Raw genomic sequence first — 72,089 nt, 5'->3', positions numbered from 1 at the left:
TGACTTTTTAACGTGGGGAGGAGTGGGTGCATCTTTAATACGAGATGGCAGAAAAGGACACCAGAGGGGTTCTAGACCAGAAGTGGTACACCAGTGGCCTCCAGATATGTTCTGTTTGGCCCACAGTGTGTGTGTGTGTGTGTGTGTATGCACACATTTTCCTTCTGGTTGAAGCCGAATGCTTTTAGATGGCATAGAGTTCTCTACTTTGCTATTGCTCCCACTGCTCCTGAATCTCCTCACTGACCCTATCTTCCTACAGTATATTATCATATTACATGCTGGAACAGTGGTACAGGGTCCAGAGAGAGGAAAAGAAAGTGGTGGAGGAGGAACACACCTGCCTTGTTCCTCAGTTGTATCTTGTCAAAAGCCTTGGGAAGGACAGCTTGGAAACTCAGCATCAATTTCCCCAAATCATCATACTTGGACATGAGCCTGGTGGTGGTGCTTCCTTGTCCTCATAGAAATCACACAAAACTTCAGGAAGTTTCATTTGCATTGAGATTTAGAGATAGATATAATCTGTAGACTCCAAAACATGTGTAAGAGCTGCCAAGACCAGAAAGCTCACAGGAAGAGTAGGCAAGTGTTAGGGGCAGTAGCAGCAGAGCTCACATAGCACAAGCAAAGTTCCACTTCCTGAGGGTGAGACCATCACTGGTTCCTTGTTTGCACTGTCTGGGAAGGAACTAAAGCTCCTAAGACTGGCAACAGAAGTCCTGGGGGACCCATCAGATTCTGAGAAGCTAGGAGGCAGAGCTTTATAAAGGATCACACCATATTTTCAGGAAGCCGTCTTTCTCCATGGAAACAGAGAAATAGAGGTCCTATGGGATTACGAATTCTGGAAAACTGTCCTTGCCCCACCGCGAGTTAGAACATCTTGCAAAAAGTTGATCCAGGGCATTCCAACCTATAAAACTCCATGAATAATTTAAAAGAAGATGGAAAAGCCTTGATGCAAACACACTATGAGACTCAAAGAGCAGCAAATCGTGTCAACAGATGAATTTGCACCAGAAAAATGTGGCTTGAAAGAGATGAAAAATATGATCAAACATTCCACTATGAATTAGAAATGAAACAAAACACCTTAACGAGACAATCTGATCTCTAAAGGAAAACCACAAAGCACAAAAGCAGGAGCTCAAATAAAAGATGACAAGGTGATGAGAGGTGATGGGGGTAGGATTAGAAGATTCAGGAAAGAAGCCGAAGAAAATAAAAGGCAAAAATTCATTGCAGAAAGTACCATCAGAGAAGCAGAGGATGGTGATGTGAGTTGCAACCTCCATGTAATAGAGATAGGGAGTGAAGATTTGCCAGCAAGCGATAGCCATAACAGGGAGGAAATGGAAAGCAACACATAAAAAACTGGAGTCCCCAAAGAAACCAAAACAATGGAGTGAAATAAGTGTTTAAAAATGTAATTCAAAACATTTCCTGAAATAAAACAAGAAGAATCTGCTTATTGAATGTTCACGCCACTTACCAGGGAAACCCAACTTAGAACGGTTTCTATCTGAGACGTAGCCTAGTAAAGTTATTGAACTTAAAGAAAGCATCCTTTGGGGAATAAGCACAAAATACTAAATCACTTACAGGGAGTAAAAAAAAGTCAGGTTGAACTCAGCCTTCACCAAAACAACATTCAATATTAAAAGAGTAGAGAAACACCACATTCAACATTAGAAGGGGGTAGAGGAAAGATACTTAAGAAAAGTACAAACCAAGAATTTTATATCATCCATGCTGTTCAACATTTACAAAGGATATAGAAAAATATTTTGTACATACAAGATCTTACAAAGTAGATAGTTCTCCTGAATCCTTTTAAAGGAAATGATCAGAGGATGAAGTCTTTGGCCAAACTCAAAGCCAACTCCAGAAACTTTAGCCAACACTCTGACTGAAGTATTGATTTTATTTATTTATTTATTGAGACAGTCTAACTTTGCCACCCTTGGCATCATAGTTCACAGCAACCTCAAACTCCTGGGCTCAAGTGATTCTTTTGCCTCAGCTTCCCAAATAGCTGGGACTACAGGCGCCCACCACAACACCCAGCTACTTTTTTTTAGAGACGGAGGTCTCACTCTTGCTCAGGCTGGTCTTGAACTCCTGAGCTCAGGCAACCCACCCACTTCGACCTCTCAGAGTGCTGGGGTTACAGGCGTGAGCCACCATGCCTGGGTAAAGTATTGATTATATTTAGGCTTAGATCTAAGACTAAATGTAATGTGTTGATTACTGTAACATCATGGAATGTAAATCTATGCCCTGACAACATAGAATAATACAACTAACACAAGTTGGGATGGGAAGGGAGTGAAGATGGCAGGATGAACAGCAATTGCTGCAATGATAAAATCAGGGAGACAAAGGAAATAATTTAAAGCTCAAAAATCAGACAATAGGCATATAAGTATATTTAAGATTCCAAAGTAAAAATTAGCAAAGCTAATACTATTGATTTAAGTCAAGAAGTGCAGGAGAGGTGGAGAAAGGGAAGAAAATAAATACTAATTTTGTTATGGCCCAGTACTGGTTAAAAAGCAGACAGCCAGGGCTGTTCTATGATAATGTGATTATAGTGATTATAAAGGTCTTCATTAGAACAACATTCAAATCCTCCTAAATATCAGAACTTAATTCTCTTCTCATCTCTTCAGGCCTTTTTTTCTTTCCTCTCTTTGCTTCTCTTCTCTCTTTACTCAGTCTGCCCACCCCCTAAAAAGCAAATAGACGTCATATTGAAAGGTTTTCAAGGAACTGTATTCAGATAACAAAATAATATGACAGATCTACAATCAATTCATCTATCATATCAATAAACATAAATGAGATGAACTCATCCATTAAGGTCAATGATTTTCACATGGTATTGTAAAGCAAAATCCAGGTCTATGCTGTTGAAAGGAGATACCTGAAACGAGTAAACCATAATGTTTGAAAATGAGAAGGATGGACAGAGGTGTGTCCCAGGCAATTGCAAACCAAAAGCGAGCTTACCAGTTTACCTTCCAAGAAGAAATTCAGGATGAAGAAAAATAAAAAATTAAATGAGACAGAGAAGGGAGCATTATAATGCTAAAGGATACATGGCACAACACAGAGAGATGAGTTAGTAAATGTCTACGCATAAAATCACATAGCAACAATATTCATAAGGCAGAAACCACGGAAGATACACAAGGAGAAACAGAAACACACTCATAGTAGGAAACTTTTCAAAGCTATTAATTCATGTCAGATCAAATAACGAGAATAAGTAGAAAGCAAGAAAGTTGATCTGATTGATATACACCAAATTCTGCATCCTGGAAAGGAAGAATTTACCTTCTTTCAAGGGGGTCAATGGAACATTCATGAAAACTGATCACATAATTGTCCATAATGAAAATTTCAACAAAAGTAGAAATAGGACAAGCACAATCTTCTGATGATAATATGATTAAACTAGATATTGATAAAGAAACAGAAAAAGATCCTTCTAGTAGATTTTTTTTTTTTTTTTTTTGAGACAGAGTCTCACTGTGTCACCCTTGGGAGAGTACCATGGCTTCACAGCTCACAGCAACCTCAAACTCTTGAGCTTAAGCCATTCTCTTGGCTCAGCCTCCCAAGTAGCTGGGACGACAGGCACCCATCACAAATGCCTGGCTATTTTTTGGTTGCATTTGTCATTGTTGTTTTAGCAGGCCCCGGCTGGGCTCAAACCTGCCACCTTCAGTGTATGTGGCCGGCGCTCTACTCACTGAGCTACAGGCGCCAAGCCTAGAATTTTTTTTTAAAACAGAAATAACTCTATGTTAAGCAACTGTTAGTTCAAAAAAGACATTTTAGAAAACAATGACAACTGAAAACACTTTATCAAGGAACCTGCTGGTTACAGTTGCATCAGTGCTCAAAGGGAAATGTTTATCCTTAATTATTTATGCCAATAAAAACAGAAAGAATAAGACGATTTTTTTTTTTAATATCTAGCTCAATTGTTAAAGTCCTGATTATTTTTAAATCCAATCTTCAACCTTAATGTGTTATTTCATGGAGGCATAATCAATGAACAACAAATGTCACATATTTAAAAACACATAACTTTGTGAGTTATGTGATGTGGGTAACCATCTGTGAAACTCATCACTGTAGTCAAGATAATGAACATATCTATCGCCCCCCTGCAAAAGTGTGCTCGTGTGCTTTTATAATTCCTCTCTCTTGCCTCTTCTTGTCTTGTCCCCAGTCACTGATCAGCTTTCTGTCAATGTAAATAAATTTGCATGGTCTAGAATTCTAACTAATTGAATCATAAAATGTATATTCTTTTGGTCTAGCTCCTTTCACTCAGCATAATTACTTTGAGCTTCATTGGACTATTTACATATGTAATGATATGATGTCTGGGATATACCTCAACATTCTCCAGGGGGTGTGGGGGGCCACGTGGGTAGAAGTAAAGATGAATCTAAATTTTGCTATCAATTGATAATTACTGAAGCTGGATCATGAACCGAGAGATTCATGATCCTGTCTGGCTACATATATAAATGTTTCAAATTTCCCACAAGGAAAGATTAGTAAGAACTTTCTGTTCCACCTTGCTCTCCTTGGGCTATTTTATGTCATACAACTGTATGGTTTGTCTTGAATTCTCTTCTCTTGCTGGTATTCAAAAGAATTGTCCTTGAATTTACTCTTTCAGGCTTTAAAACCCATAATTGTTTTTTTTTCCTTGCAAGGCTCTAGTATAGTGGATCAATTTTACCTAAAAACAAAACAAAACAAATCCTCCATTTGATCTGAGATTTCAAAGTACCGACTGCTAGACAGCACAGATACCTGTGCCCCAGGGAAGGGACGTACAAGGAGACTGAAGGTTTTCTGTCCCACAGACAGACAGCAGGCAAGATCAGCACCTAAGGGCAAAGGTTCCTCTGAGCTGGACAGAGCACATTTGCCAGGAACTGAGGAATCTTGCAAATTCGTCTTGTTTCCCAACTGAGGGAAGCATGAGGAGGCATTGTGGGCCAGAGGTAAGGTAAATGGTTACTATCAATTAAACTAGTGATTTGAAGGATATGAACAATGTGACCTATGATGCACATGTATTACCTTTTCAATTAAAATGCTATTAAAAATAGTAAAATCAAAACAACACAAAGAAATCAGAGCAGAATTGTGCTCAGACTTCCTTTGGTGCTAATGAGAATTTGCCTGTCAAGGAAAGCCAGCCAACTCTTCCTTTCATATCTAATGGCTCCATGTCCTAGTTTCCTCCCTGAGAAAGGGGAAATGAAGATTTGCTTAGAGTGTTTAACATGTGCCAGACTTGGTTATCTCTAAGTAGATTGCATTTGTGAAATGATTGGTGTGGTAGACTGTTCTGTCTGTAGCTCCTAAGGAAGCCTTCTGGTATTTTCCACAGTGTCTCTGGGCTCCGCCATGTGACTGGCTATAGGCAAAGGGACATTAGCAGGAAGAATGCAAGCAGAGGCTTGGTAAGCTCTTGCACAGTGAAGCTCTACCTCTTAGAATGCTATAAAGAAGCCCATGGTAGTCATGTAGAAAGAATACACGAATTGGACAAGATCGCCCAGCCTTGCAGCCAACCCCAGCAAGGCACCCATCACTTGAGCCAGAGGTGCTACCCTGGACGTCCCAGCCACTGGACGGCAGAAGAAACTTCCAGCTAAGCTCCAATCAACCCACTGAATCATGAGTATAAACCCACCAATTATTATTATAAAATGGTTGTTTTGAGCCAGTAAATTTGGAGCAGTTTCTTACACAATAGTAGATAACTGAGCGAGTCTGTATATGCTGATTGTTCACGTCTCCGCTGCTGAAAATTTGCAGCGGTGAGCCACAGTTGAGGATAGTTAGTCATGAAAACAAAACTACAACTACTAAGATAATTATCTGCTTTCAGCACGAGGCTAGATTTTAAAAACCTCTCCCACACGTAGCTTTCCTGGAACATATCTACTGTGTAGTGGCCGCTGCCCAAGGACGCCCAGAGAAAAGTCTGCTAGAAAGGCCTGTGGACAGTGGGCATTGGTCCAGGTTAATAGGACTAACTGTGGCTCCTCAGGACAATGAAATGCCATGGTGAAGTCGACCCTCTCCTGCTGAACCCGGGTTGCCATGCCCAGGGGAGTGGCTTGGGGCTGTGCAGCAGAGAGGGGAGAAGCAGGTGCAGATGGGGTGGCCGCTGGAACCCCTGGCCGTGGAGTGAGCCCATAGCAGGTCTGGGACAGGGGACCTCTGGACAGCAGGTCAGGGAATGAGCTTGGGAGCCAATGGGGATGGGAAATGCTTCACATCAGAGGAGGCCTGAAACCCCCACCCCATGGGCCTGTGCTGCAGTGTATCCAACGGCCACAGCAGGGCCACACCATAGAAGAAAAAGCCAAACAGAATGGAATAATTCCCTGGAAGCTCTGCCTTTCCCTGGTTTGCAATTGTTGCCTGTCTATGTTCTTTTCCAAAGTGAGTGAAATTGTCCTAGCTTACCACAGGGGGTGCACACAGACCCCGCCCACCATTTCCTGGGTGTGGGTGCTGTGGGCAGATGCCAGGAATGACTTAAAAAGCAGTCGTGCTATTTTGGGTGTCAGGATTTGCCATAATGCCAAGGCAGCAATATGTCTGCCCATGCGAAATTCCCACCATCCAGCCACTGAGCTCACATGTTGTGAATCTGCCTTTCCGGCACATTCCTTTATGAAGTCACTCTGTCATTCCTGTCTGGGCCTTGGGGCTCCTGCCTCAACTCTACGTAAGGCCCTCTGACCCCGGGCAGCATCTTCTGCCTGGCTGGGCTGCTTTCGGAGCTCTACAGGTTTCGTAGAGCTTTGCAGGCTTATGTCCAAGGTGGGCAGGACAGGGGTGACATCAGTACATCTGCAGGCAAGTCTGAGACTGCCAAGAAGGTTCTAGATCTGCTCTGCTCTGACCCCAGCAGAAAACCCAAGCAGAGTGGCCGAGGGGGCCAGGCCAGCATTCTCCCCCGGCCAGTACTCAGAGTCAGTGTGCGTCAGGAAAACGAGGTCATTCTGAGAAGAATGGAAGTCTATTTTGGGGGAAAGTAAAGGCAATACGATGTCAGTAGACAAGGCAGGACAGACCTCCAGTAATATGTACATACTTTTTTTTTTCTCATTTTGGAGAATTTTTTGGAGCTTGGAGGCAGAGCCCTATTTTTAGTGTCTATTGTGTGAGGCTGGGGCAGGGAGGTGGGAGCTGCAGGTTTTGGGGGGGTTTTCTTTGACAATGATTACGTTTTAAATAGGGAAAGAAGGTAATGAGGGCAGAAATAATAACCATTTCCAGGCTCAAAATTCAGGGTGTTTGAAACAGGGTTTTCTAAAATACCAGGCTGTGGAAGCACCATTTTTCCTTCCTGCCTTTCAGCCGGGGGCCTCCAAACAGATGACTCGTGCTGGCCTCCCTGTTTTCGTGCCGTGCTTACCTCAGGGCCCAGCTGTCTAGTTTTCCCTATTTAACATGAGGGGAGAGAGGGGAAGCAGCCACCTGCCGTGGATTCTAAGACTTTGATGTGCCTCCCAGTGTCACAGGGGCTGAGTGAAATGCAGACTCCCTGGGCCCAGCTCCAGAGGTCTGGTTCCTTTGGTCTGGGAGGGGACTGGGAATCTGAATCTGGCTTTCTCCCCCCAAACCAGCCATCTCTAAAGGATTGGGTTGTGGATCAATTGACTCTGTTTTGAGAAACCCTACCGTGTTCCCAGTGACCCTATAAACTACACTCAAGAGTTACTAAACTTGAAGGAGCCTGACATGTTTGGAGTAAGAAGGCCCTGACCGCTGGGTTGGATAAGGCTAAGAGGCTTTGCCATGGGGCAAGGCCATGGACTCCAGATTCCAGCTGACCTGGTAGAAGCTGAGCCCTGCGGATTATTCATTGGATGGCTGTGGCCGATGTCACAGCCCGACCTAGTTGAAATGGTTCCTAACTCAAATAGCTCACCTGCTCCTTCCTCATCTCACACGTATGTCAGCATAAAGGATTTCCTGCTGTGAAGTGCCCTCTGGGGAGATGAGAAGCCCTGTCTGGGCTTGGATAACTGTCCTCCACCCCTAGATGGAGAAAGGCTTGCACATTGTGGCTCCATAGTGTTGGTCAGTCTCTTTGAGGGCCAGACGGGGGGACAGTGCTCACGAGAACTGCCTGCACATAAGTGACATTTGGGCTGGGTTGCCATACCAGTGGGAGAAGTCAACACTGTCAGATTCAGAATGAACTTGAATCAAGGACTGGTGGAAATGGCTTCTTAGTACTAATATGCAATAATTGGATCTCTGGCTACATCAAATGGAGGATCATGATTATATCAGAAAGAGTCCGTATCTTACCAAAGAAATCAAAGGTGATGCTATTATGGCCCTTTTCTGAGTATTTTAGAGGACTCTGAGGGATGTGCCTTGTTCTGGTTTCAGCCTGATGGTACCAATCCTCCTTCTCCCTGTAGTGAGTGAGATTCCCCAGAGGTGCCTGGTTCCCCATCCTTTACTGACTGAAACAGGAGGATGCTCAGCCCCCCTCCAGTTGTATTGAATCAGAGTCTCTGGGGATGGGATCCAGACTCTACATTATTTTAAAAGCTCTGCAGGTGATTCTGGTGCATAATCAGGGTTGCCTGCTGCCCATGGTCATTGGCACCTGTACTCACGGCCTCCTCCCTGAGTGGAAAGATGTGAGGAAGGACTCTTTAGTGGCCAGAGACAGAAATGCACCTTAGAATAGCTTTTGCTGACAGAAGAATTCATTGACTCCCACACTCGGGGATGTTGCAAGGGTGCTGCTGGTTCCTCATGGACTGACAAGGGCCTTCTAGATTCTCCTTCCTTATTTCTCAGTTCAGATTTCTCCCTGATGGCTTCCTTCTTTGGCAGACTCTCTATAGGGAGGAGGCAGAGATAACCTCTCAACTCCAGCACACCAAGAGCAATTCCAGAGGCCTGAGCACGGCTGAGCAGTGCCCCCACCTATGACCATGTCATATGGGGATGATGAGCTGATTGGCCAGGCTGGTCAGATGCCCATCTCTGGGGCAGGCAAGGCAGGGCCACTCATGTGGAGCAAGGGACACAGAGGAAAAGGAACAGAAACCAAAGAGGAGGAGTCTCTCCTGGAGCCCAGGAAGATCAGTAACAGCCAGGTTTCTCCTAAGCACTTTGCACACGTGTGTGTGTGTGTGTATCAGACACTTTGAAATAAGCACCTCATCACGCTATGTTTTAAAATTCTAACAATAATTGCTTCTTGGACTTTTGGCTAAGATCAAGTGTAAAATCCTACCAATAATTTTTACTAGATGTGTCTCTTGTCACCTGCCTTTCCTAGCAGTAGAGCTAGGAATTGAACCCAGGGTTCTGATGCCAGAATCAAGTGGTGACCAGAACAGCTCTTAGTCTCCAGAAGGGCAAGAGCACGAGGCTTCCCTGCTCCCCTGGCTTACCACCAGCTTCAATTCAGCCAGAATTGGCTGACCACTACCCCTTTCTTAGTCTTTTGACTTAAAGGACATGCTTCCTCATTCCGAAGCACCCAGAAGAATATTCCTTATACTGTGGACACCTGCTAGCATTTTGTGAATTCTGGCCAGGTCAGATGACTGTGGGGGCTGGCATTGGACTTGCTCACAGACTTGCGGGTCATGCCAAATGCCAGGTGACAGGCCCCCCTTGTCTGTTTACAGATGAAGTACCCATGTCAGAAGCACTACGAAGGGTTTTAAATTTAAATTTTATTTTTCATTATGAGCCTTATTCACAGAGAGTAAATCCCTACCTCAATTTTTTTTTCATAGTCATAAGGTTTAAATTTCTCTGAGGGAAATGGTAAGGTTTCAAGTGCCTGTGAAAGCCCACCCAGAGAGGTAGGTGGGGTCCTGGGGCACATCTCACAACTTCTCTTCCTCCCTCCACCCACCAGGGGTCTCTCTCTCCCCCACCCCACTGCCAGCCCTCCCGTGGTTCCCATCCTTCATTCATTCCGTAGCCACTCTATTATTTCTAGAGTGCATTACATACTTTTATGATATCACCTCCCTGCTGTGACATCAGGAATGAACTTTAATAAGACTGTAAGCACTTTTTTTAAATCCTTTTGCAGGCTTTCACTTTTTATATTATACCCTATGCTTGTCTCTCCATGAATAAACAAATTATGCACCAAGTAGAGTAAGAAAATAAATTTCCTTTTCCTTACTGTGGTTCTTGCTGGAGGCACTGTGGCTCCTAACACAGATATATTTCAACCCTCCTTCCTTCCCTGACACAAACAAGAAAATAAGAGCAAAACCCAAATCACTACTTTTCTCTGCAAGGATGAGGAAGGAAAAAAATGATCCATGTGAAGGCTCACCAGTGATTTGTCTGTGCCTGACATGCTGGTCCATAATCTCTGCAATAAATAACTGGGAGCTCCTGGGTGCTATCCATAAACATTCTCTTCAGACGAAGAGAATGCAGAGAAGGATTAAACTGGAAAATCCTTGATGAATGTGGAGGAAGAAAAGAGGGTTGTACAACACACAGTAGGCATGCAATAGGGGCAACATTTCACCTTTAATGTGTTGATGAGTTGGTTTTACAATTGGGATATATTTAATAGTAATACAATATGTGATTATCTTGAGGAAAACAACAGAATAATTTGAAAGCCTGTAGCCATGTCTTTGTTTTTGCTGCTACAAAGGAACACCTGAGGCTGGGCCATTCATAAAGAAAAGAGGTTTATTTGATTCATGGTTCTGCAGGCAGCACAAGAAGTGTGGTGCCAATATCTGCTCCTGGTGAAGGCCTCAGGCCACATCTGCTCATGGCAAAGGGCAAAGGGGAGCTGGCATGTGCAGAGATGGCGGGGGAGGAAGCAAAAGAGAAGTAGGGGGCAGTGGCAGGCTCTTTTTAACAACAAGTTCACAAAGGAATGAACACAGTGAGAATTTACCCACTCTCCCTCCAGGGACCACAATAATCTATTCATGAGGAATCCACCTCTGTGACCCAAACACTTACTGTTAGGCCCCACCTCCACCATGGGAGATCAAATTTCAACACAAGATTTCAAGGGGACAAACATCAAACTATAGCACCATGGTGAGTTTTTTTTTTGTTTGTTTTGTTTTTCAAAAATGCTAATTAGACTCTTAATTGGCTGATAATGCATTGTGGTATAATTTACCTACCCCTAGTTAAAAAAAAAATCTACATTGGTGACATTGTCACTAAATGCTCCTATAGCCTCAAACCAGGTACTCATTTTGGAATGGGAGAGAGGAAGACATGTGCTTTCCTTTTTTATATTGTTGTGCCTAGGTCACGGGGTACCCCTCATAAATCACCCAAAGACAAGTCCGATGCAAAAGCAAGAGGTAGTTTATTCACAAGCTTGGGCTTGGGCTTCTCCATTCCTGATGCAGCAGGAGAGCAGAGAAGCCCCGACCACAGAGGGAAGAGCAGTTTTAAGGATACAGAAAGGAAAAAGGGAGGGAGGATAGGGGCTTAGGGAACTGGACAATGTTTGATGTAGGCTGATTAGCCTGGGGAAGGATTTACTACTACTGGGGCTGAGGGTGGGTGCTGTTATTGCTCGGGGCAGACATACTGGAGCAGGGGTGGGAGAGGAAGCAGGTTGCCTATCACCTTTGGTATGCAGCTGCAAATTGAAGGCCGTGGGGCAAAGTGGGGTCAGTGAAGGCTGTGAGACAAAATGGAGTTAGTTTTAACAAAATGGACTTAGCTTGGTCCTTTCATGCCCTCCTTTTCTAGTGCATAGAAGATCCAATCATGGCTCTTCAGCAGGTCTTACGGGCCCTAAGCTCTATGTCATCACCAGTGAATCCAGAGCTGAGGGGAGTGTACTGTGGCCGTAAAACCATTATTTGAACCGCATTGATCCTGGATCGGATGAGGGCTAGTAACTTGTTAATTATGCAGGGACCGAAAGTCAACAGTAGTAATAGGATTACAAGTGGGCCTGCCATAGTCGAAATTAAGGTTGTGAGCCAGGGGGATTTGCTGAACACAGATTCATACCAGCTCTGGGACTGTTCCCGTTCGAGTTTCCTTTTATGCAGACTTTCCCTTACTAATTCCATTGACTGCTTAACTACTCCCGAGTGATCAGCGTAAAAACAGCATTCTTTTAAGGCTGCACACAATCCACCTTGCTGAAGGAACAGCAAGTCCAGCCGCCGCCTGTTTTGGAGCACTACTTCAGAGAGGGAAGTTAGAGATTCTTGACGGTGGGAGATAGAATTTTCAATTCTTTCTATGTCTAAGTCTATTGCAGCATGCAAGGCACCGTAGTTTTTATCTTGGAGAACTAAGGATGAGATTCCTGTACCTGCCCCTGCTATGCTAAGTCCCATGAGCATGGCTAGGGTTATTGCAGTGACCAGTTCTCTTTTAATTGTATTAATTGTACTCATAACTGGCTCATATGCTCGGTACAGATCTTCTTCTGAGAGATAGAACAGCTTGAGGATGAGCTGTACTAATACACAAAAATCTCAGATTAGGTTAAGAACTGCCCCATGTAAGCACAGGGTGACTCCTGTAGAGCAAGCCCACCAGGAATTGTTGGCGGGAATCACATACCCCATTCCATTCCAGAAGAAAGTTTGATTGCATAAATGCTGGTGGGGTGGGGAGTTGACCTATACAGGTTCCTTGTCCTAGAATGGACTATAAGGTGACTCGCAGCCTGGACTGCTGCCAGCGGCAGTCACTAGCTTGGGAGCTGACTTTAGGTTTACTTATTAGGGCAATTCCCTCATAATAGGGGAGTTTAGCTTCTACACACAACCAACAAGACTTAGTAAGGTCTGGTCTGGAAGTGTTTAAAACCCGGTACGTAGCAGCAACCAATTTCCAAAGTGGATCAGGTTCCGAGGTAGATGCAAATGTGTGGTTTAGAATCAAACCTTGAGTGCCGAGTGCTTGGCCTGGGGAGCTAGGGGAGTCGGGGGACTCAGGTGTGGCTACAGGGGGAGGTTTAAATACCATGTTGGGGCCTACCGCAGCAGGCCTGTCATTAACTGGGGTGTATATGTCTCTGAGTTGGAAAACAGCACCTGGATCTGTCTGACTGGAGTCATACAATTGTATACCCCACAATTTGCCCTGTTCCCATTCCACTGACTCTTTTCCTCTTTCAGTGAAGTTGATGCTAAGCTTATTATATCTGGGGTTTTCTTCTGGGTTATAGGTCCCTGAATTCATGGGAGGACATTTATGTTTTCGCTTTACTTCAATCAAGTCTCCTTTTCTAAGGGGGTCCCACCATATTTGCCCAGTGGAGACACAGTCCCATGACTTATAGAAATAGTAATATGCTCCTTCCTCCACACTTATCAGGAAAGTGCCCGGGGCAGATATGAATCCACTTGGTCATTCTAGGATGACACCAAAGTTTGGTGATGCCTAGTAAATCATGGATGTCTACCATTTACTCCAGGAACCAAGTACCTTTAGGGTGAATTCCAGAGGTTTGGTTGAGCACAGTTCCTGCGCCAGCATGAGTAACTAGCCATGTTGAATGGGACGATGGGGGTTGGTAGTGAGGGAAATAGACAATAAGGCAGAGCAAGTCAGTAAGTAATACACATACAGTAACCTCAGGGGTCCTGGCATTTCTGCAGCTTGAGTTTCAGTGGATTGTCAGTGTCCCTGCGGAGTTTCCACTGGGGGGTGGAGTCCTCTTTGGTGGCGAACAGGTCAGCTAGGCGAGCGTGCATGTAATGTATCCAGGAGGTGATGCCGTCAACCTTGAGTGCGGTGGGGGTGACGAGGACCACAGTGTATGGGCCCTTCCACCGGGGCTCCAGTGCCTCTTGCCGGTGACGTTTCACATACACCCAGTCTCCAGGTCAGAAAGTGTGCGGTTCAGGGACAGGTCCTGAGCAGTAGAGGGCTATGAGTCTCTCCCAATCAGCTCGTTGTGCCTTTTGGTAAAAATGCAGTTACTACATAATCTTTCCAAGTTTTAAGATCAGAATCTTCTGAGGTAAGGGCCTTGCAGTATACCTTAGGGATTATAGGGGGTTGCCTTCCAAAGAAAATTTCGTAGGGAGTTTTCCCTATCAAGTAGGGTGAGTTTCGCACCTGGTACAGGGCAAAGGGGAGGAGAGACACCCAGTCACCGCCAGTCTCCATGATTAATTTGGTCAGGGTCTCTTTTAGAGTGCGGTTCATCCGCTTTACCTGCCCTGAACTTTGGGGCCGATAAGCACAATGCAATTTCCAATTAGTCCCCAAGGCTTCTGCCAAACTCTGCACTATCTGAGAAGCAAAGGCTGGGCCATTATCTCACCCTATCTGATTAGGGATTCCAAACCCAGGCATTATATCTTCTAACATCTTCTTTACTACTACCTGTGCAGTCTCGTTTTTGGTAGGAAATGCTTCTACCCATCCTGAGAAAGTATCTACGAAAACAAGGAGATATTTATATCCATATTTACCTGGCTTAACTTCAGTAAAGTCCACTTCCCAGTACGCACCTGGCTCTGTTCCACGCTCCCTGGGCCCTAGATTGTGGGGGCTAAATACACTGTTAGTCATAATACATATTTTGCATGAAGCTATAACTTCATCAATTTTGGCATTCTGGTTTTGTATCTTGATTTTGGCATGGCGCAGCAAGTCTTTCATTTTGCGCAACCCCAGGTGGGTGGAGGAGTGGATTCTATTGAGGACTTCCTGTCCCAGTTTTGCTGGCAGAAGCACTTTGTCATCAGAGGCGACGTACCATCCGTTGTACTTTTCAGGGGAGTGGGCCTGTGGGATTTGCTTATCCATTGTAAGTCCTCTGGGGTATACTCTGGAGATAGTGGGAGTGTTGGGGGCCCAGGGTCTGGCAACATGGTAGTAGGAAGCTCTTGGGTAATTGAAGTGGCTATAGTTTTAGTGACCTGGTAGGCCCGCCAGTTGCCTCTGGCCACAGGGGAATCACCCCGCTGATGGCCAGGGCAGTGGATGATAGCTAGCTTCTGGGGAAGCCATAAGGCTTTTAGGAGGTTAAGTATTTCTTCTTTGTTTTTAATAGTCTTTCCTTCTGCCTTGAGGAGCCCTCTCTCCTGATAGATTGCCCCATGTATGTGGGCAGTGGCAAAAGCATATTGGCTATCAGTAAAGATGTTAAGTTTCAGGCCTTTTCCCAAGGTCATAGTTTGTGTTAGGGCTATAAGTTCAGCCCTTTGAGTTGATGTTCCAGCCGGGAGGGGCTCTGCCCAAACAGTCTCAGTCTCAGACATCACTGCCGCCCCTGCATACCTGCATCCATCCTGTATAAAGCTGCTCCCATCTGTACCAAGTGGCTTCTGCATCAGGGAGAGGCTGGTCCATGAGGTCCTGGCTTATGCTGTGGACCTGGGCCAGGATGTCAACACAGTCATGCAGGGGGGCATCTAGGTCCGGTTCTGGCAGTAGGGTCACTGGATTGAGAGAGGTCTTTGGCAGAAATCAGATTCGTGGAGGATTTAGTAAAAGGCCGTGGTAGTGGGTGAGCCTGGCATTGCTAACCCATCGATCCAGTGGTTGTTTGAGGACTCCCTCAATGGCATGAGGGGTCGTGATCAACAGCTCCTGCCCTAAAGTCAATTTATCTGCATCCTTAACAAGCAATGCAGATGCGTAGGCATGGAGGCCAGCCTGCTGCTACAGGGTCTAGTTTCTTTGACAGGTAGGCAACCAGCCGGGTCCAGGGACCAAGCGATTGAGCAAGCACTCCTTTTGCTATGCCTTTGTGCTCATCTACATACAGATGAAAGGGCTTGGTAATATCTGGGAGTCCTAGGGCCGGAGCCAAGAGCAAGGCTCGTTTCTGGGCCTGGAAGGCTCTTTCTTGTTCTGCGCTCCACTGGAAAGGCAGGCTGTTCCAGGTGGCTTCATAGAGGGGCTTTGCTTTCTCTGTGAACCCTGGAATCCACAGATGGCAGAACCCAGCTGACCCAAGGAACTGCTGCACTCCTCGCTGCGTGGTCGGCGGGGGTGGAGAGGCGGGAGATTTTCAGAACTGTTTCTTTTCTTGCCTGGGACAGCCACTGCTGCCCATCTTTAAGGATGTACCCAAGATAACTCACAGTTTGTTGCAAATCTGAGCCTTCTTGGGAGAGGCCCGGTACCCTAGAGCTTCTAATATAGTCAGCAAGTCCTGGGTGCCTTGATGGCATTCTGCTTTGGTCTCTGCTGCGATCAGAATGTCATCTACATACTGTAAAAGAGTCAGGTGAGGGTGTTGCTGCCAGTACTCACTCAGGTCTTCATGTAAAGCTTCATCGAAGATGGTGGGGGAGTTCTTGAACCCTTGTGGTAGCCGGGTCCAGGTAAGTTGACCATGGATACCTTGCTCTTCATCGTTCTACTCAAAGGCGAACATTGCCTGGCTCTGGGGGGCTAGCGGGAGGCTGAAGAAGGCATCTTTTAAGTCAAGAACAGTGTACCATACTCAATCAGGGGTGAGAGCACTTAATAGTGTATAAGGGTTTGGGGAGTGGGGTGGATATTTAGTACCTGCTTGTTGACCTCTCTTAGGTCCTGGACTGGTCTATAGTCATTAGTCAGTGACTTTTGTACAGGCAACAGGGGAGTGTTGCATGCAGATTGACAGGGCACTAGTATCCCACTCTTAAAAAGTCTCTGGATGTGAGGCGTGATGCCCCACCGGGCTTCTTGAGACATGGGATACTGCCGTAGTTGTACGGGTTCAGCCATTGGCTTGAGCTCTACGATGACCAGTGGTCGGTGGGCAGCTAGCCCCACTCCTCCAGTCTCAGCCCAGGCAAGCGGGTAGGTTTTCAGCCATACAGCGATATCTGTTGACTGAAGATGAGTACAGGCTGCTGCTGGTGCAGTCTGTACTCATCTTCAAGTTGTAAGGTGAGTATTTGTATGTGACTCCCATCCTGATCTGTGACAAGGCATCCTTCATCTTTGAAGATGATATGAGCCCCTACTTTAGTTAGGAGGTCTCACCCAAGGAGGGGGTAGGGGCAGTCTGGGATAACCATGAACGCGTGGGATACCTGGCCCAGGCCTAAGTCCACAGTTCTTCAGGTAATTCATGAATATTGTTTGATGTCTGTGGCCCCCTGGACCCACCCATGATTTCCGGGTATCCATAGGGCTGTGGTTCTGGGTCAAGACCGAGTGCTGGGCCCAGGTATCCACTAGGAAATTTGTTGGGGTCCCTTTCACTCTGAGAGTTACCCGAGGTTCAGGGAGGGGTGACAAGCCCTGACCTCCATATCCTTTGAGCCCACTTAGCTCTAAGACTGGCATTGAGGGGGGGGCATGAAGGTCTGGGGGTCTGTTTCTTGGGACACTCATGGGCCCAATGTCTGCATTCCTTACAATAGGTGCACTGGTCCTTCTGGAGGCAGAGTCTTTCCCCTCCTAGGGAGACCTCCTTACCTCCTGCTGCTAGTTGGCACAGTCACCTTTCTTTTTCATCTGGAGTCGTGGCTGTGGAGGCTAGGAGGATCCTGGCCAATTCCTGGGTTTGTCTTCTAGCCGCCTTCATTTGCTTTTCCTCGGAGGTCTCCTGGTTGTTATAGACTTTTTCAGCAACTTCTAAGAGGTCCTGTAAGGAATCTTGCCCAGTCTATCTATTCTCTGCAACTTACGTTTAATGTCTGGAGCTGACTTTAATGAAGAACATGACAACTGCTGCTCTATTCTCTACAGCTTCAGGATCTAGGGGAGTGTGCCTGCAGAATGCCTCCATGATTCTTTCTAAGAAAGCTGTGGGGGGTTCTGTCTTTTCCTTCTGCACATTACCTACCTTGGCCAAATTAGTCAGCTTTCTAGCCACTTTATGGAGACCCCTTATTAGAGTCTGGCAGTAGGCTTGGAGTCTCACCTGACCTGTTCCTGTACTAAAATTCCACTCAGGATGCATGAGGGGGAAGGTTGCATCTATGAGAGCCTGATTGGTAGTGGGGTTCCCATCTGGACCCTCAACAGCCTTCCTGGCCTCATCTACGATGAGGTTCTGTTCCTTGGTGGTGAAAAGGACCTGTAAAAGCTGCTGACAATCATCCCAAGTGGGCTGATGAGTAAAAAGAATGGAGTCTAAGAGGTCAATTAAAGCAGTAGGTTTTTTAGAGAATTTAGGATTCTGCATCTTCCAGTTATAAAGATCACTTGTGGCAAAGGGCCAGCAGTGATATTCTTGGTTTGGGGGGTTTGCTCTATTGCGGGGGCCCACTGTGCAAAGGGGCAGCACGGTGGAGTCTGCCGCTAGATCACGCAGGGCTCTACAGCAGGTGTGGAGTGGGCAAGACAAATAGACAATGCCGGCACACACACTCACCTCCGGAGTAGGTTCTTGGTGATTTGGGGGGGGCAAATCCCAGACGAGCCCCCAAATGTTGTGCCCAGATTGTGGGGTACCCCTCATAAATCACCCAAAGACCAAGTCCAATGCAAAAGCAAGAGGTAGTTTATTCACAAGCTTGGGCTTCTCCGTTCCTGATGCAGCAGGAGAGCAGAGAAGCCCCGACCGCAGAGGGAAGAGCAGTTTTAAGGATACAGAAAGGAAAAAGGGAGGGAGGATAGGGGCTTAGGGAACTGGACAATGTTTGATGTGGGCTGATTAGCCTAGAGGAAGGATTTACTACTACTGGGGCTGAGAGTGGGTGCCGTTATCGCTCTGGGAAGACATACTGGAGCTGGGGGTGGGGGAGGAAGCAGGTTGCCTATTACCTTTGGTATGCAACTGCAAATTGAAGGCTGTGGGGCAAAGTGGGGTCAGTGAAGGCTGTGAGACAAAATGGAGTTAGGTTTAACAAAATGGAGCTAGCTTGGTCCTTTCAGTATCACAGTATTTATTTGGAGCATCACACCAAAAAACTTCCATTTTGTACAAGTTGAGTTAAGATATCTGAAAGTCTCCCAGACCCTGGGAAGAAATGTCTGTTGGACAGTTTAAAATTTGGTGTCCAGAGCTCAGTTGTATTTGAAGATAGAGATTCTGATCATAGTCTAAGCTGCAAGAGAGAGGAAGCACTTTCTGGTGGAGGCTGTAGAAAGAAGAGATATGTGGTATTTGGGGAGGTGGTACCATTTGCAGAGCAGCTAGGGGAAGAGGAAAAGTGGTTAGAGAAAGAGCTAGGAGAGAGATGCCCTGGAGGATAGGGAGGCCAGAGGTGCAAGAAGGGCCCAGTCAAACACTGCCAAGGATTTGAGTATTATTATTTTTTTTTTTTTTTTGTAGAGACAGAGTCTCACTCTATGGCCCTCGGTAGAGTGCCGTGGCCTCACACAGCTCACAGCAACCTCCAACTCCTGGGCTTAAGCGATTCTCTTGCCTCAGCCTCCCGAGTAGCTGGGACTACAGGCGCCCGCCACAACGCCCGGCTATTTTTTGGTTGCAGTTTGGCCGGGGCCGGGTTTGAACCCGCCACCCTCGGTATATGGGGCCGGCACCTTACCGACTGAGCCACAGGCGCCGCCCAGGATTTGAGTATTATAAAAACCAGGGAGAGAATCCTGGGTCTGGGAGTTTGGAGTTGGCTGTGATTTTGCCAAGGGTGTGTGACAGGGGTGCCATCTGGGGTCAGAATCCAGACAGCACTGACTGAGAATCAGTTGGAGATGAAGCAGTGCCAAAAAGGCTTACAAGGAATGTGTTGATGAAGGGAAGAAGAGCAGGATGGCAGAATCCATTGGGAAAAAAGAACCCACAGATGATGGTTCTCGATGGGGGGGGGGGGCTGGACTCCACATGCAGGGCAGGCAGCACAGCCCTTGGGGGTTTCTGCAGCTTGTGCCACACACCCATCCATTCATATAGTGAGGTCCTAGCCCCCAGCTTCTCAGAATGGGACCTAATTTGGAGAAAGGGTCTTTATAGAGGTAACTGAGTTAATACAAGGTCAGTAGGGTGGGCCCTACTCCAGTATGACTGTTGTCCTTGTGAAAAGGGGAAATCCAGACGTGGAGACACACACCCAAAGACAGCAGCCATCTCAAGCCCAGAAGAGAGCTCTGGCACACGTCTTTCCCTGAAAGACCTCAGAGGAGCTAGCCTTGCCAACACCTTGAATTTGGACTTCCAGCCCTTGGGTCTGTGAGAGAACAAATTTCTGTTGTTCAAGCCATCTAGTCTATGCTTTGTGTGACAGGCAGCCCTAGCAAAGGAAGGCAGTATCTTTCAACATGCATCCAAGGGCCTCTGCAAGGCCAGCAGGGCAGCATCCCAACAGAGCCGCTTTCCTCAGGCTGTGGCTTGGCAGCCCAGGCAAGCCCTTCTCAGGGTCCTTCCTCCGGGAGACCCCTGGAAGCTGGGGCTGGTTTCTGAACTGGGCTCCTGAGCACACTGGCCTGGGATGTTATTTTATGCAATTGAGTTTTCACAGTTGTCTGGTTTGTAAATATCCTTGCTTGGGAAGTCATTTTCCAAAAGGAATATGGTCAAACTGCATGTGTTTATTAACCAGCAGGATGACCAACGCTCCTAGGGCTCCTAGCTCCATCTTCAGGCCCTGGGAAGCCCCCAGACACCAGATTGGCCTGGGGGCAGGGAGGAGGGTGAAAAGCTTGGGGACTCTCTCCTGTCTGCCTCCCTCCACCCACAGCTCATCCAAGACCAGAAAGTCTGAAGCACCTGGCATGTTGGTGTCAGCTCAGGCCACCATGACAGGGCCTCAGACAAGGCCACCAAATTTGAGGCAGGACATATAAGCTTCCCTGGGACCATCTCATCCAGAGCATTGCAGTAATGTCTGAGAAAGTTGGGAGATTGTACCTGAAGACTGATTCAGACAAATCCCCTGGGTCAGGGGTCTGAGACCCAAGGCCTCTCAGGGCCAGGCTTGTTGCAGCACCATTCCCGGTGAAGGGATGGTAAGTAGGGTCCAACTTCCTCCCAACTCCACTTGATGGGGACCTGCTTGGAGCCCTGGGTCACAGGCTGTGCTGCTCTCCTGGTAAGTGGGCATGCCAGAGCTGGCAGGCAAAGCCAACCAAGGGCCGACAACACACTGGACATCCTCAGCTACACCAGTCCTCAGGGGGATAAACTCTTGCTTTGCCTTCCAACCCCATGGTGAAGAATGGCTGCTTTTCTGATTTTTATCTCAGAGCAAGTACAATACAGTGGCTAATGCTTTAATAAAGGCAACTGACTGTAAGTCACGAGTCTCACATTCTCCTGTGATTCACGACATTACCTGTTGTGATTTTATAGCCCTGTAGCATATACTGTAAATTAATAATCTCGATACCCACCATTAGAAGATCATTTAATAGTCTAACGTGCTTTTAAATATTTTCCCACAGAGCACATTTTGCCCCCTTAATGTTTTAGAATTTTAAAATGTATGTATATTTTTTTTAATTCTTCCTGTCGTTTGGATATTTGCTAACAGGAAAGGATCTGACTTACAATGAGGGCTCCAAAGGCAAAGGTTATAACTCAAGCAGGGTTAGAAGAGGAAGCTGTGGGGAAGTGCTACACTGCCAAGGCACTTTCCAAAGTGGCTGCACTCCCCAGTAGAGGGTGAGTGTTCCACTTTCCTCACACCCTGCCTAAGTTTGTCCCTCTTCTTTTTGATTATTGCCATCCTAGTGAGGATGAAATTGTATCTCATTGTCATTTAGATTTGTGTTTCCCTAAGGGTTAATGATGTTGAGCACCCTTTCACCTGCTTGTTCAAGCCATCTTCAAGAGGTGAGAAGAGAACTCCTGTGTATCTTCAAGAGAAATGTTGTTTATATTCTTTACCCAGTTTTTAATTGTTTTTTTATTTTTAATTCTTGAGTTGTGAAAGTTTTCAATATAGTTTAGATACAAGTCCTTTATTGCACACGTGGTTTGCAAATACAATTGTATCTCCCATTTTGTGGATTGTCTTTTTTACTTTCTCAATGGTACTGTCCATGGTACAAAGGTTTTTAATGTTTTATATAGAACAATTTATTGATTTTTTTTTCTTTTGCTGCTGTGCCAAACGTGCTTGAGGTGTCATATCTAAGAAACTTGTCTAATTTAATATCATAACAGTTTACCCTGATCCATTTTGAGTGAATTTCTGTGTGTGGTGTAAGTTAACAATTCAACTTCAGTTTTTGCATGTGACAAGCCAATTGTCCCGGCACCATTTGTTAAAAAGACTATTTTTTTGCCGTTGAATCATCTTGGCACCCTTGTAAAAAATCAATCAGCCATAAATATATGAGTTTATTTCAGGACACTTAGTCCTATTCCATTGATTTATGTGTCTTTTCTTATGTTAGTATGACATTCTCTTGATTATTGTATCTTTGTAGTAAGTTTTTAAATCAGGAAATGTGTCTTGCAACTTTGTTGTTCTTTTCTAAGATGATTTTGGCTATTCTGAGTCCCTCACATTTCCATGAGAATTTTAGGATCAGCATATCAATCGCTGCCAAAAAAAAAAAAAAGACAGGATTTTTATAGGGATTGTATTGAATCCATAGATCATTCTGGGGTGCCATCTTGACAGTATTAAGTCTTCTGATTCACAAACGTAAAATGTCTTTTCATTCGTTTTCGATTTCTTTCAACAACGATTTTTACTTTTTAATGGACAAGTTTTGCATTTCATTTGTGACATGTATTCCTAGGCATTTTATTCTTTTTGATGCTATTGTACACACTTAATCTTAGCCAAAAGGCCGAGAAGTGATTTTTTTTTATTCCATTGTAAATGGAATTTTTTATATTCCAATTTTTAGATTATTCATTGCTAGGGCGTAGAAATACTATTGACTTTTTTTATGTTGATCTTGTATTCTGCAACTTTATTTGAACTCATTTGTTACCGCTCTATTCAGATTTTCTACAGGGTGTTCCAAAGCTCACCATACATAGAAAAACTAATAAATTCATATTATATTTTGTTTTAAATTTTATATTTTTATAGTTATATATTAACATGTGGAGAAATATTTTGTAAAAATTTCTAATTAATATTTTTAAATAAAGGTACATTTGGCTCTAATTTCCCATTTTCCCTATGTATGTATGTATGTATATACATAAGTAAGGTGATGTTTGGGGTACCTCTTGTATTTATTCCCAAGTCAGTTTCAGTAGTTTGTGTCTTTCTTGAAATTTGTCCATTTCATCTAAGTTATCTAACTTGTTGTTCTATAAGTGTTCATGATATTTCTTTCTAATCTTTTTTGTTTTTGTAAAGCAGTAATGATGTACTGTTTCATTTCTGGTTTTAGTCATTGGACTCTTCTGTCTAGACCCTCTTTGGTTGGTCCAGCTAAAAGTTCGTCAATTTTATTGACTTTTACAAAAAAGCAACTTTTGATTTTGTTGATTTTTCTCTATTGTTTGTTTTTCTTATGTAAAATTTAATCTCCGTTTCCACCTCCATCTCTATTGTTTCTTGTTTCTGCTTGCTTTGGATGTAGTTTACACTTCTTTTTTTAGTTTCTTAAGGTGGACATTTAAACTGTTGACATGAGATCTTTCTTCTGTTTTAATATAAGTACTTATAGCTATTAATTTTACTCTGAGCACTGCTTTATTGTAGCTCATAAGTTATGTTGTGTTATTGTTTTCTCTCATCTTGAAGTATTTTCTAAATTCTCTTGTGATTTCTTTTTTGACTTATTGGTCATGTAGGAGTGTGTTGTTTAATTCCCACATATTTAGATATTTCTCTAATGTCCTTCTGCTATTGATTTTTAATTTAATTTCATTGTAGTCTCAGATCAAACTTTATATGATTTCAATCATTTTAAATTTCTTGAGGCTTGTTTTATGACCTAGATTATGATCTATCTTGGAGAATGTTCCATGTGGACTTGGAACAATTTAGAAAAACGTGCATTCTGCTATTGTTGGGTGGTGTGTTCTATAGACATATGTTAGGTTTACTGGGTTAATAATGTTCAAGTTTTCTAGTTCTTTGTTGATCTTCTGCCTAGTTATTTTATCCATTATGGAAAGTGGTTGGATGTCTCCAACTATTATTTTTCAGTTGTCTCTTTTTCCCTTTAATTTTGTCAGATTTGTTTTGTGTATTTGGGGGCTCTGTTGTTGAGTACATAAATGTTAATAACGTTTATATTTTTCTATTGACTTTTTAGTGCTATAAAATGTCTTTCTTTATCTCTAGTAACTTTTTTTTTGTTTTAGAGTCTATTTCACCTGATATAACAACTCCTATTACCTTACGGGTACTATTTGCATGGCATATTAATTTCCATCCTTTTATTTTCAATCTCTTTGAAGATTATATTACTTTATATGTAGTTATCTTTTTAAGAGGCTGAGCAAAGAATAGGGAACAAGAATACATTCAGGAACTTCATTTCTACCATTTAAGGCCAAATTCACCTTATTCACCATTCCTGTGTCTCTTCATTTCTTCCTGTGGGTTTGCATTACTGTCTCATGTCATTTCCTTAATCCACAACAATTTTGTCCCCTTCCCATTTCCTTTGTGTTGCTATTGTCAAATACATTACATGTCTATAAGCTGAGTCCAATGATATAATAGTATATGTTGTTTTACATAATTGGTTTTGAATTAGTTAAGAGAAGAAATACGGAGGAGGAGGAGAGCAAGATGGCGGCCGAGTAACAGCTTCCTTGCATCTGGGCACCGTGAGTCCGGGGAGATAGGACTCCAGGCATCTCTGGCTGGTGGGATCTGCCTATCATCACCCCGTGAGTCAGCGAGAGACTTCTGGACCCCAAGAGGAGGACTAAAACAGTGGAAAACCCGCAAGTGGTCGCGTGCGTTCAATCGGTCTAAACCCGCCGGCAACTGTAAGTTCAGTAGCAGTGAGACTGCAAACCTTACCTGTGAACTGTTTTAGTTTCTTTGGACTTGGCACTCAGTTGAGCTGCCTTGCAGCCCTAGCCCTCAGGGTCAGAGTAGGACCAGTTTTTGCAGTGAGAATGCAAACCTTACCTGTGAACTGTATTGGTGTCTTCGGACTTGGCACGCAGTTGAGCTGCCTTGGGGAGAGCCTGAGCGGGAATGGGGAGAACTTTGGCCATTGTCTAGGGCCTCAGTCTGAGCCGCTGAGCCACAGGGAGCTAATAGTGTTTGGCTGTGGGCCACAGGGAGCCATTGTGAGCTATCTGCCCCGGCAAGCTCCGCCCACAGGGTCGCAGAGCTAGAATCGGGTGGGAGCTGGTAACCCTGCACAAAGTAGCCTTAGGATGGGGTCTGAGCCGCCTTACAGCCCTAACCCTTAGGGGCAGAGTGAGACCAGTCTTGGCACACTGGGTAAGTGGATAGCCACTTCAGCAGTGATTCCAGCAACAAGCACTTTCCTGGGAAGGCTTCTGCTCAGCAAGCTTACAAGTTCAAAGTGCCTTTTAAGTGGGCTGAAGAGAGATTTAGGGTGTCTACCTGCTGGGGTTTGAGAAATCAGTAGCCTCCAGTCATATCAGAACTGTGATTAACATCTCATACCCCAGAAGACCACGTGTTGCCCAGACAATATTCAACAACATATACATACTGCTTTGTTTTTGGTTGTCTTTTGTTTTTTTCTGCTTTTTCTTGTTTGTCTGTTTGTTTGTTTGTTTTGATTTGGTTGTTTTTTTGTTTATTTTGATGTTGTTGATGTTGTTTTTTTTTTTAATTTCAAACTTTTCTGTACAGATCTTTTTTCTTTCTGAATTTTTCTAGTTTAATTATAATTTACCATTGCTGCCTTTTTTAATAACTAGAACTTCATTTTTGCTACTGTTTCTACTGCTATTATTTGGTTTTTCACCCAATTTTATCCCATAAAGTTTTCTGTTTCCTTGTTTTGGTTTGATTTATAGCATTTTTGACTTTCCTCTCTACTTGGTGGAGGTGGGGTACAGTGTCTGATCAGGTTAGCAAAGAGCTGCTGACCTCAAGGGAACCACCCAACTGGGCACCCCCAGAAGGTAGTTTTTTTTTAAGGTTGTATCAAAGTATCCTACTGTACACCTATATTGCTCTGTCTCCCTCTTTCTGTGCCTCTCTTCTTTTTGTCAATATTCCTTTTAACCATCCCCTCTCCTTTCTCTATTTTTTTTTTTCTTTTCACTCGGTCCTCTTTCTTTCATCCCTTTCTTGCTCTTCACCCATCTCATTCTTCTGGTCCTGTACCAAAAGGACTCATCTAACCCTTAGTCCACAGGCATGAGAACTTAAAGAGCAAGAGGAAGTGAAAGGAAAATTAGGGCAAGGAAACAGATAAAAGAAATCACTCATGAGGAAGAATCAGCAGAAAATTCCAGACAACATGAAGAACCAGTCCAGAACAACCCCACCAAGGGACCATGAGGTAGCTACTGCAGAGGATTCCACCTGATGTTAGGAATGACTGAAAGGGAATTTAGAATACACATGATGAAAACAATGAAAGAAATGATGGAAACAATGAAGGAAACTGCTAATAAAGTGGAAAATAACCAAAAGGAAATCCAAAAACAGAATCAAATAAGAGATGAACAATATGAAGAATATAAAAAGGATATAGAAGAGCTGAAGGAACTGAAACAGTTAATTAGGGAACTTAAAGATGCAATGGAAAGTATCGGCAACAGGTTAGACCATGCAGAAGAAAGAATTTCAGAGGTAGAAGACAAAGTTCTTGAGATAACTCAGATAGTAAAACAGGCAGAAAAGAAGAGAGAGAAAGCAGAATGTTCACAGTCAGAATTATGGGACTTTATGAAGCATTCCAACATACGAGTTATAGGAATCGCAGAAGAGGAAGAAGAATGCCCCAGAGGAATGGGAGCCGTACTAGAGAATATTATAAAAGAAAATTTCCCAAATATCACCAAAGATTCTGACACACTGCTTTCAGAGGGATATCGGACCCCAGGTCACCTCAACTCTAACTGAGCTTCTCTAAGACACATGGTGATGAACCTGTCCAAAGTCAAGACAAAAGAAAAGATTCTGCAAGCTGCCAGAAGTAAGCGCCAGTTGACCTACAGGGGCAAATCCATCAGAGTGACCGCAGAGTTCTCTAATGAAACTTTCCAAGCAAGAAGACAATGGTCATCTACCTTTAATCTACTTAAGCAGAACAATTTCCAGCCCAGAATTCTGTACCCTGCTAAACTAAGCTTAAAAATTGACGGAAAAATCAAATCATTTATGGATATACAAACATTGAGGAAATTCGCCACAACAAGACCAGCTCTACAGGAAATACTTCAACCTGTTCTGCACACCTGTTCTGACCACCACAATGGATCAGCAGCAAAGTCAGAACTCAGAAATTAAAGGACAGAACCTAACCTCCACACTGATGCAAAAGATAAAACTAAGCAATGGACTCTCACAAAATAAGATGAATAGAATACTACCACACTTATCAATTATCTCAATAAATGTTAATGGCTTGAATTCCCCACTGAAGAGACATAGATTGGCTGACTGGATTAAAAAACACAAGCCATCCATTTGCTGTCTTGCGAGAAACACACCTGGCTTCAAAAGACAAATTAAAGCTCCGAGTCACAGGTTGGAAGACAATTTTGCAGGCAAATGGAATTCAGAAGAAAAGAGGAGTTGCAATCTTATTTTCAGATTCATGTGGATTTAAAGCAACTAAAGTCAAAAAGACAAAGATGGTCACTTCATATTGGTCAAGGGAAAAATACAACAAGGAGATGTTTTAATTCTAAGTATTTATGCACCCAATTTAAATGCTCCCAGATTCTTGAAACAGACCTTACTCAGTCTGAGCAATATGATATCTGATAATACCATAATAACAGGGGACTTTAACACTCCTCTTACAGAGCTGGACAGATCCTCTAAACAGAAATTAAACAAAGATATAAGAGATTTAAATGAGACCCTAGAACAACAGTGCTTGATAGATGCATATAGAACACTCCATCCCAAAGATAAAGAATATACATTCTTCTCATCACCCCATGGAACATTCTCCAAAATTGATCATATCCTGGGACACAAAACGAATATCAACAGAATCAAAAGTATTGAAATTTTACCTTGTATTCTCTCAGACCCTAAGGCGCTAAAGGTGGAACTCAAGTCTAACAAAAATGCTTGACCCCACACAAAGGCATGGAAATTAAACAATCTTCTGTTGAATAACAGATGGGTGCAGGAAGAAATAAAACAGGAAATCATTAACTTTCTTGAGCATAACAACAGTGAAGGCACAAGCTACCAAAACCTCTGGGATACTGCAAAAGCAGTTTTGAGAGGAAAGTTCATCGCTTTAGATGCCTACATTCGAAAAACAGAAAGACAGCGCATCAACAATCTCACAAGCCATCTTATGGATTTGTAAAAAGAACAAACTAAGCCTAAACTCAGTAGAAGAAAAGAAATATCCAAAATCAAATCAGAGATCAATGAAATTGAAAACAAAAGAATCATTCAGAAAATTAATGAAACAAGGAGTTGGTTTTTTGAAAAAACTAATAAAATAGATAACCATTGGCCAGACTAATGAGAAATAGAAAAGTAAAATCTCTAGTAACCTCAATCATAAATGATAAAGGGGAAATAACAACTGATCCCACACAGATACAAGAGATTATCTCTGAATACTACCAGAAACTGTATGCCCAGAAATTTGACAATGTGAAGGAAATGGATCAATACTTGGAATCACACCCTCTCCCTAGACTTAGCCAGGAATAATTAGAGCTCCTGAACAGACCAATTTCAAGCACTGAGATCAAAGAAACAATAAAAAATCTTCCAACCAAAAAATGCCCTGGTCCAGATGGCTTCACACCAGAATTCTATCAAACCTTCAAGAAAGAGCTTATTCCTGTACTTCAGAAATTATTCCAAAAAATTGAGGAAGAGGGAATCTTCCCCAACACATTCTATGAAGCAAACATCACCCTGATACCAAAAGCAGGAAAAGACCCAAACAAAAAGAATTTCAGACCAATCTCACTTATGAATATAGATGCAAAAATTCTCAACAAATTCCTAGCCAATAGATTACAGCTTATCATCAAAAAAGTCATTCATCATGATCAAGTAGGCTTCATCCCAGGGATGCAAGGCTGGTTTAACATACACAAGTCCATAAACGTTATCCACCATATTAACAGAGGCAAAAATAAAGATCACATGATCCTCTCAATAGATGCAGAAAAAGCATTTGATAAAATCCAGCATCCTTTTCTAATTAGAACACTGAAGAGTATAGGCATAGGTGGCACATTTCTAAAACTGATTGAAGCTATCTATGACAAACCCACAGCTAGTATTTTACTGAATGGAGTAAAACTGAAAGCTGTTCTTCTTAGAACTGTAACCAGAAAAGGTTGTCCTCTGTCACCTTTACTGTTCAACATGATGGTGGAAGTTCTAGCCAATACAATTAGGCAAGACAAGGAAATAAAGGGAATCCAAATGGGAGCAGAGGAGGTCAAACTCTCCCTCTTTGCTGACGACATGATCTTATACTTAGAGAACCCCAAAGACTCAACCACAAGACTCCTAGAAGTCATCAAAAAAATACAGTAATGTTTCAGGATATAAAATCAATGTCCACAAGTCAGTAGCCTTTGTATAGACCACTAACAGTCAAGATAAGAAGCTAATTAAGGACACAACTCCCTTCACCATAGTTTCAAAGAAAATGAAATACCTAGGAGTATACCTAACGAAGGAGGTGAAGGACCTCTATAATGAAAACTATGAAATCCTCAGAAAGGAAATAGCAGAGGATATTAACAAATGGAAGAACATACCATGCTCATGGATGGGAAGAATCAACATTGTTAAAATGTCTATACTTTCCAAAGCAATCTACCTATTCAATGCCATTCCTATCAAAATACCAACATTGTACTTACAAGATTTGGAGAAAATGATCCTGCGTTTTGTATGGAACCGGAAAAAAACCCGTGTAGCTAAGGCAGTTCTTAGTAATAAAAGCAAAGCTGGGGGCATCAGCATACCAGATTTTAGTCTGTACTACAAAGCCATAGTGGTCGAGACAGCATGGTACTGGCACAAAAAGAGAGACATAGACACTTGGAATCAAATTGAAAACCAAGAAATGAAACTAACATCTTACAACCACCTAATCTTCGATAAACCAAACAAGAACATACCTTGGGGGAAAGACTCCCTATTCAATAAATGGTGGTGGGAGAACTGGATGTCTACATGTAAAAGACTGAAACTGGACCCACACCTTTCCCCACTCACAAAAATTGATTCAAGATGGATAAAGGACTTAAATTTAAGGCATGAAACAATAAAAATCCTCCAAGAAAGCATAGGAAAAACACTGGAAGATATTGGCCTGGGGAAAGACTTCATGAAGAAGACTGCCATTGCAATTGCAACAGCAATAAAAATAAACAAATGGGACTTCATTAAACTGAAAAGCTTCTGTACAGCTAAGGAGCAAAAGCAAAGAGACAACTACACAATGGGAAAGGATATTTGCATATTTTCAATCAGACAAAAGTTTGATAACTAAGATCTATAGAGAACTCAAATTAATCCACATGAAAAAAGCCAACAATCCCATATATGAATGGGCAAGAGACATGAATAGAACCTTCTCTAAAGATGACAGACGAATGGCTAACAAACACATGAAAAAATGTTCATTATCTCTATATATTAGAGAAATGCAAGTCAAAACAACCCTGAGATATCATCTCACCCCAGTGAGAATGGCCCACATCACAAAATCTCAAAACTGCAGATGCTGGCTTGGATGTGGAGAGAAGGGAACACTTTTACACTGCTGGTGGGACTGCAAACTGTACAACCTTTCTGGAAGGAAGTATGGAGAAACCTCAAAGCACTCAAGCTAGACCTCCCATTTGATCCTGCAATCCCATTACTGGGCATCTACCCAGAAGGAAAAAAATCCTTTTATCATAAGGACACTTGTACTAGACTGTTTATTGCAGCTCAATTTACAATTGCCAAAATGTGGAAACAGCCTAAATGCCCACCAACCCAGGAATGGATTAACGAACTGTGGTGTATGTATACCATGGAATACTATTCAGCTATTAAAAAAAATGGAGACCTTAGCCGGGCGTTGTGGCGGGCTCCTGTAGTCCCAGCTATTCGGGAGGCTGAGGCAAGAGAATTGCTTAAGCCCAGGAGTTGGAGGTTGCTGTGAGCTGTGTGAGGCCACGGCACTCTACCAAGGGCCATAGGATGAGACTCTGTCTCTACAAAAAAAAAAAAAAAAAAAAATGGAGACTTTACATCCTTCGTATTAACCTGGATGGAAGTGGAAGACATTATTCTTAGTAAAGCATCACAAGAATGGAGAAGCATGAATCCTATGTACTCAATTTTGATATGAGGACAATTAATGACAATTAAGGTTATGGTGGGGGGAGGAAAAGCAGAGAGAGGGACGGAGGGAGGGGGGTGGGGCTTTGGTGTGTGTCACACTTTATGGGGGCAAGACATGATTGCAAGAGGGACTTTGCCTAACAATTGCAGTCAATGTAACCTGGCTTATTGTACCCTCAATGAATCCCCAACAATAAAAAAAAAAAAAAAGAATGTAAGGGACAACCAAAAAAAAAAAAGAGAAGAAATATGCAATGATTACATTTTATCTTTTATAATTACATAATTACTATGTAAACCTTTACTGGTATTCTTGGTTTTCTTGTGTATATGAAGTAGAATTACTCTCAGAGCTCAATTGCTTTCAGCCTGAGTGACTTCCTTTAGTATTTCTTGTAAGGTAGCTGTGCTATCATGAATTTTCTGTTTTTGTTTAGCTGAGAATGCCTTTATTTTGCCTTCGTTTTGGAAAGATAGTTTGGCTGGATATAAGATTCTTAGCCAACAGTTTTTCTTTTTCTTTAATTTGTTACCTTCTGACCTCAATGATTTCTGATGAAATGTCAAGCGCTAATCTTATTCAGAATCCTTTGTATGTGATGAATTAATTTTCTCTTGCTGCTGTTGCTCTTTTCTCTTGCTATCTTTATCTTTGGTTTTCAGTATTTTGACCATGAGTCTGGGTATGCATTTTTTGTGTGTGTATTTTATTTGGGCTTCATTGAGATTCATGTATGTGTAGATTAATAATTTTAATCAAATTTGAGACCATTTTAGCCATCTTTTTTTGAATATATTTTCTTTTCTTTTTTCTCTCCTCTGTTTCAGAGATTTCCATGGAACATATATCAGTTACTTGATTGTGTCCTACTTTTCTCTGAGGTTTTGTTTATCTGTCTTCATTCTTTTTTCTCTCTGTTCTTTGCATTGCATAATCTTGATTGGTCTATTTCATATTCATTGATTCTTTCTTCTGTCAGCTAAAGATACTACCCAGCCCCTCTAGTAGATTTTTCATTTTAGTTCCCATACTTTTGAACTCTAGAATTTTCTCTCTTTAAAAAAACATTGTCCCTGTCAGGATGGTGACTCCTCCTCTTGCTTAATGGTCCTTTGGTACAAGAAGCCCAACATGGCCTGGGAGGAGTTATAACTTATGGTTCAATGCATCTCTCCCTGTGTTCCTTTGAAATTGCTCCTGTTTGGAAATCAAGACCCCTAAATACTTACAATTCAGATTTTTCAAAATGGGATATACAAATTCACCAAGTGAGGATACTCCCACCACTACCTGCTGGTTACTAATCCATATGCTTTAACTATTGAGGACAGTGACATATAAAGATCATTGATTTAGAGTATACACTGCATTCCAGAAGATGGCAGGACATCCTCACACCAGTGCCTAAATTGTGTCTCCAATAAGTCATTTCATCACTCTATCAGGTTGGCAGTTTTTAGATGGTATGAAATGTTATATGATAGAATTTCTATGAAAAATAATTTCTGTCTCTTTACTGACAATCCCTTTTGTGAGACACATCATCACACTCGCCTTTAATATTTTAGACACAATTTCCTTAATTTTGTTGAACATATTTATGATAACTAGTTTGAATTCTTTATCTAGGAAGTTAAACTGGGCCCTCCAATACAATTTTATTGACTGCTTTTATTCTTGAGTACAGACCATATTATCATGTTTGGAAAGTCTATAACTTTTACATGCTTCATAATTATTGCGTTAAAAACTTGGTATTTTGGATGATATATTATAGTGACTCTGAAAACTGACTCTCTTCCGCCCACCCACCTGAGTTGATATTGTCAGTGTCGTTTGTTTAGTGACTTATCTGAACTAACTTGGTGAAGTCTATTTCCCACGTATTGTGCAGCCACTAATATTCCTTCTCTGATGTTCAGTCTTGCTTCATCTTTTAGCCTCACTACTTAGGGGCTGCTCTGGGTCATCATAAACACTTATTGGTCAAAAGTTGTGCTTAAGTCCTCTTGGTCTGTTGGTGTTCTTTGCCCTTTCCTGTGTGTGTCACTTGGAGGCTACTATTACAGTTCAAGAAGTTTACGCTTTTCCCCATGTTCAGCCAAGGAGTATTAGCTTGAATGTTCCCTTTCTGATCACTCCTGACAGGGCCCAGACTTGCCTATGCATAATGTCCCTCTAGACTGCCAGAGATGCATGTGATTTTAATTTTAATTCTGGATTTCTAGAAGTTTCCCCAGATAAAGATGCTTATTGTCCAGCCAGTGCTTGGTCAGAGGTTATGAAGTTTCTGCACATTGGATGATGGATCGTGTATAGTCTTCAACGTTTTTAAGTCTGCCTCACACAATGCTTTGATTCCAGCTGAGTGTGTCCTGGTTGTGCCCACAGCCTTCCTGACCCCCAGGGTTGGTTGTGATCTCAGGAGGGCTCTTCTCTCTTGCCTCTTTGCTGGGATCTCAACGTTAAATTTCTGGTCGCTTTGTTCATGACAACCTGTACCACAGAGCTAGAAGAGTCTTCTTAATGGTTCTCTACCAAAATCCTCTTTGTTTTTGGCAACATCCTTAGGCTTGGAATTCTCCATGCTCAGCTCCAGTCTCTATATCTGCAGGGCATTTTGTTCTTAAGCAACACACATACGCACACATACACACACACGCGCGCACACACACACACACACATACACTCTGGGCAGAATTTCAGCACCACTGCACAGGAGGTAGTGGTGTGAAATGTTTAGCTGCCTATTTTTCCTGGAGTGACACCCTTGCTCTGCTGGTGGCCACTGCAGGAAGGGTGGTCACCCCTGACCTTCTTGGATTGTCCCCCAGGTGTGCAACTTCTACCCCTAGAGAAAGCTGGGGCAGGCAGGAGAGGAAGGGGCTGGGCCTCAGTATTCTTGTTTTGCAGCACCTGGAATAGAGCTTCCACTGTGTGAGTAGGATCAGAGGGGAAGGAGCTTCAGCCTCTCAGCCACACCCAGCAGGAGTGGACAGGGAGATAGGAAGGGCCAGGGGCTTGTCCATCCTGGCATGAGATGGTAGCCCTAGATTAGGGTCTGGGGAAAGAGGGAGCCCTTGTTTTTGTGGCTGTGCTGCTCCAGTACCTGCAATAGAGTTTTTTTTGTTTTTTTTTTTTTTTTTTGTAGAGACAGAGTCTCACTGTACGGCCCTCAGTAGAGTGCCGTGGCGTCACACGGCTCACAGCAACCTCTAACTCTTGGGCTTACGCGATTCTCTTGCCTCAGCCTCCCGAGTAGCTGGGACTACAGGCGCCCGCCACAACGCCCGGCTATTTTTTGGTTGCAATTTGGCCGGGGCTGGGTTTGAACCCGCCACCTTCGGCATATGGGGCTGGTACCCTACTCACTGAGCCACAGGCGCCGCCCGCAATAGAGTTTTTTTGAAGAGGGATTCGGGGAGAAGGTGGGGAAGAAGCAGGTCAGGGCTCACATGCCACAGAATTTCCCTCTTCTTACTAGGATTTAGTTGATTTCTTGAATAAATATTTTTTATTTGATGTATGTCCTTATGGCAGTTTTTAAAGACTCTTAAATAATTGTTGTTTTCTTGGGAATAGGGTCCATTGGGCTCCTTGTTCTACAATTCTGGAAATTCCCAGTTCATGCCTTTAACATTATTTTCTTATTCAGACTATTTTCTCTCAGTTGGAATATAACCTTGTTCCCATGTAAAGAGTCCTCACTAGCTAGTAAAGGGTCAAGGCTAAAAAAAAAAAAAGAAGGTCATGCTAAGTGACATTCTGGGACTGGCACCTCCACTGTCCAGTCTCTTTAGACTTGCTTTTCTGACAAGGCAAGAAAAGGATATGTGTGGCACAGATTTTGCAGCCAGGTCTTTCATTGGCTATCAAATGCTCAGCATAGTGAGATGGTGAAGAGCACGCTCTCCCAGGAGTTTGAAAGGGGCCACTCCGACCCGTCCACTGGTTTGCTGTCAGGCCTTGGTCACTTCCACCTCTCAGGTCTCCATGTCCTTGCCACAGGCAGGCAAGGAGGGAAGGTATGATAGTCACCCTCTTCATCTTACACATGTATTAGTGGAGCAGAGGCTCCAAATGTCATTCACCTTGCCTCATAGCCACAGAGCCATCAGGTGGAGTAGCAGAAATTATAGCCAGGCTTATGAGCCCCAATCAGCCTGGCTGGTACTCTGACAAATGCCCTGAAAAGGCCTTGGTCCTGCGTGGAAGATGTGGACTCTGAAAAGTTAAGTAGCTGGCCTGAGTTCACAATGGCAGTTGTTTTCGAAACCAGGCCAAGCTCAGGTCCTGTGACAACTGGTGTGGTGTCCTTCATTTAAAGGACATTGTCTCCCCAGAGGGCTCTGGGTCTGGAGAGGTGGCCGGAGTGGGGGGCCCATCTTAGGGGACAGGTCCATTGGGATGGGGGAGAGGGGAGGATTCTAGTAACCCATGTCCCAGGAGGTCTGGGAGGCTGTGTCGTGTCATGGTCCAGTTCGTGGGCTCTGGTGTCAGATGAAGGGAGTTCAGATCATTCTTGCACCTCTTCTACTTTCCAGCTTGTGATTTTGAATAAATAACTGGACACTTCTGTGCCTCACGCTGCCCTCCTGTAAAATAGGAATACTCAAGGTACTTAATCCAGAGGCTGACTTTTGTACGTGCCCAATAAAAGTTAGCTATTCTGATTAGTGGAAATAATTCCCAATCACATATGGTGGGGACCTGCTGCGTAGTAAAGTCCTTTTTAGGCACTGAATACGTGCGGACAGGACAGACATGCTCTCTGCTGTCATGGAAAGTGGCCAGGGAGCCAGGCAGGGTGTGCTGGCATAAAGTGGGCAACTTCAAGGATGGTAGGTGTTACAACCCTCTGAGGCAGGGACGTTAGAGAGGAGACCTGAAGGATGAGTTGGACTAGGTACATGGCAGGGGCCTGGCACCGGGCGACCAACAGCTCCTGGCAGGCAGAGCCAGGCCGCAGGGGCTTCTGCCAGCAGAGGTCACTAAGGACGGTCCCCAGAAGTAGTCTGGGCCCCGCAGGGGTCTCTGCCCACATCAGTGAGGCGCACATTCCACTCCCAGATTGCCCACAAAGGAAAGGATTTTTTATTTATTAGGGATAAATAGCTGTTCCAAGTGATGTAACAGGTCCAGCTGGCACTGCCCTGAGTGGGATATGTAGGTCAGGACTTCTCTTGTTTGTGTTTTTCTTGGAGGCAGGTTGACTGCTCTCTTGTCTTTAAAAGGCTCCTCAGAGAGCTTATTGTCTAAGAGAGCGGCTTGGAAGCAACTGTTCAGGAAGTTCTGAGGGGACATTCCGGGTGTGTGTGTGTGTGTGTGTGTGTGAGAGAGAGAGAGAGAGAGAGAGAGGAAGGTGGAGAAGGAGGAGGAGGAGAAGAAGAAGAAAGGGAAAGAGGGAGAGAAGAGAGATGGTGGGAGGGAGGGAGAAAAAGAGAGAGAGAGAAACGGCAGAAATGCATCAGCCACCCCTCACCCTTCCTTGGCCATGGGCATGACCCACTTTAATTATTGGAAGGTGTGGACCCAAAGGGGATCCCAGGGGCAAGCTCTTTAAATGGTAATTGTAGCTAAAAATGAAAGAAACCCTCAGATCTGGCAGGGATGTGCCTTTTGTGGTTACTTACAAGACCTCCAGTTGAATTTGGCCCATCTTCCTCCTGGGCCTGGCTCTGAGAATGCCTAATGGCTTACGACTAAGGTCTGGTAGAAAAGAAGGAGCTCCCCCAAACCAAACCTTTGAGGGGGATTCAAGAGTTCATGAAAGGATGCTTTGGATTCCTTCTCTCTGTGCCTCAGTTTCCTTATCTCTAAAAAGAGAATAATGGTACCTATCATAAGGATTGGTTTGAAGAAGAAATGAGTTACTATGTAGTACACATAAAATGCTCAGAAGAGGGCCACACGCATACCAAGTGCTGGATAAATGCTGTTGCTGTTGTCATTATCTTTTTTCTGGAGTTGTTATCGTCAGCCTTCACCTTCTCCCCTCCTTGCCATTAGCACTACCAAGGTGAGAGGCATAGGAAGGATGGTCATGGTCTTCGTCTGAGCAGGTCCATCCCTAAAAGACCAATATAGGATCCCATAGACCCTGACTCTGTAGTGAAAGTGCCCATAGCCCCGAACAATCTCTAATCCCAGAAAAGCCAGGACATTTGTCCTCATAACACATTCCTGAGCTCAGAGCCCAGAGATGCTGCTGGGTCTGGGTCTGGATGTCTGAAGCACCCAAGTGGCTGTCCCCAGAGCAAAGCAGTGATGCTGGAGGCTGGAGCCTTGAGAGGGGGTGCCTTGCTATTGGAAGAAATGGGAGGAAAACTGAATTCACACTTGGGTCTCTAAATTCCTGACAGCAAATTCGTTTCCATTTACACACCGCCACTCTTAGCGGCAGACTTAGTTACATACCTGACCCAGCGCATTTTGATGTATGTTTTGGTAAATAAGCAGGCTTGCACATCCTGGAGTGTCTTGCAAACCACTCTAATAAATTCTTTATCTGCAGCTTTCAGCTCTGAGCCACCTCCTCCGGATTTTCACTGCCCTGTGAATTACAGATGAATAAATCATATTTGGGAGAGCTCCGTTCCTGCAGCTGCATTCTGCCCATTTGTCTTCTGTATTTTGTTAAAATTAGCCAAGGAGCATGTGGTCTGTTTGGCAGGTCTGCCTTCCTTGCTGAGCAGTTCTCACTCTGCACCTTGTTCCCTCTTGGGCCCCCTCCACCTCTCCCTTTCTCTTGCAGCAGGCTCCTCTCCCTGCGCTTCAGCACAGGCCTCCTCTGCAGTGCCGGGGGTGGGTCACCCCTGTCAGGGCTTTGCCTCCTACCCTCAGAGGGCAACAGCTCAGAGGATGGCCACCTGGGTGTAGAAGAAACCTTCCCTTAAATAAGTCCCAAGACTCAACTTTCCAGCATTAAGTGACTTAAAACCTCAAATCACCCAGGGGAAGGGCAGTGACCTAAAGCCCAGCCTCCCAGGTTGCCTTATCCAGTAAGTGTAGCCCCTCTGCTGTGAGGGGGAAAAACAAAACTACTGGGTGTACTGGATTGAATGGTGTTCCTGAAGAATTCATGTCCTTCCCAGGATCTCAGAATGGGTCCTTCTTTGTAATCAGGGTCAATTGCAGATGTAATTAGTATTAGTAAGACAAGGCCATGCTTGAGTGGGGGGGGGTACTAAATCCACTCTGGCTGGTGTCCTAGCAGAGCAGAGGAGTCCTAGACATTCACCCAGGGAGGACAAGGTGAAAACCCCAGGGCGGCATGCCATGGAGCCAGAGTAGGGTGACAACCACACCCAAGGGGCACCAAAGATTGCTGTCAGCCATCAGGAGCCAGAGGAGGAGCAGGGAACGCAGTCTCTCTCTGTGGCCCCAGGAAGGAAACAACCCTAGGGGCTTAATGTGGGGCTTCTGGCTTTGTCGTAGAGGACCAGTCCATGGTGCTTTGCTATGGCAGCCCTAGGAAATGAATACACTGACCCTTTTGAATGAGTGGGGAGACTGGCATTTGCCAGGGTGGCTGTGGTTCTGTATAGAAGGGCTGACTGCAGAAATCTTACTCATTCTGTCCCCCTTGCCTGGGAGCCCCTGGGGCTGTTGAACAAGCTGGGCATTGACGAGGCTGGAGTTGCTCAAATCATAGGTCTTAATCCACTAGTGGATTGCAGGATAAATGTAGACTTCATTAGAAAAAACCCACAGAATAGAATGAAATAGAAATGCATTGCAAAGAAGAGAAAGAAGTAAGAACAGTGCAGTACATTTGCTTCAAATATACATAGTGTGCCAATTAAGTTCGTGAACTCATCCTAGAAAACGCGCTACATTCCTCATTGCTGAATATCACCACGGTCACCTTCAAAATACTCCCCTTGGGAAGCTAGGCACCAATGCCAGAGTCTGGTCCACCCTTCAAAGCAATTTTGGAACTCTTTTTCTGGAATGGCCCCAGAGCTGTCCTAATGTTACTCTTGATGTCCTGAATGTCATCAAAATATCTTCCTTTCAATACTTCCTTTTTCTTTTTTTTTTTTTTAATTTTTTTATTAAATCATAAGTGTATACAATGATATGATTATGGGGCATCATACACTCACTTCATAAACCATTTGACACATTTTTATCCCAGTGGTTAAGATAGCCTTTCCGGCGTTATCTCAGTTACTGTGCCAAAACATTTATATTCTACATTTACCAAGTTTCGCAAATACCCCTGTAATATGCACCACAGGTGTGATCCCACCGATTCCCCTCCCTCTACCCACCCCCCCCTTTCCCACTTCCCCCTATTGTTAAGTTGTAGCTGGGTTATAGCTTTCATGTGAGAGTCCCAAATTAGTTTCATAGTAGGGCTGTGTACATTGGGTATTTTTTCTTCCATTCTTGGGATACTTTACTAAGAAGAATATGTTCCAGCTCCATCCATGTAAACATGAAAGAGGTAAAGTCTCCATCTTTCTTTAAGGCTGCATAGTATTCCATGGTATACATATACCACAATTTATTAATCCATTCGTGGATCGATGGGCACTTCGGCTTTTTCCATGACTTAGCAATTATGAATTGGGCTGCAATAAACATTCTGGTACAAATATCTTTGTTATGTTGTGATTTTTGGTCTTCTGGGTATATGCCCAGCAGAGGAATTACAGGATTGAATGGCAATACTTCCTTTTTCTTTGGGTAAAGAATAAAGTCACTGGGAGCCAGATCAGGTGAGTAGGGAAGGTGTTCAATATAGTTGTTTGTTTACTGGCTAAAAATCTCCTTCACAGACAGTGCTGTGTAAGCTGGTGCATTGTCATGTTGCAAGAACCATACCTTCCTCATGCCCAGATTTTCAGTTAAGATTTTCCTGTTTCTCTATTAATGTTTATTTGGTCTGCTAATGCTTTTCACAGTCAGCTGATAATTTTGATGTACCAAATTTTTGCAATGTTTTCATCAGTTCTGCTTGTTCCTGACTGCCCTGACCTCTCCTCCACTTGGACACTGCTGATTTTTCATGGCTTTACTCCCCAAAACTTGGACTAACGTGATGTCAATTCCACTCTTGCCAGGTTTAACAAGAAAATGAACATTTATTTGTTGCCCTAATTCAAGCTCCGACATTCTCACAATGGCACACAAAAATACATAATAATAATAAATATAACTCAGCAAGACACTGCCACATGTCATCAGCAACACAGCTGTGAGACCCTGATATAGCAAGGTTATGAAACCTTACTGAGTCATCAGTACAGTGACAACAACAGGAATGCCCGGTGGCAAGTTCATGAACTTAACTGTTAGACCTCATACGTGTTTGTTGGTACCTGAAATATATTCTATTTCATTTATCTACTTGTGAATTTATGTCACTATCATGCCATTTCGAATCTGTAGCTTGATAGTAAGTCTTGATATCAGGTAATATACATCCTCCAGCTTATTTTTTTAATGTTCTATTTTAGGTTCTTTTTATTTCCATATAAACCAGAGTTAGTTTATCAATTTCTGCCAGAAAAGTCTACTGAACATTATGGACATTGATGTAATTCTGAGCCATCCAAACCATGAACATGTTATCTCCATTTATTTAGATCTTCTTAAAGTTTCTGTCAGTAATGTTTATTGCAGTGTGGACACTTTGTACATATTTTGTTAAATTTATGCCAAAGTATTTTTGTTTCTTATCCTATTGTTAACAGAACTGGATTTCTTAAATTTCATTTTAATTATCCAATTCTAAGAAATATAAATACAATAAATTTTTTTTAATTGTTGGGGATTCATTGAGGGTACAATAAACCAGATTACACTGAAAATACAATAAATTTTTAAATATTAGCCTAATACCCTGGCATATGACTAAATGCACTTACTCTGGTGATTTGGATTCCTTTGCATTGTCCATGCACACAGTCATTTTTCTGTGAACAAAGGGTTTGTATTTATGTTCTTCCTTTTCAATCTGCATGTCTTCTTTTCTCTTGCTTTATCCCCTTAGTTAGCTAAGACATCTCATTCAATACAAGGTTGAATAGAAGTGAGAACATCAGAAGAGCAGGTATCACTTTTCTTTTCTCAACTTTAATGGTTCAATCTTTCACCATCAAATATGATGTTAAGTAGAGTTTTTCCACAGATGTCTTTTTATCAGGCTAAGGGAGTTCCCTTCTATCCCTAGTTTTCTAAAAATTTTCCTTTTTTCTCATGAATGGATGTTGAATTGTAAAATGCTTTTTCTGCATGTATGTGTATTTAATGAGTGTACAACCTTCTCTTTTCCTTTTTATATGGTGAATGACTTGTTTTTTGAGATAGGGTCTCACTCTGTCAGCCAGGCTAGAGTGCAGTGGCATCACCACAGCTCACTGAAAGCTCAAACTCCCAGCTCCGGTGATCCTCCTGCCTCAGCCTGAGTAGCTGAGACTACAGACACCTGGCACTACACCTGTCTAATTTTTTCTATTTTTAGTAGAGACAGGGTCTTGCTCATGCTCAGACTGGTCTGGGACTCTTGAGCTCAAGTGATCCTCCTGACTCATCCTCCCAGAGTACTAGGATTACAGGTGTGAGACATGTGCCTGGCCTACATTTTTGATTAATAGTAAATTAACCTTGAATAGCTGAGATAAAAATTACTTGGTATATATAGTATTTTTTTATGTATCACTGAATTCTATTTGCTAATATTTTCTTAAAGATTTTTGTGTCTATGTTCACAAGTGATAGTTGTCTGGTTTTTTTTTTTTTTCTAAGTATAGTTGTCAGGTTTGGTATTCAGGTAGATTGAGTTAAAAAGTATTTATTTTTCAAAAAACTGTGTAAAATCTTATTTACACATGTAAATTAAGCATTATTTCATCTTTAGATGCTTCATATAGTTCAGCAATGTAGCCATGTGGGTATGAAGTTTCCTTTGAGGAAAAGTTGTTAACAACAAAGTTCAATTTTATTAGGAAATAAGAGAAAATTCAGATTTTTTAATTTCTTCTTATTTCAGTTTAATGGTGTGTCTTTCAAGGAATTTATATATTTCCTATAAGATATTGAGCTTATTTATAAGTGTAGTTGTAGGTTTATCTTATGTTTTTCTTCAGTTCTGTCCATTTATTCCTAAATGCATTCTGATGGTCTTTCATTAAAAGCATACAAAAACAAACATGTTATGTTTTCTTGATTAACTCACTCTGTTACAATTATAAAATGTTCCTCTTTTATCTCTGGGACTATTCCTTGAAGTCTACTAAGTACTCAAATTTTCTTTCTTTTTTTTTAATTTTAAGTAAATTTATTTCAGGTTAATGTAAGGGTACAAGCAACCAGGTCAAAATATTTGGTTTTGTTAGGAAGAGTTCTTCTTGTGGTTATGTCCCACACACAAAAGATAGGTGTGCCAACTACCACCACCACCACTCCGTGCCCATTCAGTGAGACCACCCTAACCCCTGCCCTCTCCCTCATTACCACTCCCCCCAACTTGAATTGAAATAAGTTTTTCTCCTATGTGGGCATGTATTGGATTGTTTACTGGCTTCATATTAGTATTGAGTGCATTGAATATTTGCTTTTCCATTCTTGTGATACTTTACTAAGAAGAATGTATTTCAGCTCCATCCAGGATATTACAAAAGATGTGAAGTCACCATCTTTTCATGGCTGAATAGTATTCCATGGTGTGCATGTACCACAATTTGTTAATCCATTCCTGAGTTGATGGACATTTAGGTTGTTTCCTCATCCTGGCGATTGTAAATCGAACTGTGATAAATAATCCAGGGCAAATGTCCTTATAGTAAAATGATTTTTTTTTCTGGGATTGAAGGGACAAATGGGAGATCTAATTGAGATATTTGAGGATTCTCCATATTTCTTTCCAAAGAGGCTGTATGAGTTTGCGGTCCCACCAACAGTGTAGGAGTGTTCCTCTCTCCCCACATCTGCACCAGCATCTGCAACTGTGGGACTTTGTTTTGTGGGCTTATCTTATGGGGTTAGGTCATATCTCAGGTAAATGTAAATCTTTAGATTTACATTTCTCTGATGATTAGGGATTATGAGCATTTTCAAACTTTCTTTTTCTTTTTCCTTGTTTTTTTTTTTTTTTTAAATACAGGATATCACTCTGTTGCCTGTGGTAGAGAGTGTGCAGTGGCATCATCATAGCTCACTATAGCCTTGAACTCCTGGGATAAAACTATCCTTCTGCCTCAGCCTCTTCCTTTTGAAAGATTTGTTTGTAGAGACAGTGTCTCCCTATGTGGCTTAGGCTAGTCTCGACCTCCTACCCTTAAGTAATCTTTCTACTTTGACCTCTCAAAGTGTTCAGATCACAGACTCAAGGCCTGCATCATCACAGCAGGCCTTAAGCTTTCTTACAATGAATGATTGCATGATACTTTTCCCTTTCTTTTGCTTTTGACTCTTCTGTGCCTTTGATTTTCAATGTGTATCTAATACATAGCATATTATTGAATCACATCTTTTTATCCAGTATGACAACCTCTATTTTTAATTGAAGTGTTTAACCAGTTTTGCTGTTCACTTTCTAGTCATTCCATCTGTTCTTTGGTCTTTCCCCCTCACCCCTGTCTCCCTTTCTTTGAATTAATTGAACAACTTTTAGTATTCCGTTAAAACTTTTGTTGACTTTGGGTTTTTTAATGATTACTCTAGAGATTTATATATATATTCTTAACTTATCATAGTCTATCTTCACTTGCTATTATACTTCTTATAAAATGTCAAAATCCTCTAATAATATTTTCCATTAATTTTCTTTCAATCTTTGTGCTATCTTTCCTGCATATTAATGCTAAATGTGCTCTCAACCCCATCATATATTCTTAATCTTTTTCTTTTAAACAGTCAGTTGTCTTTAAAGAAATCATGAAACAAAAGTTGTTATACTGTATTTACCATTCCTACTCTTTGATCTTTCAGGTACACTTGAGATCCCATCTGCTTCATTGCCCTTCTACCAAATGAACTTCCTTTAACATTTCTGGAAGTTCAGTGTATTCACAAATTCCTTCACTTTTGTTGAGTATGAACATGTTTTACTTTCACTTTTATTTTAAAAAAGAATGTAGGGGGTGGAGACAAGATGGCTGACAGAAGCCAGCTTTCCACAGAGGCTCCCGCCCAGAAGGAGAGTTGAAGGACAAAAATTCAGCAAGTAACCTGGTGGATTTGAGCTGCACTAAGAGAGAAGGTTGTAGAACGCATATCAACCCCGCTGAGGCGAGCTGCAACCACAAGGATACAAACAAATGGTACAAAATCCATCACCAAGTGGACGGGAGTCCCCTCCCCCATGAGAACAGCTCAGAGTGCCCCACAAACAACCAGTCAGAGTTCAGAGGTCCTCCCACTGCACTCCATGGGAGAGACCCTCTAAAAACTGGACCTGCCTCCCCTACTAGGGTGCCATGGCATCCTCCTGCCAGGCATAAAACTGTATAAACTGTATATAGTCTCTACCTGAAATTCTGAGCTCCCAGCACTCCCCTTCACTCACACTGGGGTCTGGAGGCCAGTCCCTGTCGGTTGGCGGAGACGGGACTGCACCGGAGTGGCAGTTCCCTGAGGCACAGTGCAACAGCTGTCTTTTGGTGACAATACGGCCAGGCATAAAACTGTGTAAAGCTCTGTGTGTTCGCTGCCCACAACCCCAGGCTCCCAGTGCTCCCCGCACTCCCCTCTGCTGTCGCTCCAAGATCTGGAGGCCTGTCCCCCAGGGGTCCGGACTCTTGGGCGATTGCTCGAGGGGTGTAGACAGTGCTGGGCTGCAGCTGGTCGGTGCAAACTCTGGGGTACAGGAGCGGAGAGAGGACGGTTGGCCGGAGGGGAGCTACACCGGAGCGGCCGTTGCCTGAGCCATGAAGCAGCGGCCCTCTTTTGCTAGCAATACGGCTCACTACAGAATATTCTGAAGCCACACCCCCTGTCTCCTTGGGCAACCAGAGACTCTGAGTTTGCCTGAGGCAACTCCAACTTGCGAACCAGGGAAACTCCCAAGGTGGGGCTGACCCAGAGGTCCACTTTACTAAACCTAAGACGCACCTGGCCCTCAGGGGATCATCAGCCTATAGACAATACAGGAGCAAAGACAAGCTGATTTGGAGCTCAATTCAGCTTCTCTTCGGCAGGGGAACCACAGAGTTGTTCTGTTCTGTTCTGTCAGTAACATGAATCAGGGGCGAGACTGGACCTGAGTGAAAAACCCTCAACCTTCATCAAGCGCCCGAGGTTGTCAGGCCTCACCTCCTCCTTCTGGAGAGATGCAGAGCGCAGCGGCCTGGTAGACTTCCTTGTGATTCAGGCAGGTACAAACTCTTGGAGTACTGATTCACTACAGGCAACTGAGTCAGCCAACTGCAGGGCTATCAGTGACTGGATGTGAAGTGGTGCAAGGTGGGGAAGGAGGCAGCAACCTTCCCAGATTGATTTATTGGCTGGGTGGCTTCTCCTGACCCCACGCAGCACTGGAGCAAGCCACACCAGAGTAGTCACCAGACCCCTGTGATCCAGTTCCCAGAGACCTCTTAAACTCTCTAACCTGAGACAGGTACAGACTGAGACAATTGATTTGGAACTTTTTGAAATGAACCACTTGCCTGAGGACAAATCAGGTGGTGCCCTGGGTGCACGGTGGTAGGAAGGTTTGATTTTTCTTCTCCAATTGTTTGCCGGTGGGGGGCGGGGTGACTTAATTGCTGATATTTCTCCACAGCTGAGACTTCAATCCAAAGTCCACAGCTGAGACTTCAATCCAAAGTATCTGTTTCACTAGGGTGGAACAGAAACCAGCTAAAAACAAGACAGAACCACTTAGCCCCACCACACCAGACAGGGTCCCAGTTTCTCAGGCCACAACACTGTACGGGCCCTCGACAAAGCCCCAGTGGAAAAAATCAGAGGGAGTAAAACAACCATGGGGTGGAATCAGCAGAAAAACTCTGGTAACATGAATAACCAGAATAGATCAACCCCCCCAAGGAAAGATATGGCAGATGTAATTGAAGATCCCATTCATAAACAACTGGCTGAGATGTCAGAAATCGAATTCAGAGTTTGGATTGCAGACAAGATTAACAAAGTGGAATTAGGAATTCGAGGAGAAATTCAAAAGTTGTCTCAAAAATTTAACGTGCGTTCATTTCAAAAAGTTCCAAATCAATTGTCTCAGTCTGCACCTGTATCGGGTTAGAGAGTTTAAAGACAAAACCACCAAAGACTTAGACACTGAAGCAAGAATTTGAAGCCCTCAAAGATATGAAAAATACAGTAGAATCCCTCAGCAACAGAATTGAGCAAGCAGAAGCAAAGATTTCTGACATCTAAGATGAAGCCTTTGAATGCTCCCAAACTCTCAAAGAGGAAGAGAAATGGAGAGCAAAAATGGATCATTCTCTCCAAGAGCTCTGGGATAATTCGAAGAAGGCGAATATCCGAATCATACGGGTTGCAGAAACAGATGAAGTGGCCTCGCTGGGCACAGAGGCCCTTCTGCATGAAATTATGAAAGAGAATTTTCCAGACATGCCTAGAGATTCTGAAATTCAGATAGTGGACAGCTTCAGAACCCCAGCACGACTCAACCCCAATAAGACATCCCCCAGGCATATCATAATTAACTTCACTAAAGTTAATATGAAGGAGAAAATCCTCAAAGCTGCCAGGAGAAAGAAAACCATTACCTTCAAAGGGAAGAATATTAGAATGACTGCAGATCTCCCTGCTGAAACTTTTCAAGCCAGAAGAGGGTAGTCACCGACTTTTAATCTCCTAAAGCAAAATAACTTTCAACCCCGGATCTTGTATCCAGCTAAATTGAGTTTCATTTATGATGGAGAAATTAAATACTTTAATGACATTCATATGTTGAAGAAATTTGCCATAACCAAACCAGCTCTTCGGGATATTCTCAGACCTATCCTCCATAATGACCAACCCAATCCTATACCACAAAAGTAAACTCACTCAGAAACTTTGGATCAAACTCCAATTTCCACACTGGTGAAAGGATTAAAAATGCCCACTTGACTTTTGAAAAACTCAATACCCAAAACTTCACCAGACTTATCAATATTCTCCATTAATGTGAACGGCTTAAACTCTCCTCTAAAGAGGCATAGGTTAGCTGATTGGATACAAAAACTAAGGCCAGATATTTGTTGCATACAAGAGTCACATCTTAACTTAAAAGACAAATACAGACTCAGGGTGAAAGGATGGTCGTCCATATTTCAGGCAAATGGTAATCAGAAAAAAGCAGGTGTTGCAATTTTATTTGCAGATACAATAGGCTTTAAACCAACAAAAGTAAGGAAGGACAAGAATGGTCACTTCATATTTGTTAAGGGTAATACTCAGTATGATGAGATCTCAATTATCTATGCACCCAACCAGAATGCACCTCAATTTATAAGAGAAACTTTAACAGACATGAGCAACTTGATTTCCTCCAGCTCCATAATAGTCAGAGATTTCAACACCCCTTTGGCAGTGTTGGATCGATCCTCCAACAAGAAGCTGAGCAAAGAAATATTAGATTTAAACCTAACCATCCAACATTTGGATTTAGCAGACATCTACAGAACATTTCATCCCAACAAAACTGAATACACATACTTCTCATCAGCCCATGGAACTTACTCCAAAATCGATCACATCTTAGGTCACAAGTCTAACCTCAGTAAATTTAAAGGAATAGAAATTGTTCCATGCATCTTATCAGACCACCATGGAATAAAACTTGAGCTGAGTAACAACAGGAATCTGCCTACTTATACAAAAACATGGAAGTTAAATAACCTTATGCTGAATGATAGCTGGGTCAGAGATGAGATTAAGAAAGTAATTGCCAACATTTTGGAACAAAACAACAATGAAGACACAAATTATCAGAACCTCTGAGACACTGCAAAGGCAGTTCTAAGAGGGAAATTTATAGCACTGCAAGCCTTCCTCAAGAGAACGGAAAGAGAGGAAGTTAACAACTTAATGGGACATCTCAAGCAACTGGAAAAGGAAGAACATTCCAACCCCAAACCCAGTTGAAGAAAAGAAATAACCAAAATTAGAGCAGAATTAAATGAAATCGAAAACAAAAGAATAATACAACAGATCAATAAATCAAAAAGCTGGTTTTTCGAAAAGGTCAATAAAATAGATAAACCTTTGGCCAACCTAATCAGGAAAAAAAGTGTAAAATCTCTAATCTCATCAATCAGAAACAACAAAGATGAAATAACAACAGACTCCTCAGAAATCAAAAAAATCCTTAATGAATATTACAAGAAACTTTATTCTCAGAAATATGAAAAACTGAAGGAAATTGACCGATACTTGGAAGCACGTCGCCTTCCAAGACTTAGCCAGAATCAAGTGGAAATATTGAACAGGCCCATATCAAGTTCGGAAATAGCATCAACCATACAAAACCTCCCTAAAAAGAAGAGCCTGGGACCAGATGGTTTCACATCTGAATTCTACCAAACCTTTAAAAAGGAATTAGTACCTATATTACTCAACCTGTTCCAAAAGGTAGAAAAAGAAGGAAGACTACCCAACACGTTCTATGAAGCAAACATCACCCTGATCCCCAAACCAGGAAAAGACCCAACAAAAAAAGAAAATTATAGACCGATATCACTAATGAAATTAGATGCAAAAATATTCAACAAGATCCTAACAAACAGAATCCAGCAACACATCAAACAAATTATACATCATGACCAAGTCGGTTTTATCCCAGGATCTCAAGGCTGGTTCAATATATGTAAATCTATAAATGTAATCCAGCACATAAACAAATTAAAAAACAAAGACCATATGATTCTCTCAATCGATGCAGAAAAAGCTTTTGATAATATCCAGCATCCCTTCATGATCAGAACACTTAAGAAAATTGGTATAGAAGGGACATTTCTGAAACTGATAGAGGCCATCTACAGCAAACCCACAGCCAACATCATATTGAATGGAGTTAAATTGGAATCATTTCCACTCAGATCAGGAAACAGACAAGGCTGCCCATTGTCTCCATTGCTTTTTAACTTCGTAATGGAAGTTTTAGCCACTGCAATTAGGGAAGAAAAGGCGATCAAGGGTATCCATATAGGGTCAGAAGAGATCAAACATTTGCTCTTCGCAGATCATATGATAGTATATCTGGAAAACACTAGGGACTCTACTACAAAAGTTTTAGAAGTGATCAAGGAATACAGCAGCGTCTCAGGTTACAAAATCAACATTCATAAATCGGTAGCCTTTATATATACCAACAATAGTCAAGTTGAAAAAACAATTAAGGACTCTATCCCATTCACAGTAGTGCCAAAGAAGATGAAATATTTGGGAATTTATCTAACAAAGGACGTGAAAGATCTCTATAAAGAGAACTATGAAACTCTAAGAAAAGAAATAGCTGAAAAGATTAACAAATGGAAAAACATACCATGCTCATGGCTGGGAAGAATCAATATTGTTAAAATGTCTATACTACCCAAAGCAATATATAATTTCAATGCAATCCCTATTAAAGCTCCATTGTCATACTTTAAAGGTCTTGAAAAAACAATACTTCGTTTTATATGGAATCAGAAAAAACCTCGAATAGCCAAGACATTACTCAGAAATAAAAACAAAGCAGGAGGAATTACGCTACCAGACCTCAGACTATACTACAAATCAATAGTGATCAAAACAGCATGGTATTGGCACAAAAACAGAGAAGTAGATGTCTGGAACAGAATAGAGAACCAAGAGATGAATCCAGCTACTTACCGTTATTTAACCTTTGACAAGCCAATTAAAAACATTCAGTGGGGAAAAGATTCCCTATTTAACAAATGGTGCTGGGTGAACTGGCTGGCAACCTGTAGAAGACTGAAAGTGGACCCACACCTTTCACCATTAACTAAGATAGACTCACTGGATCAAAGATTCAAACTTAAGACATGAAACCATAAAAATACTAGAGGAGAATGCAGGGAAAACCCTTGAAGAAATCGGGCTGGGCGAGTATTTTATGAGGAGGACCCCCCGGGCAATTGAAGCAGCTTCAAAAATACACTACTGGGACTTGATCAAACTAAAAAGCTTCTGCACAGCCAAGAACACAGTAAGTAAAGCAAGCAAACAGCCCTCAGAATGGGAGAAGATATTTGCAGGTTATGTCTCTGACAAAGGTTTAATAAAGGAGAATCCACAGAGGACTCAAACGCATTAGCAAGAATAGAACAAGGGATCCCAGCGCAGGCTGGGCAAGGGATTTGAAGAGAAACTTCTCGGAAGAAGACAGGCACGCGGCCTTCAGACATATGAAAAAATGCTCATCATCTTTAATCATCAGAGAAATGCAAATCAAAACTACTTTGAGATACCATCTAACTCCAGTGAGACTAGCCTATATCACAAAATCCCAAGACCAGAGATGTTGGCGCGGATGTGGAGAAAAGGGAACACTTTTGCACTGCTGGTGGGAATGCAAATTAATACATTCCTTTTGGAAAGAGATATGGAGAACACTTAGAGATCTAAAAATAGATCTGCCATTCAATCCTGTAATCCCTCTACTGGGCATATACCCAGAAGACCAAAAAGCACATCATAACAAAGATATTTGTACAGAATGTTTATTGCAGCTCAATTCATAATTGCTAAGTCATGGAAGAAGCCCAAGTGCCCATCGATCCATGAATGGATTAATAAATTGTGGTACATGTACACCATGGAATATTATGCAGCCTTAAAGAAAGATGGAGACTTTACCTCTTTCATGTTTACATGGATGGAGCTGGAACATATTCTTCTTAGTAAAGTATCTCAAGAATGGAAGAAAAAGTACCCAATGTACTCAGCCCTACTATGAAACTAATTTAGGGTTTGCACATGAAAGCTATAACCCAGTTACAACCTAAGCATAGGGGGAAGGGGGAAAGGGAGGGTAGGGATGGGGGAGGTGGGTAGAGGGAAGGGGATTGGTGGGATTACACCAGCGGTGTATCTTACAAGGGTATATGTGAAACTTGGTAAACGGTCTGTAAAGCTAGTGAATGATGCCCCATGATCATATCAATGTACACAGCTATGATTTAATAAAAAAAAAAATAGCATGCAATTACACACAAAAAAATAAAAAAGAATGTATTTGCTATAAATAGAGTACTAAATTGATTTGTTTTTCTTCAGCACATTTGTTATTCTCCTATATACAGTGTGTCTTATTTCTTGGCCTGCTTTAAAAATTTTCTATGTTGTTCGGATGTTTTACTAAAATGTTTCAAGATGTAGTCTTCTTTTTGTTTATTATACTCAAGATTTGTTGACCTTCTTGAAGTTGAACTTGTGAGTTTAATATATTTTACCAAATTTGAAAAAATTTTTGTCGGTATACTTTCCATAGTTTTATATTGTAATATCTCTTTCCTCACTTTCAGTCCTGACCTGAAATTATACACAAGTTAAAAATTTATATTAATTTCTATGGCTGGGCATTGTGGCTCATGCTTGTAATCCTAGCACCTTGGGAGGCTAAGACAGGAGGATTCCTTGAGCTCAGGAGTTCAAAACCAGCCTGAGCAAGAGAGAACCCCATCTCTACTAAAAATAGAAATATTAGCTGGACATTGTAGTGAGTGCCTGTAGTTCCAGCTACTTGGAAGGCTGAGGTAGGAGGTTTACTTGAACCCAGGAGTTTGAAGCTGCTGTGAGCTAGGCTGATACTACAGCATTCCAGACTTGGCAACAGAACGAGACTCTTTCTTTTAAAAAAAATTATTATTATTGTTTTTATTTTATTTTATTTTTTGAGACAAGAGTCTCACTATATTGCCCTTGGTAGAGTGCTGTGGCATCACAGCTCACAGCAACCTCCAACTCCTAGGCTTAGGTGATTGTCTTGCCTCAGCCTCCCAAGTAGCTGTGACTACAGGTGCCCACCACAACACCCAGCTATTTTTTGTTGCAGTTTTGGCTGGGTTCGGACCTACCACCCTCAGTATATGGAGCCGGCATCCTACCCACTGAGCCACAGGTGCCACCACCCCCCCATCCCCGAAAAAATTATATTAGTCTCTATGTTGACAGTTCCATCTATTTGCTTAGTATAACTTTTTCCTTATAAATCTTTGAATAAATATGTGGCAGCTTTTTAAGATTCCTTGTCTGTTAATTTCATTATCAGTGTCATCTCTGTGTCTATGTCTATTGACTGTTTTTCTCCTAGTGTTAGCTCATATTTCCTACTTCTTTGTCCAGTGATTTTTCACTGTGTGCTGTACATTGTGAATGCAATATTGCCAAGGGTCTGAATCATATTTTCTTCTTTTAAAATGTGTGGAGTTTTATTTTGGCAGGCAGTTAATTTACTGGCAGCATGGTTGGTTTTAGGCTTTGGCAGCGCAGGCTAAAATAGCCCTTACTTTAGTACATAGCTTCTCTGGGATCATACCTGAATATGTAGGATTCTTTCCTCTGGCTAATTAGACCGCCAACATTTCCCAGGTCTGTGCCATTTCTGGATTCTTCATTTACCTCTCAGCTCCCAATAGTTATTCTCTACCAGGCCTTATGGAATTTCACCTGTGCACAGGTAGCTTGGTATTTGTCCACAGACTCAAGAGATCTGTTATGCAGATTTATAGAACTTTTTCGCTGTATATCTTCCTTTTCTTTGGTATCTTCCCTCTCAAATTCCAGCTGCTTTATCAGGATCTAACTAATAGTTTTCCTTCATCCAAAGAGAACACTCTTCTCTGTTTCAGTTCCACTTTCATGTCACAATTTAGAGTGTGCTGTCCAGCAGGAATGTGGCTTAAATGTGAAGTCATTGCATGTGTTTGTTGTACAATGGCCAAAAACATTTGTTTCTCTCTCTCTCTCTTTTTTTCCAGTTTTGTACTTGCTGAGAATGGAGAGAATGTAAGTCTGATACCCAATATTGCATCATAGACTGAAATAGCAGGCAGACTGTGCCTATGCTGGAGGCTAGAAGCCTCCAGTAAGTCCCCATTTTACAAATGGAGTGTGAGGCTAAAAGACCCTATACATTTGCCCAATCAAAATCACTGATGCTATGGATGTGACAATCCTGATTCTGGATTCCTATCTACTTTTAGATTTCTGTGTACCACATTTCATGTTACATCACAGCATGGGAGTTCAGGTAACAGGAGTCTCCTGTTCTTGTCCCTACTGTGTCCTGTGCTAGTGCTAAATCTTTTGGAGACTTTACATAGCAAAGTGTACCAGGCAGCGCTTTGGGTCTGGCAGGACTGGGTTGGACCTCATGCTCCACTTATTAGCTAACTAACAAGTTTCTTCATACCCACACCTTCATTTCCTTATTTATAACAAGAGGATAAAAGCACCTTTTGAGGGGTTTACAATGATGGTCAGAGCTCAACACCATGCCTGCTGTAGAGATAAGCTCCGTATGTGTGAGCTAAGCACAGCCAATTCTGGGAACTGGGGATGAGTGGCTAACAGGCGCAGCTCTCTCTCTCTGTACACATGGCAAGCTTGAGTTGTTTTGTTTATTAAAGCATTTTGAGGCAACACACTTGGTGAATCCCAGGTGTTATTAATATCTTGAATCACTATGCAGTTCTATAAATACCTTTCTTTCCTCTAGCTATTATTTTTTCCCCTTACCTCACAAAAATGTAAGTCAGCAATGAAGTTATGAATTACTGGCTCCTTTATTCTCTCTTCTGTAATTAAGGAAGCACTAGGTAAGATAGCAGTGCTGAGGAAGGGGGCTGGGCTATCTGGGCTGGCAGCCCCTGTGCTGCAGGCTGCCTTCGCCTAAGGGAGAGTCAGGTGCGGAACAAGCCCAGGACCAGAGCCAGGCACCCATAGGCTGTCTCAGTCCGTAAGAATTTTTCCTGTTGGGATTTAGTCTTGTCACAAACCAGTTTTCCAACCTGGAAAGCATTTTCTTTCAGTCTTGAGCAGTTTACCTGCATCTCTTTTTTGCTTAGCATGAAATCCTAATACAATTAATCAGCTACCATATTCTGTCATACAATATGTCTATTTTTTAAGTGTGTGGGCCTCTAGCAGAATTTTGTCCTTTCCATATTATCTAACCACTTAGGACCAAGAGAAGGCTCTTTACTGGATAAATCTGTCTCCAATCACATTGGTTTTTACAAGACTCTAAGGGGAAAAATGAAGTTAGGAAGAAGAAAGCCACAAAAAACAGGGCACAGGTTTTCTTCAGTCAACGTAACAACTTCTTGGTTAGTGAAATCACTTAGGGCTGTGATTTTCAACTGGTGTGCTGCAGTACACTGGCACACTGGGGATCTTAGGTGTGCTGCAAAAGATTTTAAAGATCACCTGTAGTTAGGCGGCGCCTGTGGCTCAAAGGAGTAGGGTGCCAGCCCCATATACCAGAGGTGGGGGGTTCAAACCCAGCCCTGGCCGAAAACTGCAAAAAAAAGATCACTGTAGTCCCAGCTACTGGGGAGGCTGAGGCAAGAGAATCACCTAAGCCCAAGACCTGGAGGTTGCCTTAAGCTGTGACACCATGGTACTCTACTGAGGAAACAGAGCAAGACTCTGTCTCTAAAAAACAAAAATATTTTTAGAAAGGTGATTAATTAAATTACATTAAGTTAATTAAAATTAAAAAATTAATTAAAATAAATTAAAAATTAAGACCGTTAATTAAATTATCTTTGAAATATGTTCAAAGCACAGTAAGTATATTCTTTTTTTTACTTTTTTTGATCAACATAACTTAAGTGTGCCACAGAAGTTTAACTATAGTTTAACACTTAACGTGTGCCATGAGATAAAAAGGTTGAGAAACACTGCCTTGGGAATTTATAAAGAGAGAACTGGTAACCACCAAAGGCAACTGTGGAGAAAAGTTGTGAAGAAGCCTTCTTCAGGAGATGCTTTTCAACACGAGAAGTTTTGGAATTAGACAGACACACATTCACATCCAACTCTGCCCTGGCCAGCTCTGAACATAGGTAAGTGAATAACTCTCAAACTCTCAGTTTTCTCATCTGCAAAATGGGAATAAGAATAGCTGTGTGAGGGAATTACTAGGAGCATTAATTGAAAGGCGTGGTTGATGTAGATGCTTGATAAATTATTATAATTACTGTTACCACTGAGAGGCTTTGCCTGCAGAGAGTCTGAGTGAAGTCTGTGTTTTACATGAGGTTTGGGGAGGTTGCTCTTGAACTCTTTTGGACCATAAAATGTTTGGTCTCTCCCTGTCTTGACATGGAAGATAGTGAATAGCACTGTTGGGTTTTAGGTAGCTGCTTGGGACCTTGGTTCTTGGTTCATTTTATGATCAAGGGCACTCCAAGGAGAGGCAGGTGTGAAACAACATTTTTGAGGAAGAAAAAGGTTTACAGAGTAAATATAGGTTTACGAAGTGAACTTTCTTAGCCATAGACAAACGGGCCTCCCTTGCCATGACAAACAGGCAAAGGTTATGGCTGCCAGTTCTCTTTTATCCCACCTGGGTCAGGTCTACCTTGTGGTTCAGAGGTCACCTTTGAACCAGAGTCTTACTGAGAATATAGATCTCCCATGAGCCTCTCTGAGAGCCCATTGAGGGGCACAGATCACAGTGTAGGTTAAAGCTGTTCTAGGTCACCTTCAAGACTCTGTTGTACTGTGGATAAGCTAGAGAGTGCTCTATAGCTTTCTGCAGTTGGCAGGCTAAGTTTTGTGAATTGTTAGGGTAGTCCTCCCTCCCCAGGTGTGAGCAATCACTTGAGACAGAATTAAGAGGGGGGCAGTGCCTGTGGCTCTAAGGAGTAGGGCAATGGCCCCATATGCCAGAGGGGTTCAAACCCAGCCCTGGCCAAAAACTGCAAAAATAAAAAGAATTAAGGGGGGGGCACTGAGGTAGGGGCCTGGAGTCCCCCACTTTATCCTTCCCCAGAGAGATATGTTCCTAACTACCTAATCACACCACTGCCTGGGACTGTTGGATGGAGTTAGCAGCATCCTTTTTTCCCTGTGAGTCTGTTTCCAAGAGCAAAAAAGAACCCCAATACTCAGCCACTTGCTTGCTGCCAGGGGAAGCTTTGTGCTGTTTTTTGTTTGTTTGTTTTTCAAATCAGAAACCTAGGAATCCTCTGTCTTTACTGTCTTCCTTTTCTACATCTAAGTGACCCTGTAACATCTTCACAGTCCTATAATTCCTCTTGGCGTTCCCCATGGTCACCTGCTATAGACCCTCACCAGGTATCAGTAGCTGCTGGCTGGCTTCCCTGCCTCCAGTGAGGGCTTCCCCTTGCCTTTTTTTGGCTTCCTGATTCCCATGTTAGAGACCTTGCAGTGGCTCTTTAATGTAGCATTTTCACAGTGAGACTGACAGTGACTGCTCTAGTCACCTGGCTGCTTCTTAAATAGGTGGGTACCCAAGCCCCCTGCTTTCCTCCTGAACAGGATCCATGGGGAAGGGCCTAAGAATGTGCATGTTAATCAGCCTTCTGAGATGGTTCTTACATTCCTATATCCCATCCTGATCCTGAGAATGACTGTCCTATTGTTGAACCCTGAGCCTGGGTCTCAAGGCCTTCCAAGACCTGCCTTCCTCTTCACACCCCACTTATTCTTCCTGAGTCTGCTGAACAAATCCCTGGTTGACCTGCACAATAGCCATCCCTACCCACAATCCTTAGGTCCTGCTGGCAGAGCATAGATTCCCACAATTAAGGCTAAAATTTGCGAAATACATACCTCTCAGCTAGTGCTAGTGGTGGTTAGGAATCCCATTTCTAGCCAGTGAGGGAAGGCCTCTGGTAAAAGTCCCCCATCCTCAATCAATGGAGAGAGACACTATTCCTGTCTTTCCACCTGCCTCTCCCTTGCTTCCCATGATTAAATGTGGTTGAGCAGGTTGTCCAGCTGTAGTGGTCTGAGGTGAAAAGTCTGTGGGTGAGAAGCCACCATGCTGGAGGGTGGTGTAATGGAATGGATGGCTAAAGCCCTCAACAGCATTGCTGAGATGTTGTACCACCCATGGGACGTCTTCCCTGGGTACGCTATGGCTGGCCTGGTTTTCTCTTGTGACTGATTCATCCGTTATAGTCAGGATTGGCTGCTCACTTGTCCCCTGTACTGAAGGTTCTTAAGGATCTCAGGCATTGGCTTCTCATTACCCAACTGCTGATACCCATTCTTTGTTCCCTGGGCTTCTCCAGATTGTGTGCACTCTTTGAGAACCAATTTGAATCTTCCTCTCCTCTTTCTACAAACCTTTGCCAACAGCAATAGACTACATTAATCTCTATATTCTTTCACCTTATACCACACTTCATGACTGAACATACAGATAAATACTTGACATTCATTTTCTGAGAATTCATTCTCCTTGCCTTCTGGATTTTAAGCACTTTATGCTGCCTTTGTTTTATTGCATTTGTCAGGATAGTGCCAGAAATAAATATGCTCAAAAAAAAAATCACAGGTAATTGATGGTAGATTGATTGATTGTCAATCATCTACAACTTAAGCAACTCTTAAGATCTTCATTGATTTTCTAGGCAAGCTCCTTCATAGATGATTGGGGCATAAATCTTGAGTTTGGGCTAGTTCCTAGTTTTCCTGGCCTCAAAATATTGTATTCAAGATTGGTATTTTATTAACCACAGTTAATCAATTCTGTTCTTGATATCTAGGTAGGTCTCCAAAGAGATAGAAAGGAAAACACACTTGAAGAAAGAAAAATTACAGGTGAGAGCAAGATGGCAGCTGAGTAACAGCTTTCCTGCAACTGGGCACCGTGAGTCTGGGGAGATAAGACTCCAGACATCTCTGGCTGGTGGAATCTGCCTATAATCATCCCTTTGAGTATACAGGGAGTCAGTGAGACACTTCTGGACCCCAAGAGGAGGACAAAAACAATGGAAAACTGGTAAGTGGTTGCATGTGTTCAATCAGTCTAATCCCACAGGCAGCTGTAAGTACAGCAGCAGTGAGACTGCAAACTGGAATGGCCTTACCTGTGAACTGTTTTGGTGTTTTTAGACTTAGCAATCAGTTGAACTGCCTTGGGGAGAGCTTGAGCAGGAGTGCAGAGAACTTTGGGCATTGTCTATGGCCCCAGACTGAGCCGCTGAGGTGGACGGATCTAACAGTGATCGGCTGTGGGCTGCAGGGAGCCATTGTGAGAGAACTGTCCCAGCAAGCTCCACCCTCAGGGTCGTAGAGCAAGGATTGGGTGGGAGCTAGTAACCTAGAGACTGAGCAGCCTAAAGGCAGGGACTGAGCTGCCTTACAGACTTAACCCTCAGGGGCAGAGTGAGACCGGTTTTGGCACACTGGATAAGTGGATAGCCACTTCAGCAGTGATCCCAATGATAAGCACTTTCCTGGGAAAGCTTCTGCTTAGCCAAGTTGAGAAGTTTAAAGTGACTTTTAAGAGGGCTGAAGAGAGATTTAGGGTCTCCACCCTGTGGGGTTTGAGAAATCAGCGGAGGACTCCAGTCATATCAGTATTGTGATCAACATCTCAGACCCCAGAAGACCACCTGTTGCCCAGACGATATTCAACAAGATATATATACTGCTTTCTTTTGGGGTTTTTTGTTTGTTTGTTTGTTTGTTGTTTATTTTGTTGTTGTTTTGTTTTTTAATTTCAACCTTTTCCGTACAGATTTTTTCTTTATTTTTTTTCTTTGCTTTCTCTATTTTTCTAGTTTAAATACAATTTCCCATTGCTGACTTTTTCAATAATTAGAACTTCATATTTGCTAGCATTTCTACCCCTATTATTTGGTTTTTCACCCAATTATCTCCCATAAAGTTTTCTGTTTGCTTGTTTTGGTTTGATTTATAGCATTTTTGTCTTTCCTCTCTACTTGGTGGTGGTGGGGTACTATGTCCAATCAGGTTAGCAAAGAGATGCTAACCTCAAGGGAAACACCCAACCGGGCACCCCCTGAGGTTGGGTTTTTTTTTTTAAGGTTGTGTCAAAGTACCCTACTGTACACCTATATTGCTCTGGCTCCCTCTTTCTGTGCCTCTCTTCCTTTTGTCAATATTCCCTTTTACCCACCCCCTCTCCTTTCTCTATTCTCTTTTCTTTCTTTCATTCTTTTTTTCTTTCTTTCTTTTTCTCTTTTATCCCTTCTTGCTCTTCAACCTTCTCAACCTTCTGGTCCTGTACCAAAAGGACACATCAAAACCTTAGTCCACAGGCACAGGAACTTAAGAGAAAGAGGAAGTGAAAGAAAATTAGAGCAAGGAAACAGATAGAAGAAATCACTCATGAGGAAGAATCAGCAGAAAACTCCTGGCAACATAAGAACCAGTCCAGAGCAACTCCTCCAAGGGACCATGAGTTAGCTACTGCAGAGGATTCCACCTATAAAGAAATGTTAGGAATGACAGAAGGGGAATTTAGAATACACATGATGAAAACAATGAAGGAAATGAGGGAAACAATGAAGGAAACTGCTAATAAAGTGGAAAATAACCAAAAGGAAATGAAAAAACAGAATCAAATAAGAGATGAACAATATGACAAATATACAAAGGATATAGTGGAGCTGAAGGAACTGAAGCAGTCAATTAGGGAACTTAAAGATGCAATGGAAAGTATCAGCAACAGGTTAGACCATGCAGAAGAAAGAATTTCAGAGGTAGAGGACAAAGTTCTTGAGATAACTCAGATAGTTAAAGAGGCAGAAAAGAAGAGAGAGAAAGCAGAACGTTCACAGTCAGAATTATGGGACTTTATGAAACATTCCAACATATGAGTTATAGGAATCCCAGAAGGGGAAGAAGAATGCTCCAGAGGAATGGAAGCCATATTACAGAATATTATAAATGAAAATTTCCCAAATATCCCAAAGATTCTGACACACTGTTTTCAGAGGGATATCAGACCCCAGGTCACCTCAAGTCTAACCGAGCTTCTCCAAAACACATTGTGATGAACAGGACATACTTCAACCTGTTCTACACACTGACCATCACAATGGATCAGCAGCAAAGTAAGAACTCAGAAATTAAAGGACAGAACCCAACCTCCACATGGATGAAAAAGATAAAACTAAGCAATGGACTCTCACAAAATAAGATGAATAGAATACTACCACACTTATCAATTATCTCAATAAATGTTAATGGCTTGAATTCCCCACTGAAGAGACATAGATTGGCTGACTGGATTAAAAAACACAAGCCATCCATTTGCTGTCTGTAAGAAACACATCTGGCTTCAAAAGACAAATTAAAACTCCGAGACAAGGGTTGGATGACAATTTTTTAGGCAAAAGGAATTCAGAAGAAAAGAGGAGTTGCAATCTTATTTTCAGATACATGTGGATTTAAAGCAACTAAAGTCAAAAAAGACAAAGATGGTCACTTCATATTGGTCAAGGGAAAAATACAACAAGAAGATGTTTCAATTCTAAATATTTATGCACCCAATTTAAATGCTCCCAGATTATTGAAACAGACCTTACTCAGTCTGAGCAATATGATATCCGATAATACCATAATAACAGGGGACTTTAACACTCCTCTTACAGAGCTGGAAAGATCCTCTAAACAGAAATTAAACAAAGATATAAGAGATTTAAATGAGACCCTAGAACAACTGTGCTTGATAGACGCATATAGAACACTCCATCCCAAAGATAAAGAATATACATTCTTCTCATCACCCCATGGAACATTCACCAAAATTGATCATATCCCAGGACACAAAACAAATATCAACAGAATCAAAAGAATTGAAATTTTACCTTACTCAGACCACAAGGCACTAAAGGTGGAACTCAACTCCGACAAAAACATTCAACCGCTCACAAAGGCATGGAAATTAAACAACCTTCTGTTGAATAACAGATGGGTGTAGGAAGAAATAAAAAAGGAAATCATTAACTTCCTTGAGCATAACAACAATGAAGACACAAGCTACCAAAACCTGTGGGATACTGCAAAAGCAGTTTTGAGAGGAAAATTTATTGCTTTAGCTGCCTACATTCGAAAAACAGAAAGAGAGCACATCAACAAACTCACAAGCCATCTTATGGAATTGGAAAAAGACGAACAATCTAAGCCTGAACCAAGTAGAAGAAAAGAAATATCCAAAATCAAATCAGAGATCAATGAAATTGAAAACAAAAGAAGATAAACCATTGGCCAGACTAATGAGAAATAGAAAAGTAAAATCTCTAGTAACCTCAATCAGAAATGATAAAGGGGAAATAACAACTGATCCCACAGAGATACAAGAGATCATCTCGGAATACTTCCAGAAACTCTATGCCCAGAAATTTGACAATGTGAAGGAAATAGATCAATATTTGGAATCACACCCTCTCCCTAGACTTAGCCAGGAAGAAATAGAGCTCCTGAACAGACCAATTTTAAACACTGAGATTAAAGAAACAATAAAAAAGCTTCTAACCAAAAAATGCCCTGGTCCAGATGGCTTCACACCAAAATTCTATCAAACCTTCAAGGAAGTGCTTATTCCTGTACTGCAGAAATTATTCCAAAAAATTGAGGAGGAAGGAATCTTCCCCAACACGTTCTATGAAGCAAACATCACCCTGATACCAAAACCAGGAAAAGACCCAATGAAAAAGGAGGACTTCAGACCAATTTCACTCATGAATATAGATGCAAAAGTTCTCAAAAAAATCCTACCAATAGATTACAGCTTCTCATCAAAAAAGTCATACATCATGATCAAGTAGGTTTCATCCCAGGGATGCAAGGCTGGTTTAACATACGCAAGTCCATAAACATTATCCACTGTATTAACAGAGGCAAAAACAAAGATCATACGATCTTCTCAATAGATGCAGAAAAAGCATTCGATAAAATCCAGCACCCTTTCTAATTAGAACACTGAAGAGTATAGGCATGGATGGCACATTTCTAAAACTGATTGAAGCTATCTATGACAAACTCACAGCTAATATGTTACTGAATGGAGTAAAACTGAAAGCTTTTCCTCTTAGAACTGGAACCAGACAAGGTTGTCCTTTGTCACCTTTACTATTCAACATAGTGCTGTAAGTTCTAGCCAATACAATTAGGCTAGACAAGGAAATAAATAAAGGGAATCCAAATGGGAGCAGAGGAGGTCAAACTCTCCCTCTTTGCTGATGACATGATCTTATACTTAGAGAATCCCAAAGACTCAACCACAAGACTCCTAGAAGTCATCAAAAAATACAGCAATGTTTCAGGATATAAAATCAATGTCCACAAATCAGTAGCCTTTTTGTACACGAATAACAGTCAAGATAAGAAGCTAATTAAGGACACAACTCCCTTCATAGTTTCAAAGAAAATGAAATACCTAGGAATATACCTAATGAAGGAGGTGAAGGACCTCTATAAAGAAAACTATGAAATCCTCAGAAAGGAAATAACAGAGGATATTAACAAATAGAAGAACATACCATGCTCATGGATGGGAAGAATCAACATTGTTAAAATGTGTATACTTCCCAAAGCAATCTATCTATTCAATGCCATTCCTATTAAAATACCAACATCGTACTTTCAAGATTTGGAAAAAATGATTCTGCGTTTTGTATGGAACCAGAAAAAAAACCCGTATAGCTAAGGGAGTTCTTAGTAATAAAAATAAAGCTGGGGCATCACCATATCAGATTTTAGGCTGTACTGCAAAGCCATAGTGGTCAAGACAGCATGGTCCTGGCACAAAAATAGAGACATAGACACTTGGAATTGAATAGAAAACCAGGAAATCAAACTAACATCTTACAGCCACCTAATCTTTCATAAACCAAACAAGAACATACCTTGGGGGAAAGACTCCCTATTCAATAAATGGTGTTGGGAGAACTGGATAACCACATGTAAAAGACTGAAACTGGACACACACCTTTTCCCACTCACAAAAATTAGTTCAAGATGGATAAAGGACTTAAACTTAAGGCATGAAACAATAAAAATCCTCAAAGAAAGCATGGGAAAAACACTGGAAGATATTGGCCTGGGGAAAGACTTCATGAAGAAGACTGCCATGGCAATTGCAACAACAACAAAAATAAACAAATGGGACTTCATTAAACTGAAAAGGTTCTGTACAGCTCAGGAGACAACAACCAAAGCAAATAGACAACCTACACAATGGGAAAGGATATTTGCATATTTTCAATCAGACAAAGCTTGATAATTAGGATCTATAGATAAGTCAAATTAATCCACATAAAAAAAGCCAACAATCCCATATATCATTGGGCAAGAGACATGAATGGAACCTTCTCTAAAGAAGACAGACAAATGGCTAACAAACATATGAAAAAATGTTTATCATCCCTATCTATTAGAGAAATGCAAGTCAAAACCACCCTAAGATACCATTTAACCCCAGTGAGAATGGCCCACATCACAAAATCTCAAAACTGCAGATCCTGGCGTGGATGTGGAGAGAAGGGAACACTTTTACACTGCTGGTGAGACTGAAAACTAGTACAACCTTTTTGGAAGGAAGTATGGAGAAACCTCAAAGCACTCAAGCTAGACCTCCCATTTGATCCTGCAATCCCATTACTGGGCATCTACCCAGAAGGAAAAAAATCTTTTTATCATCAGGACACTTGTACTAGACTGTTTATTGCAGCTCAATTTACAATCACCAAAATGTGGAAACAGCCTAAATGCCCACCAACCCAGGAATGGATTAACAAGCTGTGGTATATGTATACCATGGAATACTATTCAGCCATTAAAAAAATGGAGACTTTACATCTTTCATATTAACCTGGATGGAAGTGGAAGACGTTATTCTTAGTAAAGCATCACAAGAATGGAGAAGCATGAATCCTATGTACTCAATTTTGATATGAGGACAATTAATGATAATTAAGGTCACGGTGGGGTTGGGGGAAGGGGAGAGGGAAGGAGGGAGGGGTGGGGAAAGGAAGAGCAGAGAGAGGGAAGGAGGGAGGGAGTGGGGCCTTGGTGTGTGCCACACCTTTTGGGAGCAAGAGATGATTGCAAGAGGGACTTTACCTAACAAATGCAATCAGTGTAACCTGGCTTATTGTACGCTCAATGAATCCCCAATAATAAAAAAAAAAAAGAAAGAAAGAAAAATTACTAAAGTCAGAACAAGAACAGCAATAATAAAGCAACATGAACACCAGCAAGTAAAGACATGAAAAGGACAGAGATGAAATCAGTTCAAGACATACCAGGGGGTCTCCTGTTCATTGCTGTCCTCTCCACCACCCCCTCTGCAATTTCCCAGCCTGTAGGCAAAGTTCACTGGAGTCTGTTTAAAGGACTCAGTAACTTTAGAAGGTACATGCATTCTACTTATGCATGTAAATCTTGGAAGTTTCAAGATAGCTCAAAATACTTGCTGATTTTCTAACTGGGGTCTGAGTTATGTGATTTTTTCTCACTGAACTTTTTGTGCCCACTTATATTCTGTTACCTGAGGCAAGGGTCATTTTGATATACTTTTATATCTTCTCTTAATTCTCTCCACATGTTGTATCTCTTAGATCCAGATTTCAGTTTTAAATTTGGAACCGAGGAAGGGAGCGAACATTTATTGTGGGCCTACCATTTGCTAGCGCTTTATATAAGAACCACATTTAATTCTTTCAGAAGCTGTATAAGGTAGATAGTATTGTTCTCATTTTATGGATGAGAAAACTGAGGCTCTGAGAGGTTGAATACTTAGGACAAAGCAACACTAGCAGTGATTCCTGTGTTAGAACCTTTTCAATTCTATGTGACAGAAACCCCACTCCAATTGGCTTCGCAAGGAATTGGCTTATTGACTCCCTCAGCTGTGAGATAGAGGTAATTCAGATACAGTTGGATCTGAAGGCTGAGACTCTGTCCTCAAGACTCAGAGCCTTGGCTCTGTTTTCAGCTCTCTCTATTCTCATTTGGACCCTCCCTGACGTTGTGGGTCAGGTTGGCACCCAGCACGGAAGGTGACATCATATATTCTCAGCTATCCCAACAGGAAGAGCACTTCTCTTGTTAATTGTTTCATCAAAGATACAGAACTATCCTTCTCTGGGTCTCCCTTGCAGTCCACTCTTATTTTTTTTTTTTAATTGTTAAATCATAGCTGTGTACATTAGTGCAATCAAGGGGTATAATGTGCTGGCTTCATATACAATCTGAAATATTCTCACCAAACTGTTCAACGTAGCCTTCATGGCATTTTCTTAGTTATTGTATGTAGACATTTGTATTCTGCATTTAGTAGGTTTCGCCTGTACCCATTCTAAGATGCACCATAGGTGTGCCCCCACCCATTACCCTATCCTCCCTAACCTCCCCCCTCCCTTCCCCTCCCTTGGCCCTTTCCCCATATTCTTGTGCTATAGTTGGGTTATAGTCTTCATATGAAAGCTATAAATTAGCTTCATAGTAGGGCTGAGTACATTGGATACTTTTTCTTCCATTCTTGAGATACTTTGCTAAGAAGAATACATTCCAGTTCCATCCATGTAAATATGAAAGAGGTAAAGTCTCCATTTTTCTTTAAGGCTGCATAATATTCCATGGTATACATGTACCACAATTTGCTAGTCCATTCGTGGGTTGATGGGCACTTGGGCTTTTTCCATGACTTAGCAATTATGAATTGGGCTGCAGGCCACACAGCACATTGGAGCAGAACCAGAAGCTCCATGAACCCCTCAAGACCCTCCAGGTCCCTCTTGCTCCTGGGACTCAACTGAGTCTAGGGATAGGGTAATGTCTGCAGCAGCCATGCTGGTGGATGGCACTGAGGAGCCCCTGTTCTCTGCTGCTCCCAGAGATTTGGGGCCAAGGACACCCTGGCTCCCCCTGCCCCCACCCTCTGCAAAGGATGTTCTCAAGATAAAAATACCATCAGAAAAAAAAGAAAAAAGATACAGAACTAAATCTCACTGGCCAAACTTAGATGCCAGTTTCCAGTCCCCAAATGCATGTGTGAAAACCCAGCCCCCATCGGGAGGCTAGTCAGAGGCCTGTGACGGGTGATTGGATTGTGAGGGTGGCGCCCTTATGATATGATTGGTGTCCTTGAAAAAGAAGCCCATAGAACATCACCCTTCCCTTCTCCCCGAAGTGTGCGGAGATGGTGAAAAGACAGGAACCAGGAAGCAGCTCTCACCAGACACCAGATCTGCCTGTCATGGTCTTGGACTATCAGACTCCATAATTGTGTGCAATAAATTTCTGCTGTTTCTAAGCCACCTAGTGTGTAGTGTTCTGATGTGACTAGTCAGTGTTCAGCCCTGGACAAATCCTGTGGCCAGGCCCAAGGGGCATGCTCACTCCCAAGTCAGGTGTGGAGTGGGGGCTGGAGGACAACACATCTGAGCCACATGGCCTGAATAGGGAAGCATGCATCTTCAGAGTAAAGCCAAGGGGCGTGGATGACAGGAAGGCAGAAATAAATGATGCTCAGCCCAGTGTACGCTGCTATCTGAGCCTGGACCTCACCTGAAGGGGGAAGCACAGGCCCTCCACCCAGGAGGCAAGGAAAAGAGGGTCCTGACAAACAACACCCTTCTCTGTCCTAATCCTGTTCATTTTCCAAGGGGAAATGGGAAGCAAACCTCCCTGTTTGAGGAGGCCTTACAGCTCATGGGATATGGTAATCCGTCTGCATATGTGAGTTAGTGTGTGTAGTACTGTGTCTGAGGGACCCCACTGAGCTCCAGGGTCACGGTGGGGTGTGTCCAGCTCTGAGGTCCCCCCCCCTTGATGCTATGTGTGATAGCATGAGGAGGAGGGGAAGGAGGAGGTGGCCTTCCTGGAGCAGAGTTGAACAGAGTGGAGCAGAGCTCCAAGTACTGCAGAGCTGCTGGCCACAGGAAGCCACAGGGAGGATCCTGGGGGACTAGGGGGGAAGCAGCGGCCAGTAGCATAGGCTCAGACAGGGACACCTGGGCCCCACTGCAGCAATTTCTGCTCCACAACATGGAACAGAAATTGAAGGGACTCAGAAATCAGGGGGAGAGGACACACACAGCACGAGGTGTGTCCCACCCCAACTCCCCTAGCAGAATGGCAGCTCCACAACATCTGCCCTTCCCAGGGTCTACTGCCACCCTGGGGCCCAGCCTCCTCCTGGCTCACCCTCTGCTGACTTGGGGATGCCAACCTGGGGATCCGAGCCTCCTCTGAGGTTGTGAGTTACAGGCAGATCCATCAGATCTCACATCAGCTCTCTTGGCTTGTTGTCTACACAGATTCTGGGTCACCTACCTTTCACCCAGGCTGGCACTGGTGGAGCCCTCAGCCTCTGAAACCAAGTTCCAAACCTCACCTCCCAACCCCTGACCTCAGACTATTTAATCTCTCTGTGTCTCAGTTTGCCTTATTTAAATAAATTAAGGCAGGTAAAGCCCTTAGCATAGTAATGGTAGCATACCCCGTGGAAATAAGCCTTAGCTATTACTATTATTACCTGATCAGGTGATAATAATTCATGAAATTATGTGTGAAAATTAAATGAGTGAATGTACATGCAGCACTTAGAACAGCGACTGGCACATAAGTCAGTGCTTAATAAATGTTCATCCTTACACCAGCAGGACATGTAGAGCCTCACTTCATGGCCAGTCTTACAGCCTTGGCTGCCTGTGAAATCAACTTGAGGAGTTTTTTAAAATGTGCCCATGTTGGGTCCTCACCCAGGCTCAGTGGGTCTCAGACTTGGCTGTTCACTAGGGAGCTGAAGATACCTGAGCCCCATCCCAGAGACTCTGCTGGAAATGTTCTGTGGCATCCTGAGTGATTCCAGTGAGTGGCCGTGATAGTCCTGCCTTAGAAGGGCCTAGCTGAAAGACAGGGCATGTGAGACAACAAAGCTGGTGTAAGAAGCCAGGTCTCTCGTTTCCACCTGTCAGCATCAGTTCACAAAGCCCCAAGGTGCTTTGAAGACAAAACAGGACAGAGCACACAGCCCCTCATGTCCCTCGCGTGAGGCACTGTATTCTCTGAAGGATGTAAATGACCCCAGTGCCTGCCTTTTCCTACACATAAAGTAGCTCTGGGGTCAGTGATGATGCTTCTGTCATCCATAACCAAATGCCTGTTAGCAATCCGCCACCACGTGGACGCTAACACCCAGACTTTCAAGGGATTTTTGCAGGAACCAAATCTTTACCACTTGTAATAAGCTGTGGACTGAAATACCAGGCCCAGCAGTCTGGCAGAAGCTCTCGGAAAAACTCCTCCCATTCTGTAAGAATTCTGGGTAAAACTAATCGACTTTTTCCCAGGGGAGGGAGACAAGATGGTGGACTGAAGCCAGCTTTCAACAGAGGCTCCCGTCCAGAAGGAGAGTTAAGGGACAGGAATTTAGTAAGTATCCTGGTGGACTTGAGCCTCACCAAGAGAGAAGGTTGAAGAACGCACATCAACACCGCTGAGGCAAGCTGTGATCACAAGGATGCAAACAAAAGGTACAAAATCCACTACCAAGCAGAAGGGAGTCCCCCTCCCCCATGAGACCGGCTCAAGAGCCCCACAATTGAACAAGCGGGCAGAAATTAAAGGCCCTCCCACTACACTCCAGGGAGAGACCTTCTAAAAACTGGACCTACCTCCCCTACTGGGGTGCCATGGCGTTCTCCTGCCGGGCATAAAACTGAATAAAACTTTGGGAATCCTTTGCCGGCAACCCTGAATCCCCGGCGCTCCCCTCCCGCCCACTGAGGTCTGGAGGCCTGTCCCCCAGGAGTTCGGATCCTTGGGTGATTTCTCAAGGGGAGTGGACAGTCCCCGAGTTGCGACTGGTCAGCATTGACTCTGAGGCGCGCGAGTGAGGAGAGGGCACCGGGCTGAAGGGGAGTCACGCCTCGGTGGCACTTCCCTGCGGTGCAGTGCAGCAACCCTCCCCGGGCAACATTATGGGGCACAAGACTGAATAAGACTCTAGCTTCCCCGCTGAGAGCTGAGAGCCCCTACTCTCACTCGGGGTCTGAGGGCCTATCCCCCAGGAGTTCGGATCCTTGGGTGATTTCTCAAGGGGAGTGCACAGTGCCTGAGCTGCGTCAGGTTAGCGCTGACTCTGGGACACGTGAGCGAGGAGAGGGCACTCTGCTGAGGGGAAATCAAGCCTTGGCGGCACTTCCCTGCGGTGCAGTGCAGGAGCCCTCCCCGGGCCGTAGTGTTGCGTAAAACTGAATGACACTCTAGCTTCCCCCCCCCACTCCCAATCAGGGTCTGGGGGCCCATCCCCCAAGAGTTCTGATTCTTAGGGGATCTCTTGAGGGGTGTGGACCCAGCACAAACTGCGGCCGCTCAGTGCTGACTCTGGGGCGCGCGACAGAGGAGAAAAGGGTCGCCTGAGTGCCCACACCAGAGCAGCAGTTCCCTGGAGGTAGATCAACAGCCGTTTTTTCTTTAATGGCAGAACGCTCACTTCTGGATATTCTGAGGCCACACCCCCTGTCTCCCTGGGCAACCAGAGGAGGCCACCGGTGAGCGGGGGATTTCCTGACACGGCTCACAATGCCGGGAAGCTTCCAGGGCGGGGCCGATCCAGAGAGGTGTTCGGACGCAAATCTCCAGCAGCAAAGACGTTTGAACTCAAAACAGCCCGTCTTCTGTAGGCGATTTCGACAGGAACAGAGACAGAACCCCGCAAAGTTGTCTGTTCTGTTCTGTTCTGTTCTGTTCTGTTAGCAGCATCCATCAGGGATGGGGCTAAGCCTGAGTGAACACCTCCTTCCCATCACCTGCATCAAACACTCAAAGATGTCAGGCCCCATCTCCTCCTGCTAGATAGCGGCAGTCTGCGGGGGCCTGGCAGACTTCCTTGCGATTCAGGCAGGTGCAAACCCCTGGAGTGTCTGTTCACTGCAGGCAACTGGGTTAGCCATCTGCAGAGATACCAGTGACTGGGTCCGACAGAGGGGCAAAGTGGGGAAGGAGACGTCAACCTTCCTAGACTGCTCTGTTTGCTAGGTGGCTCCTCCTGACTCCACGCTGCACTGGGGTGAGCCGTGTCAGAGGAGTCACCAGGCCCCTGTGATCCAGTTCCCAGAGACCTCTTGAACTCTCCCACCCAAGACAAGTGCCGATTGAGACAGTTGATTTGGACCTTTTGAACTGGGCTAATAGACTGAGGACTTTTCAGGCGGTGTCCTGGGTGTGCGATTGTAGGAAGGTTTGATTCTCCTTTTCCAACTGGGGCCAGAGGTGGGCAGGCGGGGTGACTTAATTGCTGATTTTTCCACACAACTGAGACTTCAAGCCAGAGTAGAAGTTGCAATAGGATCGAACAGAAACCAGCTGAAAGCAAGACAGAACCACTTTGCTCCACCACACCAGACAGGGCCCCAGTTTCTCAGGCCACAACACTGTACGGGCCCTCGATAAAACCCCAGGGGAAAAACCAAAGGGAGTAAAATAACCATGGGGCGGAATGAGCGGAAAAACTCTGGTAACATGAATAACCAGAATAGATCAACCCCCCCAAGAAAAGATACGGCAGATGTGATTGAAGATCCCATTCATAAACAACTGGCTGAGATGTCAGAAATCGAATTCAGAATTTGGATTGCAGACAAGATTAATAAAATGGAATTAGGAATTCGAGGAGAAATTCAAAAATTGTCTCAAGAATTTAACGAATTTAAAGACAAAACCACCAAAGACTTAGACACACTGAAGCAAGAACTTACAGCCCTCAAAGATATGAAAAATACAGTAGAATCCCTCAGTAACAGAATGGAGCAAGCAGAAGAAAGGATTTCTGACATTGAAGATAAAGTCTTCGAACGCTCCCAATCTCTCAAAGAGGAAGAGAAATGGAGAGCAAAAACGGATCACTCACTCAGAGAACTCTCAGATAATTCGAAAAAAAGCAACATAAGGATTATAGGAATTTCTGAGAATGATGAAGTCGCCTCCGAGGGCACAGAGGCCCTTCTGCATGAAATTATGAAAGAAAATTTTCCAGACATGCCTAGAGAATCTGAAATTCAGATAGCATACAGCTTCAGAACCCCAGCACGATTCAACCCCAATAAGTCATCCCCCAGACATATCATAATTAGCTTCACTAAAGTTAACATGAAAGAGAAGATTCTCAAAGCAGCCCGGCGAAAGAAAACTATAACGTACAAAGGTAAGAATATTAGAATAACTGCAGATCTCTCTGCTGAAACTTTTCAAGCCAGAAGAGGCTGGTCATCAACTTTTAATCTCCTAAAGCAAAAACACTTTCAACCCAGGATCTTGTATCCAGCTAAACTGAGTTTCATCTATGATGGAGAAATTAAATACTTCAATGACATTCATATGTTGAAAAAATTTGCCATAAGTAAACCAGCTCTTCAGGATATTCTCAGACCTATCCTCCACAATGACCAACCCAATCCTATACCACAAAAGTAAACTCACTCAGAAACTTCGGATCAAACTCCAACTTCCACACTGGCGAAAGGATTAAAAATGTCCACTGGACCTTTGAAAAACTCGATACCCAAAATTCCACCAGACTTATCAGTACTCTCCATCAATGTGAATGGCTTAAACTGTCCTCTAAAGAGGCATAGGTTAGCTGACTGGATACAAAAACTCAAGCCAGATATTTGTTGCATACAAGAGTCACATCTCAACTTAAAAGACAAATACAGACTCAGGGTGAAAGGATGGTCATCCATATTTCAGGCAAATGGTAATCAGAAAAAAGCAGGTGTTGCAATTTTATTTGCAGATACAGTAGGCTTTAAACCATCAAAAGTAAGGAAGGACAAGAATGGTCACTTCATATTTGTTAAGGGTAATAATATGATGAGATCTCAATTATTAATATCTATGCACCCAAC

The sequence above is a fragment of the Nycticebus coucang genome, chromosome 4 (assembly GCF_027406575.1).
Source record: "Nycticebus coucang isolate mNycCou1 chromosome 4, mNycCou1.pri, whole genome shotgun sequence".
Taxonomy (NCBI): Eukaryota; Metazoa; Chordata; class Mammalia; order Primates; family Lorisidae; genus Nycticebus; species Nycticebus coucang.
Note: the sequence above shows the minus strand (reverse complement) of the source record.